A 72,089-nucleotide genomic window follows, 5' to 3' on the forward strand; every position below is an offset into this window, starting at 1 on the left:
AGTTGAAGAACAGAGAGATCCAACTGCATAGGTCAGCCATTAATAATTTCAAATGGTGACAGCTTTTGTCTCCCAAAGAAGATAGCTCTCAGATTCAAAAGGACCAGAGGAGGTGTCTAAGGCAAGCCAATTTCAAGGTCTCTGTAAATGTTTCCAGTTGAGTCTTAATAATGCCATTTGTTCTTTCCACCAATCCAGAGGATTGGGGGTGAAAGCACAATGAAAATGTTGTAGAATATACCAAATCTCACTGATCTGTCTCATAAGATGGATAGTAAAATGTGTTCCTCAGTCACAAGGCAGTTCTGAGGGCACACCAGGTGGGTATAATCTTTTCTAAGAATATTTTTACAATAGCCAAATTTGTAGCCCATTGTCAAGGGAATGCTCCAATCCAATGAGAAAACATGCAAATCATAACAAAACCAAATTTATAGCCTTGGGAAGGAGACAACTGCATAAAATCCATTTGACATATCTCAAAAGACCTTTTAGGCAAGTCAAAACTTCCAAGGGAAGTTTGGATTGTTTTCCCTGGGTTGTATTTAGGACACAGAGCACTAGTTAATTGTGCCTTCTTGGTAGCCTTAGAAATATTTCCCCACCAGTACTGTTTTATGAAACTTCCAAGTTTATCTACTGTCCAGTGGGTCATCCAACAAGTCGTTTTCATCAGGAGTCTTTTCATGGACTCTGGAAAGACAAGTCTTTTATTTGGGTCATACTATAAATTAGTTTTACAGGCTAAAAATACAATTGTTATCTGTCCAATAAAGTCCTTTTTTTAATGTGATGCCTTAGATTGGGCATCTTTGGTCATTATCTTTAGCTCCTCTTTAGAAATGTAGTCAAAATTTGCCATAAATTTTCAGTTTCAGGTTGGTTGGTTTATAAGGCAGTTGTCCTTGCAGCCTGATCAGCCAAATTATTTCCTTTGATTTCATCTGAATTTAATGCCCAAGCACCTGAATGATGGCTAGGAGAGATGGAAGTTGGTTTGATTCCAACAACTTGTTTACCCAATTTCCACTCCTAATCTAGTTTTTTCCCAAGGTCAAACATCCTCTTTGTTTCCAAAGCATGCTAAAGTCATGAACTGCTCCCAAAGTATCATGACTGTTTGTATGGATATTCACAGTTTTGCCTTCCACTAGGGAACAAGACTAAAAAGAATGGAGTTCTCTGCCTGCTATGCTGAAGTAGAGGTAAGCAGTGGAGCTGCCTCAATTACTACAAAGGAGGAAGTGATAGCATGCCCAACACAATACTATTCTTTGCCACTTTTCAAATAAGAGCCATCATAGTAAGCTATGAAATCTCAGCATTAGCAATAGGGGTTCTTGTAAATCAGCTCTAGGTATTAATAACTGATTAGTCAGAGTCAGACAGTCATAAGGAATTTTGTCAGTAGGTAAAGTGAGAAGGCTTGCAGGGTGGAGGTTTTTGCAGTGGGAAAGGGTTGTATGAAGAAAAGTTAGTAAAATATTTCACATGAGGCAAGATGGCTTACAGAAAGGTGTTGAGTGTGATGAGAATTGAGCAAGGCTTCTATTGCATGGGAAACAGATGATGAGTGGAGAGCCCATAACTATATCCTCAGTTAATTTTGTAAGGACTGATGCTGCTGAAATAGTTCTCATGCATGGGGGATACCTCTGGCTACAGGTCTGATTGTTGACTGCAATAGCTAGGGCATCAGTGTTTACCTCCGTGACTTTGAATAAGTACTCCTAAGGCATTCCCCCTCATTCATACACAAAGACGAAAAAGGGTAGGGTGCACTTCTTAAGTTTAGGGACTACAAAAGAGCCCCATTGTGGCCTCTGAAATTTTAAATTATCTTTGGTGCTATTGTCCTTTGAGACAGAAATTTAAAAAAGAACACGATGCTGGGAATATTTGTGGTCTGACCCCGTTCAAAAGTTTATGGTTCAACCTGGTGAGATTGAGTATTGTCATCTTTTTAATCATTTCCCGGCTCCATTTTAAAACCTCTTGACATAAATGACTCCATTTTATTTCAAATTTCACAGCTGTTTAAAAGAAACAAATAATAGCTGTCTTTAACTGGTTGTTGGGACTGAAAAGAGGGACAAGTCAAATAAATTTGAGGATAAAGAAATAATTAACTCACTTTTGAACATCTTAGTTTGTGGGAGAGATATAATCTAGATGTAGAAGAAGCAATTACAGGAATTGCAAACTTGCAGCTCTGAAAAAATGCCTGAGCTACTTTTGTAAATTTGGAAACCATAGGCTTATCCTATGGGGGAAAGAAGTTTCCAGTAATGATGAGATCAGGGGTGTGGCAAGAAGTGTCATGCATAATGTGAAGAGAGAAATTCTTCCAGTTTTTCAGAACCTCTTTTCCTGATGAAAGGATAAGCAGCCTTAGAGATAGCATGAGATTTCATTTTGTACAGATAGAGCTCCAGAGTCACTTTTATTTATTGAGTGATGCAGAAAGATAATACTGGGTTAAAGTTGAAACTTTCAGAACCTTTTGTTTCTATTATAACTGATAATCCCTTTAATGATTTCTCATTCTAACTTCTACATATCACAAATCGAGAGTTTTTGGGGCTTTGTATTTTTATCATCAGTCATAAGGATGTCAAACAATTAAGAGAACGGTGTGCTAGGTGGATCAGATACATGGTTACTGAAGTTGTTCATCAAAAGACTTGACTCAAACATCATTTACAAAAGAAATTCTCCTCTGTAATTCCTGGGATTAAATAGGTACTACTCCCATAGTCACCATTATTATTTCCTGCTGGCAATACCATAGTATTTGTTACATGTATTTTAATTATTCCTCACTGATGTTGGATCCTCCTAGACTCTGTGGGCTGACTCTGTCAAGGGCTTTTGTTTTCTTCCCAGCATCTAGACAAATAGCTGGTACAGCGTAAGCATTTATTAAACTGATTAATCTTAGCTTGTATTAATTTGCCTTGTATATTTTTCCTTTGGATCTTATATTTTTATTTATATATTTATATGTATCTTATATTTAATTATATTTAAATTTTATCCAGTGCTTGACTTCCCCCAGATTTAAGCAGAATTTGTTTCTCTATGTAATCCTTGGGTTCTTTCACTTTTTAGCCCTATAAGTTTTCTCAGTTAATACAAATCATTCTAGGAAGAAACAGAAAATATACTGTAGCATTTTTATATCAGGTGAAATAGCATCAAGACAAAGGAGAACAAGTAAGAAGGAGGGAAACCTCAGAGGCAGAAAGGATAGCTTCTCTCCTCGGTTCTGAAGGGACAGTAAAAATGTTCAACCAGAGGAGGGTAAGTACAACTCTCTTCAGGTGTTCCAGTCCGAGGAAGTCACTGATGGAAAGCAGAATGTACTGGAGGAAGAACTGGGTTGGTGTGTACAAGGCACTGGAGAGGAATCACTTGGGTACACTAGAAAACCCCGAGGTCCAAAAGATCCCAACTGAAGAAGGCCAGATAGCTTGAATCGCTCTGCCACAGAAAGAATGTATTTGAGAAGCTGCCAGAGAAGCCAGTGGCAGGAGGAGAGTTTTATAATGTAGACTCTGTAGCCAAAGCACACCTGTGCTGAATCCTGACTCTAATGCCTACCAGATCATCATGGCATTAGTATTTAAATTCTTTAAAACCTCAGGTAAGGTTTACGGAGGTGGTCATTTTACCTTTGTAAAATTGTGCAGACATCATGAAGTACTGTTATGGAGCATAAGCAAGCTAACTGCAGAAAAGACATCAGGACCTAGAAAGCACTCAATAAATATTTAGCTACTATTAGAATTGTTAATAAGATTATTATCACTTATATAATGGCACAGGAGAGCTTTCTGTTTCCCTGCTTTTATTTCAACCAACAAGGTTAGAATCGTGGAAGAAGAATTTCAAATTCCACTTTGCTAATATGGAGAGAAGTTATGATATTCCGCTGCATCGTGTTCCCACAGGATTTTGCATAGTATAGTGAGCAGTCCTGTGTTGGTGCCAGTACGGTCACTGCCAGGAGCTGGGAAGAGGTCAGCACAGACAAAGTAACAGATTGCAAGGACACTACATTCACCCCCACCCCAAATGCCCTGGTGAATATGCAAAAGTCTGCACATGTGTTTAAAGCAGACAGATTATATTAACAGCACCTTGAGGTTTTCTTTGTTTTTTTTTCTGCTTGAAAGACACAAGTAATCATATACAACTTTGAGTTTGTTTTCTTGTTATTACTTCTTTATCAGCAGACACCATTTTATCCTGTTTGTTAATGGCTACTCTTCCAAATTTTTGAAGTTATTTTGATTTCTAATGAGGTCTGTCTTCCAAGGTGTTACCCATTTAACCCAGCTTGATCCAATCAACACTTTGCAACCACATGCTTTTTATGGAATCTTGTTACACAGAAGAAGAAAGTGAGAAGTGAGAAAATTGAAAAAAGTTCCTGAATATCAGACAGATCTATGATCATAAAGTGTACTCACATTTTGTAACACTGTCACCAAAAGGATCAGTTTCTTTGAGACGAGTGAAACATTAAAAACTCTTGTAGAAATTGTGAGAAATCTAGTTTTGTCCAAGCAAAACAGTGTTTCACCAAGTAAACACCTGGACTCAGCTATAAATAGTTTAATTTTTATTTAAAAGTATTTATCAACTTTTAAAAACTTAACATTTAATGATATATACATGCACACAGACACACACATACATCAGAAATATATACATATATTTAAAATTCAACATTTAAAGAACATTTGTGATGTGTGTGTATGTATGTTTTACTCTAGCCTCGTATCCCCCAAAGCTAACACACTCTTCTTCATATCTCCTTGCCCTCTCTCTTAAGCCATCAGACAGAGGCAGAATAATATAATGGAAGAACACAACAACTTTGGACTCAACCATGCCTGCCTTCAAATATTGGCTTTGACTCTTATTAGCTGAATGACCTTTATCAAATTACTTAACCTCTCTTATCTTTGGTTTTCTTATTCACATGTAAGGATGGTAATGCTTTTCTCATGGGGTGGTCTGAAAAATTGACTAGATAGTCTATGCACAGTAACAGGAATATAAAATGTACTTAAGGCATGGAAACTATAATTATCATTAGGAAAAAAAAATATTCTGGAGAATTTGCATAAGTACAACATTTGGCAACAATACAAATTCATGGTCTTATCAAACTAATCACAACATTTCTCAGTAAAGACATAAACAAAGTCAAACCTAGTCAGTCAATTTCTTGACACAACACTTTATTCAAAATGAAGGAACTAGAGAATAAGTCTATAATTGGAATACAATACTTTTCTGTTTTGTTTTTTTCCCATAAATAATGATTATTATTTTGATTACATTTACATAAAGTAGGTGCTTACTATGATGATCAAAATAGAAATTATAAAATATAAATTCTATTTTGATTTCAGGTACAAACTCCTTCTGGCCAAAAAGATTTTCTTCTTCTACCTAAGATTTCCATCCGTAGTATCATAGTTTGGGATTAGGCATTACTTCAGATGATATTTATCATATAAAATACATGAAACAGCAACTTGGTAGGATCCACAATAACATTGGAATAGAAATAAATTTAACAGATCATTTGTAAATGTTTCCTAGGATGGAAATCATGGAGAGGGGATAATAAATTTTGGTTTTGGGGGAGGGCATAGTGGAGGAGGTAGCATTGTTATTCACACTCAGTAATCACCCTGGGGGAGGATGGTTAACTACTATGTTCCAAAATGATGAATTAGGGCTTCCCTGGTGGCACAGTGGTTAAGAATCTGTCTACCAATGCAGGGGACATGGCTTCGAGTCCTGGTCCGGGAAGATCCCACATGCTGCAGAGCAACAAAGCCCTTGCACCACAACTACTGAGCCTGTGCTCTAGAGCCCGTAAGCTACAACTACTTAGCCCACGAGCCACAACTACTGAAGCCCACATGCATAGAGCCTGTGCTCTGCAACCAGAGAAGCCACTGCAATGAGAAGCCTCTGCACTGCAATGAATAGTAGCCCCCACTCGCCGCAACTAGAGAAAACCTGTGCACAGCAACAAAGACCCAATGCAGCCCAAAATAAATACATTTATTTTAAAAAAATGATGAATTAGCCAAGTGGCCTAATGAAAAGTACTAACAATGTAGACTGTATCCTTCATTTCCATGAAACCTCCAGATGACCCTGCTAATTATAATGATATACCCATGAGACATAGATAGATTTCCAATTACATCAACAAACTAAGCCCATATGCCATATTGGCAGAACCAGAGATCAGGTGTTTTTGTCCAGGTAAGACTTGAAAACCAAACATAATGATATAAAACATCAAACTTAAAAATATGAAAATGAAATTTATATACAAGGCAGCAAATTCCATGTAAGAAGTAAAACTATTGACCTAATGGCCAAGGAACTCAGCCAGAGTAGTTTATGAATAAATGCAGTTGGAATGGCCTATATCCTGATAAAGAATACATTGGGGGCTTCCCTTGTAGCACAGTGGTTGAGAGTCCGCCTGCCGATGCAGGGGACATGGGTTCTTGCCCTGGTCCGGGAAGATCCCACATGCCGCAGAGCGACTAGACCCGTCAGCCATGGCCACTGAGCCTGCCTGTCCAGAGCCTGTGCTCTGCCAACAGGAGAGGCCACAACAGTGAGAGGCCTGTGTACCACCAAAAAAAAGAAAATAATAATAATAATAATAATACATTGGTAGATAACTTAGATCCTACAACCTTGACTGATATGAGATGGTTATGCTTTTAATTGAACCCTAGGATGAGGATAAATTAGTAAAATTATTGTTACATTGTTAAGACAAATCTATAAAGACATGTCAAAATCAACATTATACTAATAATTATAATTAACATAAGAATGAAATGCTAAAATATCTCATTTAAATGTAGGTTGTTAGCTCCTTTAAAAACTAATTTCAATATAAAAACAAAAGTCAGTTTTAAATATAATATAATTATATTTCTATTTAGAGCACAATTGATTATTTAAAGTATCTAAATGTTGATTTTTCAGTATTCATATTAATAAGTTGGACATTAACAAAGTACAAAGAGGAATTGAGTATTCTACTACTTATCAAAGACAGTTGGAAATCAAATAATATATGTTCCATTATTATAAATAACAATGTAGCAAAGTTATTTGTATAAAAATCTCTGTCCTTTGACTTATTTACTAAGGATAAATTATCAAATCGTGTTGTGGGTCAAAGGTATGGTCAACATTGATTTTCTTGTTTTGTATTGCTAAATAGTTCTCCAAAAAATAATGTATTAATGTATAATCTCCCAGCCATGTATGGCTTCACCTGAAGTTTACATTCAACTCATCCTTAGCCTTACTAGAGCTTGCTTTTTGGTGTATATGTATCTTCTACAGCTTTTATTTTTGTGTCTTTCCTGAACACCTTTTCTCTGTTAATATACATCTTTAAATCTTTCCATCGTAAAAAGAGAAGCCTCCTTGGGCTAGCCCAATTTTCCTTTTCCAAACATGGAACAAGTATTATCTTCCCTTCCTGTCTCTGATTTCTCACTTCTCTAAAACCTCAATTCAAATCATTGTCATGCCATTGAAATATCTTAAATGCTCTAGAACATTTTCATTCTTGTTTTGACTTCTTAGGGACGGTTGGCTCTCTTAATCACTTCTTTCTACTTGAAATGTTACGTCACTTGTCTGTGATGTCTTTTCTCTTATGGTTTAAGAAGTGATGACTGGGGAATGTTTGTCAAAAGTTTGAAAATTGTACTTCTTAAAATTAGTATTTTGAGCTTCACCTACAAGAAATTAATACCAATTATCTTGTCAATTGGAATATTAAGTATCCAACTGTTTATATATAGGTGATTTATAAATAGCATATGCTGAAATGTTGTAGCATCAATGTTCCTCAAACTGGGTGTTGCAGAAAAATACTCATTCATGTTATACTAAATGATGTCTTATAAAGGACTCTTATCAAATAAGTTTATGGAATGCTGAGTTAAACAAGTATAAGGAGATTTCTCTATCTTTGGGAGTGAACTCAGTCTTTAATATGCAAACCCCAAATTTACTATTCAGCTTTTTCTTTTCCTAAACTAATTTGAAAGTGTAACCCTTATTACATGAAACTCATTATAATTTTCTACTTAGTAATGACCCAAGGAACCAAGTTTTGCAAACACTGCTCTAGAAGAAAAAAGAAATTACATACACGTAGATTCATATCTTAACCTAGTTTATTTTTCTGACTTTGTAATCTTTGAAAAATACATTTAACTGTTTAAAATTTCAAGTTAGTTATCTCTGAAGGAAGATTAATAAGGGATAGATTAAAAGCGAGTTGTGAAAGCTAAATTTGTTAATATAATAAGTATTTGATATAATTACAAGATAAAAATAGTCTCTACAGTTAACAAAATGAAAAACATTTTAAAATAGGGTTAACATTTTAACAACAGGAATAAGTGAGCCCTCCCAAATCTTAGGAATAATAATCAAATACATAAATTAAAAGATCAATTACATTCAGGTGATATTGTCTATGCTTGACCCCATTACCAAGGTAAGAATTTTCAAAACTGCTTTTGTGACTGCAGAAGTTCTTATTGAAAACAATCTTATTGCTCAATGCATAAGGCAATGCTGACCCAAATAAAACAACATATAGCGTACCTATAGCCATGCCCACTTACTTTCCCAGTTTCAAAAACATGGCCCAAAGAAAAAAGTTAAAATTCTATATTATTCAAGGCTCATTCATGATTGTTCTGCAATCTATACGTTTAGGTTAATCCCCACTACCTTCCATCATAATAGCTTTTTAAAAGCAGCTGTACTGAGGTATAAATGACATACAATAAACTATACACAATTTAAGAATACCATTTGATAATTTTTTGATTTATGTATGCACTTGTGAATCCATTGTTACAATCAAAATAACAAACAGATCCATCACCATTCTCCCCCTCTTTATCCTCCACCTTTCCATCCCCAGACAACCACTGACCTAATTTCAGTCACTGTAGATTGACTTTTTCTAGAATTTTATATAGGGGATTCCCTGGCAGTCCAGTGGTTAGGACTCTGCACTTTCATTGCTGAGGGCGTGGGTTCTGTCCCTTGTGGGAGAACTAAGATCCCACGAGCCGAGTTGTGTGGCCAAAAAAAAGGTTAGAATTTTATATAAATGTCATCATAGACTATGTACTCAAATTTGCCTATGATTTTTAGCAAACAATTTTAAGCTTCATCCACGTACTAAAACTTTATTCTTTTATTGCTGAATATATTCCACTGTACAGAATAACATATAATGGAATTGTGTTTTCTATTTTTTATAACTGTTCTTTGTTCATTTTGTTCTCCTTTTCTCTCTTCTTTTGGATACATTTTTATCCCATTTTATTGCCTTTGTTGGCCTATTAGTTACAGTTCTTTGCTATATTATTTTAGTGGTTGCTTTAGGGTTTATAGTACATATCGCTACTTTATCACAGTGTAACTTCAAGTGACATTATGCCACTTTGTGTATAGGATAAGAACTCTGTCTACATCAGTATACTTTGATTTTTCCCCTCCCAGCCATTGTGACCTTGTTGTCACACATTTTATTTCAATGTATATTATAAAGTACACAATACATTTTAATCATTTTTACCTTAAGCAGTTGACTATCTCTTAAATATATCTTAGTAATACGAAAAAAATTTATTTGTGAATGCTGTTGCAATTTCCAGTGTTCTCTATCACTTTGTGTAGATCTAGAACTACATCTGCTATAATTTTTCTCCTGTTTGAAGGGCTTTGTTTTACATTACTTGTTGTGCAAGCATGCTGGTGATGAGTTCTTTCAGCTTTTGAATGTCTGAAAAAGTCTATATTTTTTTTCTTCTGAGCAAAAAAAAAGATATCTTTAGATTTATAGATTTTTAAATTTTTGTTTGTTTGTTTTTTTAACTTTGCCATACTTTAAAGATGTTGCTCCACTGCCTTCTAGCTCACACTGGTTTGAATGAGAAATATGAAATATGTTCTCATCCTCATCTTTGTCCTTTTGTACATAATGTGTCCTTTTTTTCCTTCTGCCTGCTTTTAATATTTTTTTTTATATATAACTGCTGGTTTAAGACCATCTGATTGTGATGTAACTATGTAATTTTCTTCAAGTAACTTGTCATTGAGATTCATGGAGTTTCTTGTATTGGTGATTTTATAGTTTTTATAATTAATTTGGAAACTTTTCAGCTATTATTTATTCAAATATATTTTCTATTTCCCCCTACTCCTTTGAAGTTGTCCCATAGCTCACTGAAAGCTCTATTCATTTTTATCCCTCTGTGTATTTTATTTTGGATAGCTCTATTGATATGTTTTCAAGTTCACTCATCTTTCATTTTGCCATGTCTATTTGTAAATTTCATCCAGAATATTTTTCACCCCAGATATTATATTTAGATTTAGAAAGTTTTCTCTCTTATTTTTAAATTTTGATTTATTTATTTTTACATATGTTGAATAGACATATCTATTCTTTTTCAAATTCTTTTCCAAATTAGGTTTTTACAAAATACTGAGCAGAGTTACCTGTGCTATACAGGAGGTCCTTGCTGGTTATTCACTTTAAATATAGAAGTGTGTACATGTAAATCCCAAACTCCCTAACTATCCTTCCCCCCCTACCTTCCCCTCCTGGTAACCATAAATTAGTTTTCTAAGTCTGTGATGTGGAACTTTTTTATCTTCTATGTTGCAATTTAACACGTCTAAACTTTCCTCTAACTTTTAGAGAAAGTGAAATAGTTAAAATAACAGAGTTAATGTCCTTGTCTTCTAATCCTATCATCTATGTCAATTCTGGGTCAGTATCAATTGATTTTTTTTCTCTTCATTATAAATGATAGTTTATTTCTTTTCATCCCTTCTAATTTTTTATTGGATGCTAGTAATTTTGATTTTTTTGTGTGCAGTGGACATTTTTGTATTCCTAATATACAGGGATATATGTATTCTTTTGCCATGGGATGCAGTCAGATTACTTGGAAACAGTTTGATCTTTTTGAGTCTTGCTTTTAACTGTTGCTAGCTTTGGTCTAAGACTACGTTTCCCTGCTCCTTAAGGAATATAATTTTGATTACACATTGCTCTGAGAATTATGAGATTTTCCACTCTGATTAGAGGACTAGGCACTATTCCCCAGTCCTGTGTGAGTGCCAGAGATTGTGACCTCTAATCTATGAAGGTACTTTTTTTTTCCCCAGCCTCAGTTTCCTCACTCACATACATGTGTTGATCAGTGCTGTGTTGACCCCTCAAAGGGAACTCTGAAAATCTCAGAATTTCTCTATGTTTGAAGCTCTTTATTCTATAGTGTTCTTCTCTGATTATCCCAGCTTCTTTGGTCTCACCAGACCCTCTATTCATGGAGCCAGGGGGGGCTCTGCTTAGGTTGTTATTTCCTGAAACTCAGCCTGAGATTACATATTGCAAACTGGGGCAATTATGGGTCTCAATGCATTTGTTTTAAGTCTCTCAGGCATCAGTGTACTTTGTTGCTTTATGTTTAGTGCCTTAAGAACGATTTTTTTTCCCCATATATTTTGTCTTTTAGATTTTATGAGTCTGGATGATAATTTCTATGCTTGTAAATCCACCCAGAAATATGTCTCCCTTATAGCTTAGAGTCTAGTCAAAACAAACTCCTAGCCCATTTTTTAAGTATGTCATGTTCATATATATATATATATATATATATATATATATATATATATATATCCACATATACCCATGCCCCCTGCCATTCTCTCTTATATATCCTTGCTCTCTTCTCTATCTGATCAACACCAACTGAATTTCAAAAGCACACTCCAATTCTCTGATTAGTTTTTCTAAATGCTCTCAGACACGTTTAATCTTTTATTGTTTGTTTGTTTTCCTGCCCACACAGCACTTTACTTATTACTTAATTATAACCCCAGGAATAGTTTTATGATTATATATTTAGTTATTTTTTTTTTTTGTTTTTATTCAACTAAACCATGTCCAACTATGTTGGGCATTTTGAATATAGAACAATACCTAGCTCATTAAAGGAACTCAGTGAAATTTGTTTACTGAGTTGATGAATTTGTTGATGAATAATATGTCCAAAGCACTGTGCCTCTCCTCTGTGATCAGGAGCATGAATAGCTAGGATAAAAAGGGGCAACTGAAGTTAGATAAGTACTTTTAAAAAAAACTTCTTTAAGTTTCAATTTTATATAAAGTATTCATTTATTGGTAAAGAGTAGTCAAATATATGTCCCCTTTTCTATAAAAATTATAATTTATCACTTAAATTGTCTATTTAAACATTTTCTCCTATTTCCATATTTTGCTTTTATTTCTGATATAGAGAAACTTTCCATAATTTATACAACTACCAACAAAATATACACTTTTGATTTATTAAAGCTGTTTCCAGCTCATATATAAATGTACTATCATGTTGTATCATAATATACACCATAAAATATAAGATTAACAATCAAGGAGGAATTGTGGAAATATGTTAGGTGAAAGTTCTGGGAAGCACTCCTTGGAATGAGCCCTCCCAGAGTCCACCATTAGCCCCAACAAAGAGCATGCAGGCTCCAGTGTTGGGTCACCACAGGCCAAATAAATAACAGGGAGGGAAGCCAGCCCCACCCATCAGCAGTCAAGCAGATTAAAATTTTAATGAGCTTTACCCACCACCACTCCCTCCCATCAAGAAACATGCACAAGCCTCTTAGATAGCCTCATGCACCAGAGGGCAGACAGCAGAAGCAAGAAGAGCTACAATCCTGCAGCCTGTGGAACAAAAGCCACATTCACAAAAGGATAGACAAGATGAAAAGGCAGAGAGCTATGTACCAGATGAAGGAACAAGATAAAACTCCAGAAAAACAACTAAATGAAGTGGAGATAGGCAACCTTCCAGAAAAAGAATTTAGAATAATGATAGTAAAGATGATCCAGGACCTCAGAAAAAGAATGGAAGAAAAGATCGAGGAGATGAAAGAAAGGAGATGCAAGAAATGTTTAACAAAGACCTAGAAGAATTAAAGAACAAACAAACAGAGATGAACAATACAATAATTGAAATGAAAAATACACTAGCAGGAATCAATAGCAGAATAACTGACGAAGAAGAATGGATAAGTGACCTGGAAGACAGAATGGTAGAATTCACTGCTGCTGAATAGAATAAAGAAAGAATAATGCAAAGAAATGAAGACAGCTTAAGAGACCTCTGGGACAACATTAAATGCAACAACATTCACATTATAGGGGTCCCAGAAGAAGAGAGATAGAGAAAGGAACTGAGAAAATATTTGAAGAGATTATAATTGAAAACTTCCCTAACATGGGAAAGGAAATAGCCACTCAAATCCAGGAAGTGTAGAGAGTCCCATACAGGATAAACCCAGGAAGAAACACACTTAGACACAAAATAATCAAATTGGCAAAAAATAAGACAAAGAAAAATTATTGAAAGCAACAAGGGAAAAATGACAAAAAACATACAAGGGAACTCCCATAAGGTTAACAGCTGATTTCTCAGCAGAAACTCTACAAGCCAGAAGGGAGTGGCATGATATACTTAAAGTGATGAAAGGGAAGAAACTACAACCAAGATTACTCTACCCAGCAAGGATCTCATTCAGATTGAATGGAGAAATCAAAAGTTTTACAGACAAGCAAAAGCTAAGAGAATTCAGCACCACCAAACCAGCTCTACAACAAATGCTAAAATAACTTCTCTAAGTAGGAAACACAAGAGAAGAAAAGGACCTATAAAAACAAACCCAAAACAATTAAGGAAATGGTCATAGGAACATACATATCAATAATTACCTTAAACATGAATATATTAAATGCTCTAACTGAAAGACAGAGGCTTGCTGAATGGATACAAAAACAATACCCATATATATGTTGTCTTCAAGAGACCCACTTCAGACCTAGGAACACATACAGACTGAAAGTGAGGGGATGGAAAAGATATTCCATGCAAATGGAAATCAAAAGAAAGCTGGAGTAGCAATACTCATATCAGATAAAGAATGTTACAAGAGACAAGGAAGGACACTACATAATGATCAAGGGATAAATCTAAGAAGAAGATATAACAATTATAAATATATATGCACCCAACATAGGACCACCTCACTACATAAGGCAACAGTTAACAGCTACAAAAGAGGAAATTGACAGTAACACAATAATAGTGGGGGACTTTAACACCTCACTTACAGCAATGGACAAACCATCCAAAATGAAAAGAAATAAGGAAATAGAAGCTGTAAATGACACAATAGAAGAGATGGATTTAATTGATATTTATAAGACATTCCATCTAAAAAATACAGATTACATTTTCTTCTCAAGTGTACAAGGAACTTTCTCCAAGATAGATCACATCTTGCATCACAAATCAAGCCTCAGTAAATTTCAGAAAATTGAAATCATATCAACCATCTTTTCTGACCACAACACTATGAGATTAAAAATGAATTACAGGGAAAAAACCATAAAAAAGCACAAACAAATGCAGGCTAAACAGTACGTTACTAAATAACCAAGAGATCACTGAAGATATCAAAAAAAACCTAGAGACAAATGACTATGAAAATATGACAATCCAAAACCTATGGGATTCAGCAAGAGTAATTCTAAGAAGGAAGTTTATAGCTATACAAGCCTACCTCAAGAAACAAGAAAAATCTTAAATAAACAATCTAACCTTACACCAAAAGGAACTAGAGACAGAAGAACAAATAAAACCCAAAGTTAACAGAAGGAAAGAAATCATAAAGATCAGAGCAAAAATAAATGAATTAGAAACAAAGAAAACAATAGCAAAGATCAATAAAACTAAAAGGTGGTTCTTTGAGAAAATAAACAAAATTGATAAACCATTAGCCAGACTCAGCAAGAGAAAGAGGGAGAGGACTCAAATCAATAAAATTTGAAATAAAAAAGGAGAAGTTACAACACACTGCAGAAATACAAAGCAACCTAAGAGACTACTACAAGCAACTATATGCCAATAAAATGAATAACCTGGAAGAAATGGACAAATTCTTAGAAAGGTATAGCCTTCCAAGACTGAAACAGGAAGAAATAGAAAATATGAACAGACCAATCACAAGTAATGAAATTGAACCTGTGATTAAAAATCTTCCAACAAACAAAAGTCCAGGACCAGATGGCATCATGGGTGAATTCTATCAAAAATTTGGAGAAGAGCTAACACCCATCCTTCTCCAACTCTAAAGACCTAAATACACATTTCCCCAAAGAAGACATACAGATGGCCAGGAAGCACATGAAAATCTGCTCAACATCATTAATTATTAGAGAAATGCAAATCAAAACTACAGTGAGGTATCACCTCACACCAGTTACAATGGGCATCATCAGAAAATCTAAAAACAACAAATGATGGAGAGAGTGTGGAGAAAAGGGAACCCTCTTGCACTGTTGGTGGGAATGTAAGTTGATACAGCCACTATGGAGAACAGTATGGAGGTTTCTTAAAAAACCAAAAATAGAATTACCATATGATCCAGCAATCCCTCTACTGGGCATATACCCAGAGAAAACCATAATTCAAAAAGACACATGCACCCCAATGTTCATTGCAGCACTATTTACAATAGCCAAGTCATGGAAGCAACCTAAATGTCCATTAACACATGAATGGTTAAAGAAGATGTGGTACATATATACAATGGAATATTACTCTGCCATAAAAAGGAATGAAATTGAGTCATTTGTTGAGACGTGGATGGATCTAGAGACTGTCATACAGAATGTTGTAAGTCAGAAAGAGAAAACAAGTATCATATATTAACGCATTTATGTGGAACCTAGAAAAATGATACAGATGAATGAGTTTGCAGGGCAGAAATTGAGACACAGATGTAGAGAACAAACGTATGGGCACCAAGGGGGTAGGGGTAAGTGACAGGGGAGGTGGTGGGGTGGTGTGCTGAATTGGGGGATTGGGATTTACATGTATACACTGATGTGTATAAAATGGATGACTAATAAGAACCTGCTGTATAAAAAAAATAAATAAAATAAAATTCAAATATTTAAAAAAAAAAAAAAAAAAAAAAAAAAAAAAACACCACCAGCATTTCTGATGCAGCCAGGCTGGATGTGTTTGGAAACACTGCCTAAGGTCATAATGTGGTGATTGAGTAAATAGTACAAAAGGAACTGCAGAATTATTCTGGGAACTTACCCCTCAAGAAAAGTGAGAATGCTTCTTGGTTTCCTTATTAAGTCAAAATTAAGCTGTTGCTCTTTTCTGCATGCTTCTTACCTCTGCCTCTGTCCCTGCATACTTTGTTCTATGTGGGGCTGACTGATGTCTTTAGTGATAGAGTATTACTACGTTTGAGCACTTCCTTCTTGTGAGGGAAACAACATAAGTATGTGAGGAAGGATATTTCATGTTTAGAGATTATACCCTCCATGAGCTTTGTGTCTCAACCATGAGTATACATCCAAGATTGGCAAAGGAGAAGCCTTGAAAATAAAACTTACACATGTAATGATTTACTGATTTCAAAGTGCTATAATTACTCATTGAAATTTAACTACTTCTTGCCTGCATGATTCAAGGGCAAACTCCTTCAATAAAGCGATAGAGTAGGCAGCTTTTATGCTGGCGGGTCTCTGTGATTACGATAGATTTTTTTTCCCTTCAGAGTTTACGCCTCTCTTTGCTGGAACCTCCATAGTCTGGCCTTGTGGTGCTTCCTGTCTATGTCTGTCATCAGAGAAGTTTTAGATAGTAGGGCAGATTCTGCTACTATAATCCCATTAAATCCCTCAACTATTAGTCAATTATATGGCAGTTTGAATTCTCAATAGACTTTTTTTTCATTAAAAAAACCTGTATTATCATTTCCTGTGGGTTGAAAATCACAGAAATTAGGCAGAAAAAAACAAGGAAGACCAATACAAAAGAATGGCAAAGCATCTCCCCAAACATAGCAGAGAGCATCCTGGGTGGCAAGTCCATGAACAGGCCTCCAGGCTGCCTGGAACTCAGCTCTCCAAGTCCTCTAGGGATTCTGCGTCCATTGTCACCCTTTCTGGTTCCTGAAGGTCATTCCCAGGCCCTCCCACATTGTTGTTAACAGGTTGTAAATAGGAGCCACACTTTTGCACCTCTTCAGACTTCTGTTCTTTCTCCTACTCTTTGTCCCCTGTGCTCTCACAGAGATTTTAGCCACAAAACTAATTTCTAGGAAAGTGGAAATATTGTGTATCATTCTCTGTCCTTCATTCTTCCTCTTGTCTAGAATGTGGATGTAGTGGCTGGAGCTCCAGCAGCTATTTTGTACCTTCCAGAAAATGACCGTGTCAGGAATGGTGAAAAGATGTAATGAGCTGGGTTTCTTACGGCTTTAAGAAATTCATATAAGGCCTGGATTGCTGACATCTGACCGTATAATGTGAGATAATAAAATCTTATGTATTTAGGCCATTACTAACTTGAGTTTACTCTAGCGTGTAGCTGAACCTAATCCTATCTGGTACCCTAGGTTACCATATCACTTTGCATTTTGTTAATCCTTAGCTCTTTATAAGGAATATGATAGTTTTGATATAGACTTTCCAACAGTCAAACAATTGGTGATTATTGTGCTGATTTTTGACAATTACTATTAACAATTACTGTTACTATTACCTTTCCTTGGGTTTACTTCAGCTGCCATCACTAATGTAATCATTCATACATATTCATATACAGATTGCTCTGCACTGCATTTCCAGGAAGAGATATCCTGGGTCGGGCGTCTCAGGTAAGCGACAGGAGAAGACTGTGAGCTCAGCAAAAGTATACTTAGAACACAAGGGCAGGGCTAGGTTTGGAGTGGGGAGTCATTCTCATTTGCTAAGAGAAAATAATGAGGCCCCCAAAGGGAACTGGAATAGTTATTGGCCACAGATTTTTCTGATGCTTCGCTATGTTCCTGATAGCCCATGTGTCCTCCCATATCCAAAGCTGATTCTAATCATGGGTGCTAGTTAAGGGATTTCAAGCTCTTTGGTGACAAAGAGGCTAAGTGGGAAGTGATAGTTTTGGTATCAGGTTTTACAGGAGTTTTTTCTAGAAACCCAAAATCCCAGATGCAGTAAACTGACTAGCTGGTCTTTCACTTGTATCTGGAGCACTAATTGTTGCTATAGATATGGCCAAGGAGATAGCATTCAGCCCCACAGCAAGTATTGGATTCATTGTGTGGCCAGGATGCAAGTGTTACAGGTCAGTGCAAAGAGGAAAGACCCTTGGAGGCCCAGAAATTGTTTGTGCACTGGCTGAGCCTTCAGTAACCTGTGACCAAATGGAGATGCCTTGACAATAGGTGTGGTCTATAATAACAATACGTGATTTACCAGAAGAACTTTATGTTGGAAAATAGGAGACCCTGTTCTAGTACTTAGGCTGTTATTACCTCATGGTAGAACTTTAAAATTACTTACCACCTCCAGGCATTGCTTACCTCATCTGCAGGTGGAATGTATCACACTAAATTATAACTGAGGTCCATTTCCTCTCTAAACTACATTTCTGGTAGAGTGAATTTAGATAAGGATTTAGTTCCTGCCTGTGTTCACATTGGAAAACAAAGGTTACTCAGTACAAACAGCCAAATCTTGTATACACAGCTGGAATGGGATGTCCATTCCAGGAACATGTTTGGATAGGCTTAGTATGACTATCATATAAAATGAAATAGTTCAAGGCTTCACATTTTAAACACTCAGATGGGAAGATGACAGTGTTGTAAATCACATACATTTTGACCCTATAAGAGATGGAGGTTGAAAAACAAAGTGACTCTACAGGTCAGGAGGCATTACTGCTTCATTTTCTACACAAGCCATTGGAAATTACTAGGCAGAGCTCCTCTTATACTTGAACACAGTTTCTAGCATAATGTATAAAGATTTAAAATGGAAATTAATAGTCATTATAAATGAGCAGCAGCTATGCCAAAATCACTGACACATTTTTCTTGAGCTGTCAGTAGGAAGAGTCAACATGGACTTTATTTGTCTTCAAATGATTTCTACCTTTCTAACTTCTTGTTATTAACCAGTAGAGTTCTAACAATATGGGATGGATGCCATAGGCAACTGGAATTCATTTGTATCCGTTGTATATCTCAACAACAGGAATGTCAACATCCTCAATTTCTTCCCGACCCTATAGAGCAACAATCTCTTTGATTCAGTTAAAAGCACTTGCAGATTTGTTCTTTCTTCAGCAACCTACAAGTGACAGGTAGGTCTCATCATCTATTCACAACCTTCTTTTACATTTCATCTGCAATCTCAGTGAAGACCATGGATAATATATTCATAGAATATACTAGAAGTTTGTTAAATATTCTTAAAGTGTAAGTCTTGGTCACCAGCAGACTGAAAGTAAATGGTGGGCATAGGCAGGACAAGATCTTGGTGACATCTTGGTGACAAGATGTAGGCCATGAGTTTTCACATATAAGTTTCGAGATTTAGTGTATGATTGTATCTCTATAGGTAAAAGTCAACTGCTTCAGTAATATTTATTTGTTTACTCACTTGTTTATTTATTTGTTTCAGTTCTCCTCCGAAAGGTGCAATGACGTGTGATCTCCCACTTGTGATTTAATAATATCACAAATATACTGGCCAAAAGAGACGTTCAGGCATACCTCATTTTATTGTTTTGCTTTATTGCCCTTCACAGATATTGCACTTTTTATAAATTGAAATTTTGTGGCAACCCTACATTGAGCAAGTCTATTAGCACCATCTTTTTCTAAGAGTATTTGCTCACTTCAGGTCTCTGTGTCACATTTTGGTAATTCTTGCAATACTTCAAACTTTTTCATTATTATTAAATTTGTTATAGTGATCTTTGAGTAGTGATCTTTGATGTTACTATTGCAAAAAGATTATGACTCTCTGAAAGCTCAGATGATGGTTAGGATTTTTTAGCTATAAAGTATTTTTAATTAAGGTATGCACATTTTTTAGACACAATGCTATTGAACACTTAATAGAATACAGTATAGTGTAAACATAACTTTTATATGCACTGAGAAAGAAAAAAATTCATATGACTAACTTTATTGTGCTATTCATTTTATTGCAGTGGTCTGGAACCAAACCCACAATATCTCCAAGGTATGCTTGTATTAGGAAAAACATGTTTCAGTCCTACCTCCACTACTTTCTAGCTGTATGAACATGAGACCATTACCCTATTGCTATATTTTCCCCTCTGTAAAATGGGGGTTCTGTCAGTATCTATTTCATAGAATGACTGGGAGGAATAAATAAAATAGGATATGAAGAATCTAGTATAGTATTTGAATATAATAACTCTTCTCTGTCAATTATAGTTATTATACATAGTCTACATTTAAGATGAGAGGAATCTGGGTTAAAAGATAACACAAATTTACTTGGATAAGTCCTGGGAAGATTCATGGAGGATGCATATTGAAATTTTGACTCACAAACACTAGAGACTAGGACAGATCCTAATTTTTAGTGTGAGTGACAAGAATGAAGAAAGGAAAATAAACAAAAGGCCAAGGAGGCATTGTATAAATCACTATGTCTGCATTGTGACTATCTACCTAAGTCATGTGATATAGGCCTTGGGGTGACCACTAACAGAACCCTTGCGGCAATAAGCAAACTCCAAACTCTAATCACATTTTAAGGATCTCATAGCTCCTCCAAGGTCATTAGGGCTCTAACACTAATTTCCTTCCTACTGTATATCACAGAGAACTATATTCAATATACTGTGATAAACCACAATGGAAAAGAATATGAAAAAGAATATATATATATATATTTATAACTGAGTCACTTTGCTGTACAGCAGAAATTAACACAACATTGTAAATCAATCAATTTTATACTTCAATAAAATTTATAAAAAAACACCGATTTCTTCAGGAATCACATCTCTGCCAGGTTAATAGACATGAGTTCATACAAATACACATATCTACTAACTCCTACCTTTTAAGATAATCTATCCAGGAGAAAGCTTATCCAATCCTTTTCCATCCCTCCCTGGCTTGAGTCAACTGCCTTTTTTCTTTCTTTCTTTCTTTCTTTCTCTTTTACTTTTTTAATACAATTTTTAAACTCCCTTTGTTAAGTGTTTATTATGTGCTTCTGTAGAAACCTGGACTTCCCTATGTAACAGCACTTATTACCATGCACTATATTGCTAAACTTACATTTTTTTTCTCCAGTAAAGTGTAATCTCCTTGAAGTCAAGGACAATATTTTGTCACCATAAGGGTATACCCAGCACACAGTTAATTCTTAATATTTGCATAAAAAATAATACTTCCACTTTCTCATCCTTTAAATCTGGATTACATTACTTCATGAACATCAAGTTCCCTTAGTTTTAACATTCTAATAAGACACTAGTCACAGTCATAATATCTTGAATTAATGTCATTCTTTTGGTTTCACTTTTCAAAACTGTAATCACAAAAAAATCTGTGTTCTTGTAACAAAGCTGATTATAATAAAAATTATGAAAAAGATCACTAAAAGATTTTAAAAGACCGGGGCACAATTAGCAACTTTTAAATTGCTTTCTGTCTCAGATTCTAAGAACATATGTTTTCTTACTTTAACACTGCTGATATTTGAAGCTAGTTCCACGGATATGGATGATATACATGTCATTGTTTTTTATATTATCAATTGAAAACACAAAATGTCCCGTAGTATCCAGAAGCAGACTAGGGAAATTACACTAATTCCAAAGGGTAAGTGCTTGCTTTTCATTTATTGGGTTAGTTTTATGTTTCATGTGTTACATTTGGCATAAAGGCAGGAATCTTAACTTGGATGCATGTCTGTGATTGATATGAAAATAGAAGTTCACATTAACCTTCAGAAAGTATTTAAACCTTATTGTGTACAGAAAATTCTTCCCAGATAAAATAGGAAGTACTTCTACTCAAAGATATTATATAAAATATTTACAAATAATATCATTGTGCTTTTTAAACAATGTGTTCTTTAAAGTATTTAGGTATATTACGTACATGTCCACCTATATATGTAATAAGTACGGTCTAATAGTTTGGAAGTAGGATGTGCTCAATAAATTTTAAAGTGTATTTTAACACTCTAGAGCAAGACGGTCTAATAGAAATATAAAGTGAGCCATAAATAATTTTAAATTTTCTAGTAGCTTCTTTTTTTTTTTTTTTTTTTTTTTTTTTTTTGTGGTACGCGGGCCTCGCACTGTTGTGGCCTCTCCCGTTGTGGAGCACAGGCTCCGGACGCGCAGGCCCAGCGGCCATGGCTCACGGGCCCAGCCGCTCCACAGCACGTGGGATCCTCCCGGACCGGGGCACGAACCCGTGTCCCCTGCATCGTCAGGCGGACTCTCAACCACTGCGCCACCAGGGAAGCCCGTAGCTTCATTTTTATAAGTAAAAATAATTAGGTGAAATAATATGTTATCAATGAAGTGTGCAATCAATAAAATTTATTAATGAGATGTCATATGACTTTTTAATATTATCTCATTGAAATTCAATATAAATTTTATCCTTATACTACATTGTAATTCAGATGTGCTTGATACTACATGTGGTTAGATACTTGATACTACATGTGGTTAGTGGCTTGATAAATGTTGTTAGTGGCTACCATGTTGGATCAGGTAACTCTAGATCAGTGAAACCCAACCTTTTTATCACCAGGGACCAGTTTCGTGGAAGACAATTTTTCAACAGACAGGGGCGGGGGGGATGGTTTGGGGATGATTCAAAAACACTGCATTTACTGTGCACTTTATTTCTATTATTATTACATTGTAATATATAATGCAATAATTATACAACTCACCATAATGCAGAATCAACGGGATCCTTGAGCTTGTTTTCCAATTGATTTATTATGATCTCTGTGCAGTCAAACCTCTCCGCTAATGATAATCTGTATTTGCAGACACTCCCTAGTGCTAGGATCACTGCCTCAGCTCCACCTCAAATCATCATCAGTAGATTCTCATAAACAGCAAGCAACCTAGATCCCTCACATGCACAGTTCACAGTAGGATTCATTCTCCTATGAGAATCTAATGCCCCCATCGATCTGACAGGAGGCAGAGCTCAGGTGGTTATGTGAGGAATGGGGAGCAGCTGTAAATACAGATGAAGCTTTGCTCGCTGGCCTGCTGCTCACCTCCTGCTGTGCAGCCCGTTTCCTAACAGGCCAGGACTGGTACTGCTCCATGGCCCAAGGGTTGGGGATCCCTGCTCTAGAGAACACTACTGTGTATATCTATATAGTAGCAATACACAACCAATTTAGCCAAATACCTCTCATCTACTATCTATCTATCTATCTATCTATCTATCTATCTATCTATCTGTCTATCTACTGTAGTATATACAATGGAAGCAATTAAAGTAACTCTAAGAAACTATATTTCAGAAAGAAGTGTTGTCAATGGCACTGAAAATTCTAAGTTTTTTAAGTGTATTTTCTCTACAGAACCATCCACAGTAAATTACAACACATTAATGTATTAATGTATTTAGTGTATTAAATATTAGGATAATAGTACATAATTAAGGTCATAAGATAATAAGATTCATAATTTAACCCCTTACTACACTACCATTTCTACAACATCATCAGACACTTCTATAATTTATGAAATTTGCACTGGATGGACACATAGAAAATATGATATCCAGATCCAACTATCACCTCTCTACCTTATTGACTGGTTTGCTTGATTTAATTTTGTCCCTGGAAAAGTTGCTATTCTCTTCCTCTCCCACTGGCTCAAGAAAAAAAATGCATTTGCTTAAGGGAGAAAACTACTTTCCAGATAAAATAGGAAATATTTTTATTCAAAAACATTATGTCAAATGTTTACAAATAATAACAATGTTTTGTTTAATAGTGTGTATTTTAAAAATTTAAATAGGTTACAAAATTAGGAAGAGTTTCTATCTTCATCTCAATGGCAATATTTGAGTCAAATGCCGTTAAATACACTGATAGATCTATAAACACTAAAATGATCACTTTTAAGTTCTGGTATTGAGGTGAGTAGCCATTAGCCACATGTAGTTGATTTAAATGTGGCTAATGAAACTGAGAAATGATTTTTAAATTTTAATTTAAGTAACTTGAATATGTTTTTTCCTAGCTTTATCAAGGTATAGTTTGCAGTTTGTAGTGTACAATGTGATGATTTAATACATGTATGTGTTAGGAAATGATTGCCATAAGAAAGCTTATTCTTCTTTCACTCTCATAATTACCATTGTGTGTGTGACAGTGTGGTGTGTGTGTATGTGTGTGTGTGTGGTGAGAACATGTAAGATTTACTGTATTAACAACTTCCAAGTATGTAATACAATATTGTGAACTATAGTCACCATGATGTACATTAGGCTCCCAGATCTTATTCATCTTATAACTGGGAGTTTGTACTCTCTGACAAATGTTTGTCCATTTCTCCCCCCACCCCTTCCACTTCTGGTAACTACCATTCTACTCTCCATTCCTCTAATGAAGCAGGACCCTATGAGGCTTTCCTGAGGCAGACCCTTCTCCATATCCTTTGCTTTAGCTCCTCTCTGAAGTACCTAGATAATAGTATCTGATACACAATTCCTGAGTTGCTTTACAGATGCTAAAACTCCCACCAAATTGAAGAAATTAACTACTTGATGACCATGAACATGTTGCCCCACACCTACTGGAGCCTAAGGATTGATAATGTTAACCCCTGTGACATGGCCATGTTATCTCACCATCAACCAATCAGAGAATCGTGCATGAGCTGATCACACACCCTTGGATTCCCTTCCCTCACCTGGCCTTTAAAAATGCTTGCTGAAACCCATCAGGGAGTGTGGGCTTTTTGAGCACTAGCTGTCACAGACTGCTATTAGGGTTCCTTAGGTTTCCTTACAATAAATGCTGCACCCTTCACCACAACTCTAAACTACTATCAGTTGATTGACTTTACTGCGTGTGGGCTGGCACACACAAGTTTTTGTTCGGTAACATTTCTATGACTTTGGCTTTTTAGATTCCATATATAAGTGACATCATACAGTATTTGTCTCTTTCTGTCTTTTTTTTCTTTTTTTTTTGCTATTCAGTTGTAAGAGTACACTATACAATTTGGGTATTAACCTCTTCTCAGAGAAATGGTGTGCAAACATTTTTATTTAAATTTTAAAATTGATTCTCCATTCAGTTTGTTTGCTGGAAAACTTTTAAATATTTCAGGAACAGCTTCAGCATATGAATCCACTTTTTCAACTGTAAATTTTATTAAATCTAAGTATAGGTCAAATATTTTCAACAAAATGTTCATGTTCAAATTGAGATGTGTTATAAAATATACACTCAGAATTATAAAAATGATTTGAAAGATTGTCAATAATTTTTATATTACTTACATATTAAAATGATAATATTTTTGATACTTTGGGTTAGATACAATGTGTTATTAAAATTAATTTCCTCTGTTTCCTTTATTTGTGTAATATGGCCTCTAGGATATTTAAAATTATATATGTGGCTCACATTCTAGCTCTAATGGACAGCACTGGCAAAAGGGGTTATTGTCCTTTCCATATATATTCATTATCTCAACAAACTATGATAGACCTTATGGAGGGAAGGGTGGTTTTCCAAGACAGAATTATCTTCAAAGGGCACTAACTCAGGGCACTACCTTGTGTTAAATTATTTAGTAAAATGAAAATATCAATAAAACCAATGCATGTAATGCCATGTATATAAAACAGTGTCATATAATTAACATAAAGAAAATCAGATTACTATTAATGGCTGATAATTACAACACAATTAAGCAATAAAATCATAAATCATTGCTTACCATGGAAGCCTTACTAGAAAAGAAGGCATAATGTATCATTGATCAAAGCCCCTTTTATCCACAGTTATTGTTAAAATGCTTCATGCTTATTTATTTCACTTTCAAGGGGAAGAAAAAACCTACAAAAATCATACTATGATAACATATAGCTTGCAGTATGTAACCATACAGTCTGATAATAATAATTTGATGCCAAATACAATGTCAGAGATATCAATATTCAATTTTATTTTAAATTACTAAAATCCCATTATGTGCATGGCATTGTGGTTGGCTATTGGAAAAAAAAAAAGGGAAGGAAGGCAGGACTTCTGAAAGATAAATAATTAAAGCCAAAATAATTTTACCAGTTGTGTTGAAAGTATTGTATATTGGGAAATATTTTTAGCTAGAAGATTTAAGAACGAATTTACTTTTTAATGGGGTCTTACTCAAAATAAACATAGCTCATATCTGCAAGGTAATTTTCATAAATTAAACATATTGCCAAATTTAATGTGTGAGGTGTACTTAATTCTTTAATCAGTGCTTGTCAAAGTGTGCACGGAGGTCCGCTAAAGGCTCTTTCATATGGTCCCTGAAATCCTCCTTTTTCTAATTTATGTATCTGTGTGAGCCCTGACTTGCTTCAACTACAAATCCTGAAATGGCATTTCATAACAGATTATATGCAGAAATGGATTCAGCTGTGTACAATCAAAGGAGACATTAGAAACATCTGTGTGTGTGTGTGTGTGTGTGTGTGTGTGTGTGTGTGTGTGTGTGTGGTTTGGAAAACATTTTTCATGAATGTTTCATTTTATTTTAGTTTAGTTTCTTGGAATGTATCTTAATGTAACTCTAAGAAAAAATGGTTCAAATACACAAGTACAAAAATATTCACATGGCAGGTATTTAATAGGATAACACTCAATCCAACATAGAGTTCAAAGAAAAGGGTCAGAATATGGAGCACTGAATTTGTTTTCCTTTTGGCATATGCCTTCTTTCTAAATGTCCTGATTCTCATGTATTACTTCTGCAAGTGCTTTCTTTCCCCTCCCATTCACCATTCAACACACTCTAATATGACTTCTGGTTTCACAGCTTCTCCAAAACAGCCCTAGTAAAGTCTTCACTGATAAATACTTATTGTCATTTAAAATATTATGGCAACCTGGCTTACATATTCTCACCTCTACTTTTTTCCAGCCTCATTTCTGCATCACCAACAGCCTCACTTCAACCTGGGTCTTGTTCCCACTTGCCACTGTGGCTGAAGTCAGTAAGCAGTCTCTCTTATACCCAGGCCTGTTTGTGTCTAAGTTTGACTACATGCTCTAACACTATTGTATGTCCTTCAGCTTTTCACTGGATTGTAGATGAAAAGCAAGATCATTAAACTGATTGGCAAGACCCTCCACAGTATGGTCCTTCCAGCTTTTCCAGTATATTCTAGGCTTCCCTTCAGTTTCTGGGGCACGTCCCTGTCTTTATCACCATGGAGTTTTGCACACACTAGATTCTTCCTTGAGTGGGTTTATTTCACTACACTCACTTGATTAGTTACTGCCTTCTTTTGCTTTGGATAGCAGCTGAAGTATGATTTGTTTTGGACACCTTCCCCAAACCTCCAAACTGGGTTATTTTTCTCAGTTAAACTCTCCAATAGAATCATGTTTCCTGCTCCCCTTTGCCCTCCCCTTTGTAGAAAGTTGCTTGCTTCATCATTTTACAGTAAGTCATGCAATCATTGGATTAACATCTACTTAAATTATATATGTAAATGTTTGTCTAAATTTAATTTGTATCCATATGATTCTTTGATTTTTAGCTAATAAAATTGCAATTCTTGTGAGAATTGATTGTTCAGCTTTTTATTCCTAGTATAAAACAAATAGTAGGGGCACAAAAAGCATTTTTGAGTATCTCTTCATTAGTCATAAGGTATGAACTTTGTCCCACATACAAATGAATATGAATTACTCAAAATGATTTCTTTTGGGAAATTGGAAATATTCTCAGTTGTGGATATAGGGATGATTGTAATTTATTGTCATGATTGTAGCTGGGGGCATTAGAAGAAGAAACATAGAAATTGACCTGAGGATTAATACTTTTGTGGTTTTCCTCCAATTTTCTAAGTACTAAGTAAACTTAGTTATGTGGAAACTTAGTTTTAACATAAAGTCATTTCTTGACTAAGATAAAAACTTTACCAAACACTTAGAGGGTTATGCCATACCAATATTATCAAGATTTCCTAAAGGAACAAGAAAGGAATAATTTGAAATGTATACTTCAAATGCGCCTTACTTCTAGTGTGTGCAAGAATATTTGTGTGTGTATGTTTTATTTTGTCTAATTGCTCTTTGCTTTAATATTGCCTTCTAGAAGTTGACTTTTTGTGAAAGTCAACCCTCTCCTTTTTTTTTTTTTTTAATTGCCATTGCTTATCTTTCACTCCCATGGCATAAATTAAAAGGCCAACTATATAAGGAGGGGAAATGCTTTAGGGCTATGGAGACGTCCACAAAAGAGACAGAGACACACAAAAATCTCATTTCCATAAGGTTCCAATGGTTGGGAAGTATGATAAAAGTACAGACTTTATGGAATATACATTAAAAAGTATGTTCACATTAACAACATTAGCTTTATCAGAGTCAATGCTTGGGGCTCCCTTTGATTTTCGGAATTTTAACAAGCATAAATTAAATTTCCATTTGTTCACTACAATGGCTGCAGAACTGTTAAAACAAATCTTCAGGACATCGTCACGCTCAGAAACTTTGAACCCATTCTTGGGTAAAAATGACTATCCTACAATCCCCACATACAAGTCTTTATTGTTGCCTCAATGTGTCAAAAATATTTAACAAAACCTTTTAGAAATAGCTAACCGCATACATATGTAAGGAGAACCGGAAACTGTTTAGCACTTGTAACATTTGAATGTTTATGTAGATAAAAAATATGCATATATATCTCTTAGGAAATATGTTGCCTACATAGCGAGGTTTTAACTGAAGCAGTTAGACTTTACCAACAGATGGGATCACAGTTCCTTCTGTTTCAGGACACGGTGTCATTCTGAATGTCCCAGCGCTACTGCAGTTTCTTCCCAGAAGCCCACTCTCATCAGTCATTCACCTTCTGGTACATCAGGGTTTCCATTAGCTCATAACTACCCGACCTTGTGTCAGGTGTGAGTCAACAGGTAGTTCATACCCTTTGCTGTCAGAATTAGCATTCATGATACTACTTAAACTGTGGTGCAAATTTAAAGTTCATTATTAAATGAGGCATATGTTACTACACTTATAACTGATTCAGTCTAGTTATTTTTAGTTTGACCTTTTCTGTATTCATCAAATTGGTTTTGAAATCGACATTGAGATACACTTTACAGTTCATTATAAAAATTTCTATGACTGATATTTTATGTAAAGTTTTCCAGATTCTCAGTAGTTCCATAATAAATGTTAGACTTCAGTGTTAGTTTAAATAAAAGTGAAGTAAGGGAGTTGAGGAAGATGGCGGAAGAGTAAGACGGGGAGGTCACCTTCCTCCCCACAGATACATCAGAAATACATCTACATATGGAACTGCTCCTACAGAACACCTTCTGAACGCTGGCAGAAGACCTCAGACCTCCCGAAAGGCAAGAAACTTCCCCACGTACCTGGATAGGGCAAAAGAAAAAAGAAATAACAGAGACAAAATAATAGAGACAGGACCTGCACCAGTGGGAGGGAGCCGTGAAGGAGGAAAGGTTTCCACACACTAGAAGCCCCTTCGCGGGCGGAAACGGCGGGTGGCGGAGGGGGGAAACTTCAGAGCCACGGAGGAGAGTGCAGTAACAGGGTGCGGAGGGCAAAGCGGAGAGATTCCCAGAGAGGATTGGGGCCGACCAGCACTCACGAGCCCGAGAGGCTTGTCTGCTCACCCGCCAGGGTGGGCGGGGGCTGGGAGCTGAGGCTTGGGCTTGTAGGATGCAGAGAGAGGACTGGCAGCGTAAACACAGCCTGGAGGGGTTAGTGCACCACGGCTAGCTGGGAGGGAGTCCAGGAAAAAGTCTGGAGCTGCCAAAGAGGCAAGAGACTTCTTGCCTCTTTGTTTCCTGGTGCGAGAGGAGAGGGGATTAACAGCGCTGCTAAAAGGAGCTCCAGAGATGGGCGTGAACCACAGCTAACGGCACAGACCCCAGAGAGGGCAATGAGACACTAAGGCTGTTGCTGCTGCCACCAAGAAGCCTGTGTGTGAGCACAGGTCATCATCCACATTGCCCCTCCTGGGAGTCTGTGCAGCCCGCCACTGTCAGGGTCCCGTGATCCAGGGACAACTTCCCCGGGAGAATGCAAGGCACCTCAGGCTGTTGCAACATCATGCTGGCCTCTGCCGCCGCAGGCTCGCCTCGCATCCGTAGCCTTCCCTCCCCCTGGCCTGAGTGAGCCAGAGCCCCCTAATCAGCTGCTCCTTTAACCCCACCCTGTCTGAGCAAAGAACAGACACCCTCTGGTGACCTACATGCAGAGGCGGGGCCAAATCCAAAGCTGAACCCCAGGAGCTGTGTGTACAAAGAAGAGAAAGGGAAATCTCTCCCAGCAGCCTCAGGAGCAGCGGATTAAATTTCCACAATCAACTAGATGTACCCTGCATCTGTGGAATACCTGAATAGACAGCGAATCATCCCAAATTGAGGAGGTGGACTTTGAGAGCAAGATATATTAATTTTTCCCCTTTTACTCTTTTTGTGAGTGTGTATGTGTATGCTTCTGTGTGAGATTTTGTCTGTAAAGGTAAAGATTTGCTTTCAACATTTGTCCGAGGGTTCTGTCCATCCGTTTTTTTGTTTTACTTTAAACTTTTTTTTCTTAATAATTATTTTTTATTTTAATAACTTCATTTTATTTTATTTTATTTTATTTTATCTTCTTCTTTCTTCTTTTCTTTACTTTTTTTTTTTTTTTTTTCTGCCTTTTATTATGAGACGTGTGGATGACAGGCTCTTGGTGCTCAAGCCAGGCATCAGTGCTGTGCCTCTGAGGTGGGAGAGCCAACTTCAGAACACTGGTCCACAAGAGACCTCCCAGCTCCACATAATATCAAAGGGCGAAAATCTCCCAGAGATCTCCACCTCAACACCAAGACCCAGCTTCACTCAATGACCAGCAAGCTACAGTGCTGGACACCCTATGCTAAACAACTAGCAAGACAGGAACACAACCCTACCCATTAGCAGAGGGGTTACCTAAAATCATAATAAGGCTACAGATACCCCAAAACACACCACCAGACATGGACCTGCCCACCAGAAAGACAAGATCTAGCCTCATCCACCAGAACAAAAGCACTAGTCCCCTCCACCAGGAAGACTACACAACCCACTGAACCAACCTGAGCCACTGGGGAGAGGCACCAAAAACAATGGGGACTACAAACCTGCAGCCTGCAAAAAGGAGACCCCAAACACTGTAAGATAAGCAAAATGAAAAGACAGAAAAACACATAGCAGATGAAGGAGCAAGGTAAAAACCCACCAGACCTAACAAATGAAGAGGAAATAGGCAGTCTACCTGAAAAAGAATTCAGAATAATCATAGTAAAGACTATCATAAATCTTAGACATAGAATGAAAAAATGCAAGAAACATATAAAAGGACCTAGAAGAGCTAAAGAGGAAACAAGTAATGATGAACAACACAATAAATGAAACTAAAAATACTCTAGAAGGGATCAATAGCAGAATAACTGAGGCAGAAGAAAAGATAAGTGACCTGGAAGTTAAAATATTGGAAATAACTACTGCAGAGCAGAAGAAAGAAAAAAGAATAAAAAGAACTGAGGACAGTCTCAGACACCTCCAGGACAACAATAAACACACCAACATTCGAATTATAGGGGACCCAGAAGAAGAATAGAAATAGAAAGGGACTGAGAAAATATATGAAGAGATTATAGTTGAAAACTTCCCCAATATGGAAAAGGAAATAGTTAATCAAGTCCAGGAAGCACAGAGAGTCCCATACAGGATAAACCCAAGGAGAAACATGCCAAGACACATATTAATCAAACTATCAAAAATTAAATACAAAGAAAATATATTAACAGCATCAAGGGAAAAACAACAAATAGCACAAGGGAATCCTCATAAGGTTAACAGCTGATCTTTTAGCAGAAACTCTGCAAGCCAGAAGAGAGTGGCAGGACATACTTAAAGTGATGAAGGAGGAAAACCTACAACAAAGATTACTCTACCCAGCAAGGATCTCATTCAGATTTGATGGAGAAATCAAAAGCTTTACAGACAAGCAGAAGCTGAGAGAGTTCAGCACCACCAAACCAGCTTTACAGCAAATGCTAAAGGAACTTCTCTAGGCAAGAAACAAAAGAGAAGGAAAAGACCTACAATAACAAAGCCAAAGCACTTAAGAAAATGGGAATAGGAACCTACATATTGATAATTACCTTAAATATAAATGGATTAAATGCTCCCGCCAAAAGACACAGACTGGCTGAATGGATACAAAAACAAGACCCATATATATGCTATCTACAAGAGACCCACTTCAGACCTAGGGACACATACAGACTGAAAGTGAGGGGATGGAAAAAGATATTCCATGCAAATGGAAATCAAAAGAAAGCTGGAGTAACAGCTCTCATATCAGACAAAATAGACTTTAAAATAAAGTCTATTAAGAGAGACAAAGAAGGACACTACATAATGATCAAGGGATCGATCCAAGAAGAAGATATAACAATTGTAAATATTTACACACCTAACATAGGAGCACCTCAATACATAAGGCAAATACTAAGAGCCATAAAAGGGGATATCAGTAGTAACACAATCATAGTAGGGGACTTTAACACCCCACTTTCACCAATGGGCAGATCATCTAAAATGAAAATAAATAAGGAAGCACAAGCTTTAAATGATACATTAAACAACATGGTCTTAATTGATATTTACCAGACATTCCACCCAAAAACAACAGAATACACTTGCTTCTCAAATGCTCATGGAACATTCTCCAGTATAGATCATATCCTCGATCACAAATCAAGCCTTGGTAAATTTAAGAAAATTGAAATCGTATCAAGTATCTTTTCCAACCACAATGCTATGACACTACATATCAATTACAGGACAAGATCTGTAAAAAATACAAACACATGGAGGGTAAACAATACACTACTTAATAATGAAGTGATCACTGAAGCAATCAAAGAAGAAATCAAAAAATACCTAGAAAAAAAAATGACAATGGAGACACGACGACCCAAAACCTATGGGATGCAGCAAAAGCAGTTCTAAGAGGGAAGTTTATAGCAATACAATCCTACCTTAAGAAATAGGAAACATCTCAAATAAACAACCTAAACTTACACATAAAGCAATTAGAGAAAGAAGAACAAAAAACCCCAAATTTAGCAGATGGAAAGAAATCATAAAGATCAGATCAGAAATAAATGAAAAAGAAATGAAGAAAACGTTAGCAAAGATCAATAAAACTAAAAGCTGGTTCTTTGAGAAGATAAACAAAATTGATAAACCATTAGCCAGTCTCATGAAGAAATAAAGGGAGAAGACTCAAATCAATAGAATTAGAAATGAAAAAGTTGAAGTAACAACTGACTCTGAAGAAATACAAAGGATTATGAGAGATTACTACAAGAAACTCTATGCTAATAAAATGAACAACCTGGAAGAAATGGACAAATTCTTAGAAATGCACAACATGCCAAGACTGAACTGGGAAGAAATAGAAAATAGGAACAGACCAATCACAAGCACTGACATTGAAACTGTGATTAAAATCATCCAACAAACAAAAGCCCAAGATCAGATGGCTTCACAGGCGAATACTATCTAACATTTAGAGAAGAGCTAACATCTATCCTACTCAAACTCTTCCAAAAGATAGCAGAGGAAGGAACACTCCCAAACTCATTCTACGAAGCCACCATCACAATGATACCAAAACCAGAAAAAGATGTCACAAAGAAATAAAACTAAAGGCCAATATCACTGATGAACATAGATGCAAAAATCCTCAACAAAATACTAGCAAACAGAATCCAGCAGCACATTAAAAGGATCATGAACCATGATCAAGTGCAGTTTATCCCAGGAATGCAAGGATTCTTCAATATACACAAATCAATCAATGTGATACACCATATTAACAAATTGAAGGAGAAAAATCATATGATAATCTTAATAGATGCAGAGAAAGCATTTGACAAAATTCAACACCAATTCATGATAAAAACCCTTCAGAAAGTAGACATACAGGGAACTTTCCTCAACACAATAAAGGCCATATATGACAACCCACAGCCAACATCATCCTCAATGGTGAAAAACTGAAACCATTCCCACTAAGATCAGGAACAAGACAAGGTAGCCCACCCTCACCTCTCTTATTCAACATTGTTTTGGAAATTTTAGCCACAGCAATCAGAGAAGAAAAAGAAATAAAATAATTCAAATTGGAAAAGAAGAAATAAGCTGTCACTGTTTGCAGATGACATTATACTATACATAGAGAATCCTAAAGATGCTAACAGAAAACTAGAGCTAATCAATGAATTTGGTAAAGTAGCAGGATGCAAAATTAATGCACAGAAATCTCTGGCATTCTTATATACTAATGATGAAAAATCTGAGAGTGAAATTAAGAAAACACTCCCATTTACCATTGCAACAAAAAGAATAAAATATCTAGGAATAAACCTACCTAAGGAGACAAAAGACCTGTATGCAGAAAATTATAAGACACTGATGAAAGTAATTAAACATGATCCAAATAGATGGAGAGATATATCATGTTCTTGGATTGGAAGAATCAACATTGTGAAAATGACTCTACTACCCAAAGTAACCTACAGATTCAATGCAATCCCTATCAAACTACCACTGGCATTTTTCACAGAACTAGAACAAAAAAAAAATCACAATTTGTATGGAAACACAAAAGACCCCGAATAGCCAAAGCAATCTTGAGAATGAAATGTGGAGCTGGAGAAATCAGTCTCCCTGACTTCAGACTATACTACAAAGCTACTGTAATCAAGACAGTATGGTACTGGCACAAAGACAGAAATATAGATCAATGGAACAGGATATAAAGCCCAGAGATAAACCCCCACACACATGGACCCCTTATCTTTATAGAGGGAGCAAGAATATGCAGTGGATAAAAGAGAGCCTCTTCAGTAAGTGGTGCTGGGAAAACTGGACAGCTACATTAAAAGTATGAAATTAGAGCACTCCCTAACACCATACAGAACAATAAACTCAAAATGGATTAAAGACCTAGATGTAAGAGCAGACACTATCAAACTCTTAGAGAAAAACATAGGCAGAATGCTCTATGACATAAATCACAGCAAGATCCTTTTTGACCCCCCTACTAGTGGAAAGGAAATAAAAACAAAAATTAACAAATGGAACCTAATGAAACTTAAAAACTTTGAACAGCAAAGGAAGCCATAAACAAGACCAAAAGACAACCCTCAGAATGGGAGAAAATAGTTGCAAATGAAGCAACTGACAAAGGATTAATCTCCAAAATTTACAAGCAGCTCATGCAGCTCAATAACCAAAAAACAAACAACCCAATCCAAAAATGTGCAGAAGACCTAAATAGACATTTCTCCAAAGAAGATATACAGATTGCCAACAAACACAGGAAAGAAAGCTCAAAATCATTAATCATTAGAGAAATGCAAATCAAAACTACAATGAGATATCATCTCACACGGGGCAGAATGGCCATCATCAAAAAATCTAGAAACAATAAATGCTGGAGAGGGTGTGGAGAAAAGGGAACAATCTTGTACTGTTGGTGGGAATGTAAATTGATACAGCCACTATGGAGAACAGTATGGAGGTTCCTTAAAGAACTAAAAATAGAACTACCTAACCCAGCAATCCCACTACTGGGCATATACCCTGAGAAAATCATAATTCAAAAAGAGTCATGTACCAAAATGTTCACTGCAGCGCTATTTGCAATAGCGAGGACATGGGAGCAACCTAGGTGTCCAACAACAGATGAATGGATAAAGAAGATGTGGCTCTTATATACAATGGAATATTACTCAGGCATAAAAAGATACAAAATTGAGTTATTTGTAGTGAGGTGGATGGACTTAGAGTCTGTCATACAGAGTGAAGTAAGTCAGAAAGAGAAAAACAAATACCATATGCTAACATATATATATGGAATCTATGGAAAAAAAAAAGGTCATGAAGTACCTAGTGGTAAGACGGGAATAAGGACACAGACCTACTAAAGCATGGATGTGAGGGTATGGGGAGGGGGAAGTGTAAGCTCTGACACAGTGAGAGAGTGGCATGGACATATATACACTACCAAACGTACAATAGATAGCTAGTGGGAAGCAGCCGTATAGCACATTGAGATCAGCTAAGTGGTTTGTGACCATCTACAGCGTTGGGATAGGGAGGGTGGGAGGGAGGGAGATGCAAGAGGGAAGAGATATGCGAACATATGTATATGTATATCTGATTCACTTTGTTATAAAGCAGAAAGTAACACACCATTGTAAAGCAATTATACTCCAATAAAGATGTTAAAATAAAATTTAAAAAGTGAAGTAAGCATGGATCCCCAGGATAATAATGATCTTTTTCTCAACTCTGCAACAGCTTCACTCTGCAAGTATAACTGGATTTGAAAGAATACACCTTCCCTTAGGTATGAAAAGTGACAAAAGTAGAACTAAGAAGAACAATTTATGTTGTGGATTATTGTAAATTATTAATTCCTTTCTGACCCTCTCTACCCTTCCCTCATTAATGTAACATTGAAACATATCAACCCTAAGAAGCTAGATAATATTCAGCAGAAGAGACTACAAACTTTTCTCATTAAACACAGCTCAAACATATCTTAATAATTAGGAATTTCAAAAGCATGATTTCTAGAAATTACTATTGGAACAAGAAAATAGCCCCAAAGAACTTTGTTTCTCAAAAATGGAGTCTGAGGGCCATAGGAATAAAAACCAGTTAAAGTGTAGAAGGGGCACACAAGTACACAGGAGAAGAGAAAGACATATATTTAATAAAGGTTAAAGCAGGATATACAAATCTTAAGGGGTGCTTTTGGTCTTCCCTTTTTCTTGGTGAAATTCATGGCTGATGCTATTGGAAATGATTGAAATTTTGCACTCATTCCTCTACAAATTTTATGGATTTATGCATGCTTAAGTGAAGATGATATGTAATAGAAGTTTATGCTCTTAATTATCTCACTCTTTTTTTTCCTTTTTTACTGTCATCCTACAGCAATTTTAATATTATTATGTAGATTTTATGCGTAGGAAGATCCTACATGCTGTGGAGCGGCTGGGCCTGTGAGCCATGGCTGCTGAGCCTGTGCATCCGGAGCCTGTGTTCCGCAATGGAAGAGGCCACAAGAGTGAGAGGCCCATGTACAGCAAAAAAAAAAAAAAAAAAAAAAAAAAAAAGGAAAATAGCACATAGAATATTTCAAAAGCCTGCTTCTCCTGTAATATCATAACGACTCCATGTCAGTCAGTGCTTGGTTACTGAAGTAGGATTACAAGAGTCAGTATTGTGCCTTTGCTGTGTCTTCATTTGCACAGCTACCAGTCAGTGACATATTCTCTGATTTTAAACTTGCAAGCTTTTCTTGCAGTTCAGATAATGCATTGTCCATTAAGTCAGACACATACGCAGAAGGACTTAATTCCTTATCAATTTAGATGCTTTCAAAGACACTGACTTTGGAAAAAGAGTAGCAGTAAAACAATAAAACATCAGGAACTGAGCTTCTCCTGTGAACTGATTTGGGAGGGTTAAAGGTTAATCACAGAAGTGATTTAAATCCTTCTGCTTTTAAAAGCATATTTATTTTTCACCACTCAATTCTCCATTTTTATTTCTCTTTGCAATGTTCCCTGTCTAATATTTCTTTTTGTGCTCTCCTTCTTATTTATCCATGATGCAAACTTCCAGAGACCCACAACCACCTAAGTCTAACTGGCAAAAGTCCACTCTTCAGAATACTGCACACTTGCAATCCTGGTATTTACTCACCCTTTGGGGGAGGTTACATTCGCTTCAAGCTCTTAGTTCTTTTATCATTCCTTTGAGCAAAAAATTAGGTTTTGGCATAACCCAATAATTTAAAGGGTGAGCTGAGAATCAGCTTAGATTTATCATAAGCCTTAAACTTGAACTTTACAAGAGATTCAAAAGCAACTTCTTCAGTCTCAGATATGATGCTGGCAAAAGAGTAATTCAAGTACCAAAAGGATGAGGCACATCATGTATTTAACAAACTAAAAACTAATAAGTTCTGAGATCGTTATTTAGGGAACTAATGTTTTCATAATTTCACTAGAGACAAATATTTTTAAACTGATGTTAAACTTCTCTATGCCTGTTTGTACTTCTAGCCTGTGATGATGTTAAGGAAATATGCATGCTTTCTGGATATATGTGAATGAAGTAAAAATGAAGAATAATAAATGATTTATTTTATGTAGCTGCCTTATAGTTTCTCTTCCCCTCCTACTTATATTACTTATATAGTACATGTATAATGATCGTTAATATTCTCTTTCATGTTGAAATATATAATTTTATAGTAAAATACATTGTATTGAAATGTATTTTGATATTAGATTGACATTTTTATATTGGCAGACAGGCTGTTAAATACTCTAGCACTCTTTTTTTTACATAAAGGTTAAAAAAATGTTCAATGCTTTTATTTCAAAAGTGGTGGTTGAGAGAAGTTTGTCAGAATTTTTAACAATTTCCAAATTTATTATTCATTTGATATGTGAGAAATATTTTGCACTTTGAAAATATATTCTTCCTTGCACACCCATGTTCATTGCAGCATTATCACAATAGCCAAAATATGGAGATAACCTAAATCATTTCAGATTCATACATGGACACAGGATACATTTGTTTGTTTGTTTATATCTTATTTGTTTGTAGGGGTTCTATGTGGATCACTGTTTATATGATGTGATAGTGGATACATATTTATGAATATTAATAAACCATTAATTCTATACATTTGTAAAAGAAAAGACTTCTTAATCAAATTCTTTATGTTCAAGTTTAGTAATTATTTCACTCAAAAAATAAAAAAAAAAAAACCTTAAAAAAATTCCAGACTAAGATTCTTAAGATATCCCTTTCCTTACACAGATTGCTGCTAATTCAAGGATTTTGTGAGTCAAGAGCAAGCTGTACATGAATTGTAATTATGTCCATGATACAATTTACCAGGTCATTAAGTATAATAATCAAAGCTTCACTTATTATTATGGGGCATAATTATTAACAGGATTTTAAAATAATGTTAGATATTATTATTAATAATTCTAAGTAAAAAGTCTAATATAATGCAAGTTGTGAGGTAGCCCTTTGTCCATTTGAAACAATTTGTAGAATGCTAAGAACTGTGGACTAGAAAGACCCTGGCTTCCTGAATGCATATCGGGGCCACTACACACTTCCTAGAATGTCTACTCCCAAGCTGCTTGCCTTATGTGAAAACACACGTACACTCTGCATTGCCATGGCAAACTAACCTTCTCTTTGGTATTCCATATGCCCGAAATATCTATCTCTACTTCCTCAGCCAAAATATTCCTTTTCTGTATTCAACCAGTATATCAGAAATCTACTACTACAAAAAAAAAAAAAAAAAAAAAAAAAAAAAAACACCAAACACCAATAAACAAAACTCTCTAAATTCAATGGCTTAGAAAACCCAATCATTTCATTCTTACTTACTTGCAGAATTGTTAACCTGAGTGACCCTGTTTACCTCAGCTAAACCCACTTTTGCCTCTGGGGGTTGGCCGATCTAGGCTGTATTTAGCTGGCTCCTCTATATACTTCCCACGGAGATGCTGTAAGAGAGCAAGACCAACTACAAGTACATTTCAAATATCTACTTGTGTTAGATCTATTAACATCCCATTTGTGTTACTGAAAATCATAAGTTTAGTTCATCATCAAAGGAGTGGGGAAGTTTCATCTACCATGGAATTGAGGGGAAGAAAGTGAACATTTGTGAGCAGTGATCCAGTCTTCTTCAGAGTCTTTACATTAATATGAGAAGTGGTTAAATTTCTAACTTCTATGCAATGAGGAGAGCCACAGAGCTCCAGGTATTTCCAATAAGACCTCTGTTCTGGCTTCCATACATTGAGGAGAAAAGAGGGTAACCCAAATTGTTTTGTGATCTTAGCCAGAACTCCTCACTACTCCCTGTACCTCTGTGATGGTCATCTCTCTTACTATGACCATCTGATTGAGGCCACAATGATTAGTACCATTTTACCCTTAGTTGGAAGATTATCCACGGGTCTCTTTCATTTCAAAACATTTTGTGATTAGATGTTCTGATAACGTTTGTTATAGAATATCTTTTCAAGGATGTTGTATGCCAAACAGATACAAGATATTCCAAGATATCTATCTTGGAAGATAGATATTATGTTACTTTCTGGAGCAGAGAGGGGTTCTATTTATTGTCCAGTACAGAGTAACCAGTATAATGACTTTACCAGTGCAAAGATCAGGCAGGTTAACTTTTAGCCAAATCTAAAAGATTTGGTTTCTTTAAACTGGGTGTTCCTTATCCCTGATACAAACACACTACATGCACAGCTACCACATGGAACACTCTCTCAGGGAACTTGTGGGACAAGAGAAACCAGCGTGAACAGGAAGGGCATGCTGCTTGCTGGACTGTAATAAGTGGAGTTCTTTGTTTCTGATGCAGGAATCTAATGTCTTCTGCCAGCATCTATGAAACAGTGGCAGGATAACTTGTTAGCTTGCAAGTGGGGTAAAATCTCAGAGTTTTCACACTTCATAATACACTTTATCTTGGTTTATACCAATTACTAAGGAAAACCAGGACTCCCAGGTTATTCCTGATTCTCACTTCCTTAAGGTTGAGTATATACCATTTTATAACCCATTTCTCATTCCTTTTAGGCTCTCAAAACACTTCTCCTGTGCTCTTAGAAATGTTCCTAGTCCATAACAAATTTTTTTATATTCTGAACCCCTTCTCTGAATGTTCTTTACTTTCTTGCTCTGACTCCTGTCTCTACCTTGAGGGCGCTGATTCTCTCTAGTGGAAAGTGATCTTCTTTCTCCCACAGTGTGGAGCTAGAAGTAAAGTGAATATGTCCCATTCTGATTGCTGTTTCCATACAAATCTCCCTCTTCTTCTCCCCTTTCCCAGCCCCCCAAAAAAGTCAGCCTTGAATCTCATGTCACCAAATAAAACCAACTGCTACCCCTCCTTTTCTAAAATCACTTTAGCTCTCTTTTTTAAAACAAATTAATTAAGGGGTAATATTCATATTACAAAAACACATCCATTTTAAGTGTACATTTCAATGTTTCTAGTAATCATTTAGTAAAATTTCTGTGTTGTGCAACCATTATCATAATCCAGTTTCAGAACATTTTATTACCCTCATAAGTTGCTAGTTAATAGTTAATGTCCTTTCCTATCCCAGCCTCAGTCAACCACTAATCTATTTTCTGTCTCTATAGATTTGCATTTTCTAGGTATTTCTTACAAATGGAATTCTAGAATACATGGTCTTTTCTGTATTCTTACAACTAGCATTGTTTTCATTTCTCTTGCTTAGAAACGTTGGAGTGGAATTGCTTGACAATATGGTAAATATAAATTTAATATTTTAAGAAACTGCCAAACTCTTTTTCAAAGTATCTGTATCATTTTCCATTCCCATAAGCAATGCATGATAGTTCCATTTTTTCACATCAAATGTGTTATTATCTTTCTTTTTTATGGCAGCCATTCTGATGGGTGTGAAATGGTATCTCATTGTGGTTTTAGTTACCTCTCCTTTTAGGGGTCATTTTCTAATCCAGTTTATTTCCCTCAGTCTCTGTAGGTTTTACATCCTTACTCATAATTTTACTGAAATTTCTTCCTGTCATAACTCTTAGTGTTTATAAAAAACACATATATGCTTTTTTCAATAATGTCATCTCTCAGTAACTAGACTTTCTTTCCTCTAACTTCATAAAGTCAGTTTCATGGATCTGACATTTGTATGCCTCTTCTCTATGCCAGCTTACCCAATCTCTGGTGACCCACACATTACTAAATCCAATAATCATGTCTTAGTCAGTGGTGTTAAAATTTAATAGTGCCTTTTAGGAAGAGAAAAAAAGGTCCAGTTATGAGTCTGCTGATTTCCATGATATAAAAACTCCAGCCATGGCCAGTTTCAAACTTTCACCTTAATGCCAATGAACACAGAGTGTGAAGGAGTGCATGCAATTGGCTTTTATTTGTTAGCAGAGGAGGTGCCAACACCCAATGAGTTGGTCTTTATGATGTTGCCATATTTGCAATATTTGATGCAACTCAGTACTTCTCAACTCAGCACTACTTTTCTGGAAAACTACTCTTTCCTGGTATTACTCCTATTTAATGTGGTTTACTCCTTCTCAGCCTCTTTTGTGGAACATGCTCAGACCTTTGATTTCTGGATATTGCAGTTCCCTGTTTTTGTTCCCTGATACCTCTTTTCCACCTGTATTCTAACTTGAAGATCTCATCCAAGCCCTTGAAATTAAATACTCTCTATAATCTGAATATCCTGTCAGGATTTCCCTCAAAATGTGTGAATGCATACATCCAATTACGAACTCAATATCTTCACCTGGATAGTTAAAACTAAACATGACCAATGTTAAACTCCAGGCATTCCTTTCTCCAACCTGCTCTAACCACAATATTTTCTATTCTTCCAGTTTCTTAGTCCAAATGCCTGAGTATCATTCTGAACTGTTCTCTCTTTCTCACATCTACATTCTGTTACTCTTGTGCACACATCAGTAGTCCTGTCATCTTTGCTTTCAAACTACTATGTTTGAAACTACTACACGTTGCTCTGTTCAGAATCTACTGTATTTCACCATCTCCATTACAACATCCTGTTCCAAGTCATCATTATATTCTACATTCATTATTTCAATTTGCCCTTCAGTTTTACTGCTTTCACCCTTTCCTCTATACTTAAAAAAGAAACTATTCTAAAAACAGAAAAAGACCAAAGTGTCCTTTTGAATAGTATATCCTATTATATCACTGTTCTACTGGCATCTTTAAAAATGGCTTTGCAGCTCATTCAAAGATAAGTCTGTACATTGCCTTACACATTTCTACTTGGGCTGATCCTCTCAATTTTGGTAACCTCCCTCGCTATCACTCTTTCCTCCACTCAGCCCCTGTCAAACGGGCTCTTTATTGCTCAAAGCATACTCTTATTTCAGGGTTTGAAATGTCTTTCCCTATATATCCCCATGGTTCACTCATTTACTTCCATAAGATGTTTGCTCAAATGTCAAATTCTCAGTGACACATTCCCTTACCACAATTTAAAATTTCCACACATTCCTACTATAACACCTGACACTTTCTAGTATAGCATACACATACACACACATTTTTAAAATAATTTTTTATTTGTTTGATCCTGTCAGAATATAAATTCTATGGCATCAGATACTTTTTGCTTTTATTCTTTTGTTTACTGACATATCCTGAGCATCTGGAAAAATACCTGTACTTTATAACATAAAATAGGAACCCATGAAAACTTTGTTGAAGCAATAAAGAAATAATAATTTACCACTTATTGATCATTAGCTATGTTTCAAACACTGTGATAAATGCTATGGTTATTATCGTATATGACTCTCACATATAATAAACATAGGGCACAGTATTGGGGTTTAATTTTAGTTCTGTCTACCTATTCACAAGCATATAATAAAAATGTGGTCCTTGAACTTCCATAATTCTACATTAGCTTATTCTCACCAGTCCCATATAATCATTTGGGATTATATGATTATAACATTATATAATGATTATAACATTTATAACTGTTTTCTTTCATTGCATATTCTGCAATTTTGACCAATTTTTAATTTTTTAAAAAAATTCTGGGCTTAATAGACCAAGCTACTAGAATTTGATTGTCATGCGGTCTGGTTGATTTTCATCAAATTCAATATATTCTCTCCCTAAAAATCCCCCGGCATAGGCAAGAATAGCTCGATTTTGGACTCAATATCCCAGCAATTTCATATTTCAACACCAAAACACTGATTAGAATTTACAGGTCCATATATCACGAAAAGGTGAATATTTGACTAAACTTTAAATATTCTAATTCAGAAACCCATACCAGACATCTTTCAAAGTAAAGATCAAAAAACTCTGTAATTGCCCTAGTCCACCTTACCATGATTTCTTTCTGAGAAGATTGTAAATTCGGGATACTTTCAATTTTTATGTCTTATTTATTTGGCAGATATATGCAAACCTGATCTTGTTTTCGTTAGCTTCTCTGTATGTATGTTGTGGGAGGAGCATGTTTAGAGAAGATAAAGTTCAAGTTTACAGATCTGTATGGCTATACAGAAATATCAGACCATATGATCTAGCATTGTTTAAAAGCTATAGTTCCTTGAAGCCAAAGTTAAACAAAGTTTAATGGGAAAAATAGGTTACTGTTATTTTCATGGCTCAGAAGTTATGGTTTTTAATTATAATCATTTATAATATTGGAGAAAATATAGTTTAATAAAAAAAATAAAGTTTTTGTTTTGTTTGTGTGTTTTTAATCACACATCTTCCAGGAGGCTTTGTTACTTCCTGGAAGCAAAATAGGTCCTTAGAGAAGTGAATTGATTCTTTCAGGCTGTAAGATACAAGTTTGCAATACTGTTGAACATTCTATTAACAGGCCAGAGGGGGAAACTGACATATAAATACAGGGAAAGTAAATTAACATGGAAGAGAATATAGAGACAGGAGGAGAATACCTGAATGTAAGAAGGGAAAATGTGAGTGAGATATAGGACAAAGGGAATGCAATCTTTGTAACATGGTTCGCTCTAATGCTCTCCCCTTTGAATCTGCTTTTTTCTTTTCCCTATGCACAGCTTTTGGCCATAAGAGGATGGTACAAAATATATTTCTAGAGAAACTGGTATTAAACAAACCATCCTCTGTAAAACACAAGCTAAAGATAAGCACAATAACACATGGACTTTTACAACAGAGGAACTACACGGTTATTGTTTTATATTATCTTGCTGTGAATAGACAAAATGCAGAGAAATAAATTCATGGAAAATGGTGATATAAACAGAGGTAATGCAAAGTGGAATAGATAATAAAGGATATAGCTGGAAGAAAATGCAGTAAATAGAAGATGAGTCCACAGATTGTGGCATCTAGTGTTGTTTAAAACCTATAGTTCCTTGAAGCCAAAGTTAAACAAAGTTTAATGGGAAAAATAGGTTACAGTGGAGACGAAGAATAATTAATTAAAATGCTGTAATTTGGCAAATGTTATCAAAGTCACAAGCCAACATTTTGTAAGATTATGTTGAAAGTTAAACTACCTCTGACTTCCTAATTCCTATAATATGCATTCATTTAAATTAAATTAGTTGGTTTATTTATTGGCTCATTCTTCTTATGTCCATTTATTCATTAGTTATTAATTACTTCAAAGTATGAACAAACACAACATGTAAATCAACTATACTCCAATAAAAATTAAAAAATAACAAAAACAGAACAAAAAATATATATAAGCCAGGTGCTTTGCTAGATATGGGAGACACGAATGAAAAAGCAGAAGAGGTTCTGGCCCTCATGTAAGTAAGTAAGTAAATAAATAAATAAATTCAGATAACCATAAAAGTTATGAAGAAATGAATTATGTGTTGAGATTGAGAGAAATGAGAGATGGATGCCACTTTAAATAGGATATTCTGGGAAGCCATAACTGCTGATTTTTTTTTTTTTTCCATTAACCTGCTTAAGCCAGGACTTATGATAAATGGTAACTACAAATGTGCCAAAAAAGATAAAAATGAAAAAAAACCTGACTTGGATCAATGTTAATTCAAATGTAACAATTTTTACCACCCACCACTTGGAGTTGGATAGAGAGAATTGGCCACCTGTATTCAAACTCCCTGTGACAACTGTAAAAACTTATTCAGAAAAATGGCTAAAATGATGTAAAATTAGCTTGAGTATGCTACTTAATAAATTTTATACAGTTTAAACTCATGTTTTTATATTATAGCATGTCTGTTAATTTCATGTAGAGCACTCATTATGAAAGAATATGTTGGTAATTTTATTGCTTCTTGGGTTTTAATATATACTATATATATACTATATATATTATATAACATAATACTATGTTTTTAAATCCTAGAAATTTTCTGAAGTGGAATTTTATAAAAATAAGTATAATTTCTAAAGTGTGAAGACATTCAAAGTGACATTGGGAAATTATGCTGAGGAAGAGAAAAAGACAGGATGCATCTTTAGATTCACATATTTTAGGTTAATAAGAAAAATCAATTATGAAGAAAGGTGGAATTTTGAATCAAGCTTTGGTATATGTTTATCATGTGACTAAGGCCTTGATCAGACAAAAACATGAGTCTACCTTTATAATGCACAGTTTTAAGTTTTCCAAGCTTAAAATGTATTTATTATTATTATTAATTACTACTTTAACCTTCTCTTTCCTTAAACACCTAGATTAAAAATCACTTTGCCTAAATATGTTATTTAAATTCAGTCTACCAGGGCATTGCCATCCTTTTCAAAACTATGTTTCCCATTTTAAGTCACATAAGTGTTATCTATTTGCTCTGACTTTTAAACTTATTGGATTACTTATAATACATCTATAGTAAACGCCCACGTTTCCACTGTTAGCTGTGACAAAAATTCAGGTAATGTTGTTAATAGTTTTGAAGATGAAGATGACATCCCACAGGTGTGTTTTAACTCTTGACCAGATAGGAAATAAGAAGGGTAGTACTTAGTGATTCTAGACTGTCTACTGTTCAGATATGCAATGAGTGTTCCTGTCACTCATGGATTAGAATTTATTTTTAAGGATGAGGAAGCCTTTTGTTGCTTTTCTTAGAAGTTAAAAGAATGAGAGAAGGAAGAGGTGGTGGAAAGTTACAAGTTTGACTTACTAGAGTTGGTTATCAGCTGATTTGGAAAAGTTTTGGTAAAGAAGATACAGGCGGAGATGCAGGAATGTATTTTTTCCTTCTTTTACACATTTTTAAATTTTAAAAAATTGAAAAACTATTTGGAACATTTGTGTGCATTTTGAGTGATAGCTATTGCTGTGGATTGGGCAACAGATGGTCAAAATTCGATGAGGCAGCTATATGCGAGGGGAGCTGGTTTGTGGTTAAATCAGATTTCCAGTTAAAAAGAAAAAAATGAAAAAGTTTCCAATGTTAAATTTGGAGAAGGGTGGTATTCTCCTAAAACTAATAGGCTATCTGCTGCCTAATAGGCCAAATCTTGAATATTAGTTTTAATAGTGAGAGTTTCCCAAATAAAACTTTTTACATAAATGAGATATGGATTGTTTAGATTTTTCAAAAATACCCAGATACTTAGACAAATCTCTAGAGGTTGCTGAGTAATCTCATTTGTATTTTCTTTTCTTTATCCCTTCTTTCCTCAATCCCTTTCTTCCTGAGGTTGGTAATTCAGAGCCAAAATGGATTAAGTAAATTTCTTGCTATTGTCCAGATTCCAGTTGGAACACTGGCTTCTCTTAGAGTTGGATTTGTTTGCTGTTGAAGGAGGAAAAAGCAAACAAGACACTGAGGCTATGTTTCATGGAAGAAATTCAATTTAAATCAATATTGATAATTTGTGTAGTGGTTCTGGGTGCTTTAAATTCTACTTTCTATATCCTGTCTTTGCAAGTCTAGTTTTATTTTTAAGAAATGATTAGATCTAAGGCAGTCTTCTATCCATTTGGAGATAGATCTATATGTATCCTTGAGGGCTGAACTGAGGTTTGTAGAAATCCCGCCTTTAACCCAAGGTATGATGTCCTTTGTGACAGGTGCTTTGAAGTCTTCCCTCAATCTTTCATTAAAGAGAAAAAAAAAAAGTTCAAACACAATTTTTTATTTTTTTTTCTATTAAGAGTTGAGTTTAAAAGTTTACCTGATCATAAGATGGGGGGAAGAAGGAAAACTATTTTTTTTTTTTTTTCCTAATGACATTAGTTTCTCTTTGAAGTCCAGCTTCTAGACAAGTCACATCAATATCAAAGAATCCATCATAAGCAGATTCAGAAAAGCTCAGATTGGAAATACTGGGATGTCAGTTTTCTGTCTCTGAGCCTGTAAAACTTTACAAAATCCTGAAAGTGATTAATTAACAATAGATTAAACATATTTTTGATAATAACATTATTAAATATTTTATAGATCAAAACATTTAGCTGAAAATAAAACCAGATTATCACATAAATTAATGCTGTTGATCCTTGGTTTCTCCTATTTGTGCTAAAGCCTGCTGATGTGAGTCAAACTCTTACTTCCAGGAGACATGGAATCTAGAGGCAGAAATCAGCATTTCTTTTTGTTTTTGTTTGTTTTTTGCGGTACGCGGGCCTCCCACTGTGGTGGCCTCTTCTGTTGCGGAGCACAGGCTCCGGACGCGCAAGCTCAGCGGCCGTGGCTCACGGGCCCAGCCGCTCCGCGGCATGTGGGATCTTCCCGTACTGGGGCACGAACCCGTGTCCCCTGCATCGGCAGGCGGACTTTCAACCACTGCGCCACCAGGGAAGCCCCAGCATTTCTTAAAGATTCAAATGGCAAATTGTTCTAATATCTTTTAGTATTGATCTTTTAGTTTACATATACTTGAAAAATCCAAAACAAAATTTCAGCTTCTTAAAATTCCAATATATATTATTTAAGATTTGCTACTAACTTTTAGAAATTATTACTAACCCTATTATAAGTGGGAGAACATACGTGCACCAATGATTAGAAAGAGAATTTCAATGTCTTGGAAGTGTCAATAATCAGAATTTATACCAAATATAGTTTAACTCAAAGGTTGATGTTTTTTCCAGAATACAATGACTTTCTCAAGCATCTTTGGTTTTTTTTCTCCATGTGTTTTCTTCAAGTTTTTCCAGCCTATCTTACTGGTATTCTCTCCATATTAATGTGATATAGCAAAAAGCTTTAAAGTTGGATTCAAAAAATAAAAGTTAAAATATTGGCACAAAGCACTTTAAGAATGGTGAAATTAAAATGTATGAATGTCTGTACCTCAATAAAATCAATGAGAGCACTGGTAAAAGTTGTCAAAACTTTTTCAGAACTCAGTTATTTAACCAAAAGCTTGCAACAATTCTTTCACAATCTATTCAAGAAAAGGAGGTAAATCTGGGTAAGAAGTCAAGCTTTGTGTCATTTATGTTTGCCCTATTCCCATCCCTCTTTCCCTCCACCCCAAGCTCTGTGGTAGTCTTAAAAACCAGCAGCCTAGGAAACATGTTAGCTGTTAAAACCAGCATCCTAGCAGCCCCCAGATGGGGCAGAATGTTTTTAGATTTCCCTCAAAATCCTAATCCCCTGAAATCTGTCACTATTTGATCTGTCTAGCAGCTCCTTGGAAAAGCGCCTTTCAATGGGACTTTTCTTTCTTTGAGGTGACTCAAAGATCACTAAGTGAGGAAAATCCTATCCCCAGGGAATTTGTCAAAAAAATAATCAGTGGAGGTTGTTTATCATTGCAATGTGTATCTGAGGCAGCACTACCAGTTGGGACAAACTTAATCTTGTCAAAATCATGAAAGGAAAATCTTGATAATGAGATATCCATGGAAGGTTTTGAAAGGCTCCAACACAATCCAAAGATATATAAAGCCATTCATATGTGCAGGACTGTGTACATTCTCAGGAAAGACTGAAAATGCTCAAACTGCTAACCTCTGACTGATCTTCAGGCTGTGGGCAAGCAGAAAGTCATGGCTAAGGCAAAGTGGTAAACTGCCTGCCTGGGTGTGGAAGGCATGACCCAACACACACCCAGAACCCCTCAGAAAACAGTGGGAGACTTACTGGCTCTAAGAATTTTTTAAAAAGTATTTATCTAATCAGTAGTGACCAAGTAAGCTAATGGACAGGGATTTCACTGGTGACCTTCAAACAAAAATAAAAATTTTACACAATTAGTTTAGGAATGACAATAAACTAATAACAACAACAGATAGGAAAAACAACTGACCCTGGGTGTGGTCAAATGTGATTTCCAGAATTGTCAGACTATATTGTTTAAAATGTGCAGTTTTCAACAGAAAAAATAAAAATGAGAACTTCAAAGAAATAGGCAAGTGTGGCACATACCCTGGGAAAAATGAAGGCAATAGAAATTGACACTGAGGAAACTCAGGTATTGGTTTTGCTAGACAAATACTTTAAATAAGCTACTATAAATGTGTTCAAAAATTAAACTTTGTCTAAATAATAAAATTAATTAGAAACCAATATCATGCCAAATAGCAAATATCTATAGAGAGATAAAAATTATATGGAAAATAGATATTTTGGAGTTGAAAAGTATATTTGAACTGACAGACAAAAATATTTAGAATATTTGAAGATAGGTCACTTTAGGGTATTCAGTTTGAAAAACTGCATTAAAAAAACACATAAGAATCTGCATAAGATAAATAGAAAGAAAAAAGGAAGAAATGAACATACCTTCAAAAAAAAAGTGGAATATGATTAAGTGTATGTACAATCATAATGGAAGTCTCAGAAGGAAAAGAGAGAGAGAAATAAGTGGAGAGAATATTTAAAGAAACAATGGCCTGGGCTTCCCTGATGGTGCAGTTGTTGAGAGTCCGCCTGCCGATGCAGGCGATACGGGTTCGTGCCCCCGTCCGGGAAGATCCTACATGCCGCGGAGCAGCTAGGCCTATGAGCCATGGCCGCTGAGCCTGCGCCTCCAGAGCCTGTGCTCCGCAACGGGAGAGGCCACAACAGTGAGAGGCCCGCGTACCACAAAAAAAAAAAAAAAAAAAAAAAAAGAAAGAAAGAAAAACAATGGCCTAAAACTTCTAAAATTTGTTGAAAAACATTAATCTACACATCCAGGAACCTCAACAAATTCCAAGTAGAAAAACTCAAAGAGATCTATGACTAGCCACACCATAAACTGTCAAAGGCCAAAAACAAAGAGAGACTCGTGAAATTAGCAAGTGAAAAACAACTTATCAAAAGGGGTCCCGGGTAGGAATATAAGCTGACTTATCATTACAAAGTATAGATGGCAAAGGCAGTGGATAACATATTTGAAGTGCTAAAAGCAAAAGACTGTTAACTAAAACTATTGTATAGAGCAAAACTATCTTTCAAAAAGAGAAAGTAAAGTAAGACGTTTCCAGATAAATTAAAACAAACAACAAAAAAGAAAAAAAAAAAAGAAAAAAAAATTTGTTGCTAGCAGACCTGCTCTACAGGAAATAATAACTGAAAAGACATATGTCAGTAGTAATTCAAAACCACATAAAGAAAGGAAGAGCATGAATAAAGGTAATCACATAGGTAAATATAAAAGATTTTATAAACATATTTTTGTAGTTCTTTTCATCTTCTATCTGATTTGAAAGAGATCTGCATAAAGGAATAATTATAAAACTTTTGTGAGCTTATAATGTATCAAGATGTAATTTGTATGTTGGTCATAGTAAAAAGGCAGAGGAGGAAATGGAACTATATTGGAAGAGAGTTTATGTATACAATTAAAATTCACTTAATGTTAAACCAGCTAGATTATTTTAAGACACAATGTTGTTTCTAATGCCAAGGACAACTACTAAAAAAGTAACTCCAAAGAATATATTAAAAGAAAGAACAAGACCCTAAAATGCAACACTGAAAAATGTTTATTTAACACACAAAAAAGACAGAAATAGGTGAGGAATAGATGAATAAAAACCAACAGAAAAGTCATATAACAAACAGGAAAATGGGAGACTTCAACCATACCTTATCAAGAAATACATTAAAAATAAGAGGATTGAAATTCCAATAGAAAAGCAGAGATTGGTAGAATGATAAAAAATAAATGCTCCAAGCACATGATATCTATGCTTGGACATACATTATATTCAAAGACATCAATAGATTGACAGTGAAAGGATAGAGAAAAGATTGACCATGTAAACAGAAATGAGAAGAGAGCATGAGTTACTGTGTCAACATTAGACAAAATGGGCATTAAGACAAAACTTCTTACTAAAGAAGGATGTTTTTTGATAATGATGGGTCAATCTTTCATGAAGATATAATGATTATAAATATATTTTCACCTATCCACACAACTGCTAAATATGTGAATCAAAATCTTACAGAATTGAAAAGATAGACACTTCATGAATAATAGCTGGATAATTCAACATACCTCTTTCAACAATGGGTAAAATAACTAGACAAAAATAAATAAAGAAATACAAGACTTTAATGACACTATCAACCAACTTGGCAAAATAGATATCTCTAACACATCAACTAACAATAGAATGCAGATTCATCTTGAGAGTACATGAAATAGTCTCCAGGATAGACCATATGTTAGGCCAACAAGCCCAAGTAATTGTACAAAGATTGAAATTCTACAAAGTATGTTTTCTGGAAAAAGCATAATTAAATGAGAAATCTCTAACAAAAAGAAATTCAGGAGACTCATCAATATGTGGAAATAAAACAACACACTCCTTAACCAATTAATGTTTTCCAGGGGTTATTGTAGTAGGGTAGGAAATGACTAGTAATGGGCATGAGATTCTTTTTTCAGTTAATGAAAGTATTCTAAAATAAGATAGTGGTGATGATTACACAACTTTGTGAATGTTCTAAAAACCGCTGAGTTGTACAAATCAAAAGGGTAAATTTTATGTGATATAAACTATTTCTTAATAACATAAACTAGCTAGCTAGCTAGCTAGCTAGCTAGATAGATGATAGATATATAGAAACAGATGATAGATAGATAGAAACAGATGATAGATAAGCTGACATTTATGAACTATGTAATCCTGAAATGCAACCTGTCTAAAATTCACTTTCCTTGGCTATAAAATGGAAACATTAATGTGTCCTATTAACTCAGAGATTTACAAGTCATGATAGCTAAAAATCTATACAAACATCTTTTGCAAATAGTGACACCCACCTACAAAAGTTTTAAGCTGTTATTCTGTTTGAACAACCTACCAAATACATTCTATGATATTCTCACTTGCATGCTTAATTTTCTCATGGGACTAGTTAAATTCAGGCATCTTTTATTTGTCTTGGGAAAATTTAAATATGTTTTCTTTGAATTTGTCATGAAATTGAAATTAATATTTGTGTGTGGTCTTCTCAAGTTGATATCTTAATTAATGGATATTTATTGAGTTTCTGTCAGAGAATATGTAAGAAATGGACTCTTTTGTGGTTATAAATTAGCATAAAATACTCTTCTGAGTTCAAATATAAAATGTTGCATGTATATATATTCCTTTATACATATATTTATACTCACACATATAAATATAGATATAGATGTATGAAGACCACAAAATAAGTACCATGCCATTCAAAAAGCTTATATAGTTTATGTAAAAAATCTTACAAATATTTTAGAGTTCTTTTGGGGAAACTAATACACAGTGTCACATTATGACTTAAAATTCTTAATTTTCCATGCATGTGATTGGCAAAACAATAAAAATTTCAGTGATACTAAGGACTGATAATTATATGGAGCATTGGAGAATCATAAACTCTATTGGTGAGCTATGGTTTTGCACAACTAATTTGAAAAAAACAATTTTTAATTTTTTTATCTATTAAGCTTGCTGATACATTCCCTCAGATCCTGCAAGTACATTTCTTGGTGTATACCTTAAAGAAACTCTTCATATTATCATACATTTACATGTGCAAGAATTTTTATAGCAACATTATTTATAATAACAAAATATTAATAAGCTACTTAAGTGAGTATCAAATATTGGGCTCAAATTGGTGGTATGAGAAATAGACACAACTGAATACTCATAATGATCAAACTCCTAAAAGAGGAAACCTTTCTGAGGGTGGTGGTGGTATAATACAGCATAAGAGAGCAGCACATTAGTGAGCATCTTTCACAATTTAGGTGTCTCCCAAGAAGTGTCTGGATGTGTGAGGTTGATAGTAATGGTTCCTTCTATAGTCAGGCTCTGCTGTGTTGGCTACCTTCTATCCTCTTAATCTCTTGTCAAGAATTAGTTAGGAGTTGAATGATGATGGACAGGTAGAATGATTGATGTATGGAATTGGATTTTAGAAGTTTCAACAGAAGCTTGAGGATCAGGAATTGCTATAATCCAGACTGTGTCCAGACCTCTGTATATTTATACTTCTCATTTTTCTGTATTATCTTCAGAGGGTCCCAATTACTAACAGCTTTCTTCATCTCAAAGTTAATTTATTGAGAAGTGTTGAATTAAGTCATATGTAAGTAAGATTCATTTATTCCTAAATTCCATTCATCAAAATAATGGGCTCTTTCTTTATTACTTCAACTAATTTACTGTGATGACAAAAGCACATCAGTATTCTTGAAAATATAATTGTAAGTAGTGTAAATTTCCCCAATGGAGTAACTCAAAATTATACTTCTTGAATATGTTTTGTTTAATCTTGACATTAATCTTTCAAAGACAGCTCTCCCATACACTGCTGCAGATTCATTCTCAGGTACATTATTTATGCTAATGAATCTGTAATTTTGTTAATTGTTCACTTGAACTATATATAATACAGAGGCACTGAACAATGTTCCTGCTTTTGAGGTATATATCACTTACAGTATCTGAACATAAGCCAGGCTATTCCATTGGAAATTCTTCAAATTATTCTATAAAATATGAAAATGCAAGATAAACTATTATATTACCAAAGAATAAATATTTATTTATTTATTTCCTTAAAAATCAAATATTTAAATAAATGGATTTCAAAGATCAGATTTTTCTTTTTTGTATTGTCTGACTTCTTAGGCTTTTTATGTGACTTTATTTTGAAATAATACAATCTTTAACCTCATTTGCTGTTCCCACCTTGTCTCATAAATACACCTAACTATATGACTCTTCTTGTCCCATAACCTGTCTGCATAAATGTGACATTCCTTAATCTCTTTGTCACACAGTGAATTTTGGACATTAAAGAAATAAATGGGATGCAGTTTAGAGATTACTCTACTGTGACTGTATGCACATCCTAGTACACTCTATGAAAGCAGAAGTGTTTTTTTAAGCATTCTTTGAGCTACCTGTCAAGCTTAATTTGTGTCAACTATACTGCTGTTGATATATGCTTTTAAGGTGGAGAATCACACAACACATTTTAGTTTTTGGACTTACTTTTCTTTGAGGAATAGTGCTTTTCTAGCTTTTTATTTATTTATTTTTTTAACTACTGAAAGTTGTCATACTTTGACCCATACACTACATGAATACAAATACAGCTTTTTAACATATTATTACTTCCCAGTACCTTGTCTTTGTAGCCTCTTTCTGTCCTTTAGGATATAGTGCTCAAAAGGGTTTTTCTCAGAATAAAATCACTAATTCTGAAAAGAAGCAGGATTTCTGAGAAGCATGAAATATTTCTCTCCCTGAAGAACACTTGATAAGAACTCCTTACATTTGAGATTGGAAAAAGTAAAAGGATTATTTTTGGTCTGAAGTATCACCCATTCACAACATGTCAAAAGAGACCACTGCTGTCTGCATTAGTCAATTTTTTGGAGCCATCTGCCCACACTGTGGGATATAGTACAGCCAGAATGAGCACTGCAGGTACCTGAGAAAATGCCAGAAGTGGCCTTAGTCAAGATGATTCACTGGCTGGTAGAGAGAATTCCCTGGCTTAAAGGAGATAGAGATTGAAAACTAAGAAAAGTCATCCTTTAAGAGGTAGCATTTCCCAGAATTCTTATACATGTCTTTTGGTCCATAGGATTTGCATCTCTCTCTTCATTAACACTTTTCTGTTTTGCTCCTACCTCCCTTGAGTAGCAAAATCATTCTATCTGATGGAAAGAACTAAATATCCTGCTGCAAATGAACACCCTATGTATCTCTGACTAAACTGACTACATAATAAGAGAAAGCAAACGATGAGGAAAAACACATTATATCTCCTTTAGGCTTGTTGTCTGATTTTACTCAGTGCAATATGTTTCCTTTTAGTCTTTTAATATACGTATTTATTTTCATTCCTGATTTAAGAAACTAATTAAAAATATTATTAGCAGGAAAACTTCTATATATTGGTTATCTTGACAATTAATTAGCCTTAATTTAGTCCTAGATTTTAATTATACAACTTTTCTGAAAGGAAATATATGTTAACATGTTTAAACAGTTTTCCCCCTTAATTAATTATTCCACATAATTTAATAGCTTAGAAGGGAATGTCAACAAAAAAATTAATCTATAGTCAATTTAAGAAAGAAATGGAAAATTTTACTGGACCCAACCTGAGTATTATAACCCAGAAGACAATCTTTCAGAAAGCTCTGAAGACTGTTCCACCTGTTAGAGGTCAAGGCACAATTATACACGTTTTTGAGACAAAGGGTTATATATCAAAGTAACATACTGACAGTTCACAAAGTTCAGCAAGGCAAGTACTGGGTTATTGTGCCCCTTTACAGGACTGAGAAGGGAATGTTATCTCCTAAGGAGTTACCTTGCCGGTGCCAGGAGGAAATTGGTTTTTGTTTTGTTTTTTTGGTGAGTAGGCATTCCCGTGTCTTTTAAGGCGATCTAGTTAATGTATAATGCAGATGCACAATGCATACTAAAAGGGAGGGGGTTAGTGCTTCAGAAGAAAAGAGAGAGAATCTTATGTTTAAATTTTTTCTTGTCCTGCCTCAAAAATAATTTTATTTCATGAGTATCTTAGTTTCATTAATTTACATTAAATAATTTCAACAAATAGTATCATGCCAATCTGAGTCTTTTACATTATTATTACCTTGGTATTATACAAGTAGATAGACTACTTCTGAGCTCTTTGAAATCTAGTACATTATATGGTATTGGGTATCCATCTGTTAAGTGATTTACTCCCTTCTTTACACTTTTAAAAATAAAAGTTTTCTTGTTATTGTTTACTTTGTTTTTGTTTTCCTTTGTATTTGCTATATCTCTGTAGTGTTTTGGGAGCTAAAAGGGGTGCATGTATATAAAATATAACACATTCTCTAGATCTTGTTATTTACAGTTATTTGTAGTTGAATAGTCTAGAATAATACATTGAAAATATTGTATTATAGTAGTTTTCAAGAAATAAACATAGCTGTATATTTAATATATATTTACATAATAGGTTATCATTTCTGTATAAGGAGAAGGATATCACTCCTAGCAAATAAAACATGGGATTATTTTCTTGGTTAATGGGCAATTGCTCTGAATGAAGTTTCCAATAAAATACTGTATGTTTAATGTTAAATATTTAGTTTGCCATAGTTTTTTGGGGGTGAGTTACTCAAGGTGTTTGGTATTAGTTAAAGGGTTATATAAAATTAGTGGATATTTGATTTTTCAAATCTTTGTATAAATGGATTTAATTTACACATAAATATATTCTATATTATACATCACACAGTATAGAATAAAAAATATATTTTGTGTATCAACTAGCATTTAGAAACATAATCTGCAAAGAATTCTGATGGTTTTATTTATCCTAGTTGATAGAATTTGGCTGGAAAAATATGCCATTTAAACAGACTATTTCAATGTGCCTCCCTACTGAAAAGATTGTGCTAGATCCTGAACCAAGAGTAAGCAAGGTCTGAATGACTTATTCAGTTGTATCAGGCTCATCTCTTTCAGAAAACATTGCTCCCTTTCTATTGTTAGCAATTGCTATCTACTCTTAAATTCACAAAAATTAAAGAGATGATCTTTCTCACACAATTGCTATAATTAATAAAATTGCTAAGATATTGGCTCCAAGGAATGAATACTATTTCCTTGTATACATCCTACTTGGGCTCTGACAGAGGGTATAATAGCTCAATTTTGATAATTAGGGCATAATATCTACAATTCTGAGATCATTCTTTGTATCAAATTTGATTTGGGAAAAATATTTTCTATCAAAACAATGGTAAAGATGATAGTTGGTTATAAACGCCTTTAGGGTTGAATAATATTTCTCTAAAATTCATGTCTATCCAGAACTTCATAATGTGAACTTATTAGGAAATAGGGTCTTTGCAGATGTAATTAAGGAAAGGATTAGTGGAGGTCTTAAATCTAAGGTAAGTGCTCTTACAACAGAAAGTAAAGGACACACCAAGACACAGAGAAGAAGATCACGTGAAGATGGGGGTAGAGATTAAAGTGATGCAGATACAAACCAAGACATGTCAAGGATTACAGGGGGCCACCAGAAGCTGGGAAGAGGCAAGGAAGTATTCTTCTAGGAAAAACTTCTTCCCTAGAGACTTCATAGGGAGTATGGCCCTGCCAATACCTTGATTTCACACTTCTAGCCTCCAGAACTACATAAATTTCCATTGTTTTAAGCCACCGAATTTCGGCGATTTGTTACAATGGCCCCAAGAAATTACAACGGTGACATGGCATAATTTTAGGCATATTTAACATTACTGAGATTTTGATGTCCTGGTGTCTGAAGCAAATCATCTTTTCTGGATGAACTACATATTTCCATCTACTGCTTCAGCTATGTACCATCTCCACCAGTCTTCACGATAACGTGTTTCCAGCAATTTTTTCTTCCTGTTTATGGGATCAACTTCCTTAATTATAATATATCCTAAGAAGAAAACGAAAGCCTGAAATCCATCTTTTGACTCTACAATGACTAAGCTAATCCGCCTTTTTTTCCTGTAGGAAAACATATTCCAGAAGTTGTTGTTTTTTAAAAAAAAAATATTTTATTAAACTATAGTTCATTTGCAATGTTGTGCAGAAGTTCTCTTATAATTACATATTCATTTTCTATTTTTTTCAAGTTGTTATTTTCACATTCTGCTAATAATTTTCAATTACATGGCTGTTGCAGATTTTCTTAGTTAGCATTCAGCATTTTTTTCCTTGCTTATTTCCACAATAAGCAATAATCTGGAAATGCCACTCATTTGTCTAGGTTTACTTATCATTAGGAACTGCTGTGTGACAAAATTCTGAACACTACGACCCCAAGGGAAGCCCATGTTAGGCTTGAGAAGATATTTGCTTCCTTATATGGGAGAAGTGCTGATTTTTCTTTTTCCTTCTGACCTGAAAGTGGATGTGATTCCTAGACCTTTAGAAGTCATATGCTGACCAGTTTCAAAACATTTAAGGACAAAAGTCCAATGTATTACGGATAGTAGAAGAGAAAAATAGAAATGATTTAGGTCCTTGATGGTAACGTTGAGCTGCTGAACAAGCCTGAGATTACCGTTATCAAGTTTATCAAGAATCCTTCTTAAGTCACTCTATAGCTTAAGGAACAATTGAGGGTTCTCTGTTCCTCCAACTATAGCATTTACTTTAAAAGATGTATAGTTGATTTACAATGTTTCAGGTGTACAGCAAAGTGGTTTTATATATATATATATATATATATATATATATATATATATATATATTCTTTCTTTTTCAGATTCTTTTCCATTATAAGTTATTACAAAATATTGAATATAATTCCCTGTGCTATACAGTAGGTTCTTGTTGTTCATCTGTTTTATATATAGCTGTGTGCATCTGTTAATGCCAAATTCTAATTTATCCCTTCCCCCTCTTTTCCTCTTTGGTCACCATAAGTTTGTTTTCTATGTCTCTGAGTCTATTTCTGTTTTATAAGTAAGTTTATTTGTATCATTGTTTTAGATTCTACATATAAGGGATATCATTTGATATCTGTCTTTCTCTGCCTGACTTACTTCACTTAGTATGATAATCTGTAGGTCCATCCATGTTGCTGCATTCTTTATCTATGACTGAGTAATATTCCATTGTATATATATACCACATCTTATTTATCCATTCATCTGTCTGTGGACATTTAGGTTGCTTCCATGTCTTGGCTATTGTAAATACTGCTGCTATGAACACTGGGCTGCATGTATCTTTTCCGGATATATGAGGAAAAGAAAGAAAGGAGTCTTCCCCAAGCTTCCACCCTCCCTTGGGTTGGAATGCAGGTGTAGGGGGCCTCACTATATATCATATACTTTAGTTATCTCGTCCAGAAAGGTGAGTCATTTGCTTAACACCACACAGCAAGTGACCTTAGGATGCGATCTTAGGTTTGTCCAACTACAGAGCTCAGGATCTTAACATGATGGTCTTACTGCATGTTGAGAACTGACCTCACTTTCCTCTGGCCTGACTGAAGCTCATTCTCCCTCCCACCCCCACTGTTTTACAGTGGGAACAGTAGGAACAGAAGGAATATTGGTAGTGGAGTCCCAGGAGTGGGATTGTTGGATCATATGATAACTCTATTTTCAGCATTTTTAAGGAACATCCATACTGTTCTCCAAAGTGGCTGCACCAATTTACATTCTCACCAACAGTGTAGGAGAGTTCCCTTTTCTCCATACCTTCTCCAACATTTATTATTTGTAGGTTTTTTGATAATGGCCATTTTGACCAGTGTGAGGTAATATCTCAGTGTAGTTTGGATTGGCATTTCTCTAATAATGATGTCAAGCATCTTTTCATGTGCCTGTTGGCCATCTGTAGGTCTTTGGAGATGATTGACCAACTATAACATTTCTAACAGAATGATAATTATAGATTTCTGTGGTTTGAAAAAAAAAAAGGATGGTAAATACAAGACTAAAAAAAAGCCTTATTATCCCAGTTTCCCTTTTCCTCAACCCTCTACTTTCTTTACCTTCCTTCAAGGCCAAATTTTGGGAAAGAGTGGTTTTTGTCCTCTCTACCTTTTTACCTCCCACTCCTTCTACTCACTCCAATCTGGCTTCTGTCTATGACCTCTTAACATGTTCCCCTCTGTCAACCATTGCTAGACTCCAATTGATCTTCTATTATACAGAAATCAGAAAGATTTTTAATGAATATAAAAACTAAAAATCGAATCAGTTTTTCCCCAGGTTCCACTCTCTAATATCTTCACATTGCAGCTGGGATAAAATCCAAACATTACTCCATGACTTACAAGGCCCTGATAATTTACATTATTTTGCTGAAGTAAATCTCCTCCACCTCAGCATGAATCATTTTCCTCCATGTGCCCTAGGTTCTTAAGTGACCAGAGAATTAGCTCATGCTGTTCTCTGTACTTATAATAATTTCTTTGGGTGACTGGCCCCTTATTGTTCTTCAGATATTAATTTAAATCTTTCAGAAATTTCTTCCTTGTTTAAAATTTATTTCCCTTCCGTCCTCTATTCCATTATTATTCCATCTATTTATTTTATTATATTTTTACAATCTAATATATATGTATAATCTGATATATATGTGTATATATATATATATATATATATATATATATATACACATATATGTTTTATTTAACTACAAGCTTTACTTCTAAGTTTTTCACCAATATATTTTCAGTGCTACCAAAGACCTGGCAGAAAATAGTCATTTATTTAATAGAGTCATTGAATAACTAATATATATATATATATATATATATATATATATGCCAGGCACAGTTAGAGGTGTTAGTTATATGATAGAGGATAAGATAAATCAGCTACCTTCATTAATTTTGTACTCTGATTTTACGAATTTGTCTCTAGTGAACAGTCACATGAGGCCTTTGTATTAATTATATCTCAATAAAGCTGGGGGAAAAAAAAAATAAGGCCTCTGTGAGAAGGTAAACTTTAAATTGATTCCTAAGTTATAAAAAGTTGTCAACCAAACAAAATTCTTGGGGAAGATTATTCAAGGCAGACAATACAAAATACAAAAACTAACTTATATGTGTTCAAGAGATAAACAAAAGGTCATGTGGCTAGAAATCATGACGCAGTAGAAAGCTGACTATAGATAATATTGTGAAATTAGGCAGAGAACATCTTGCACAGAGGTTATTGAAGAGTTATAAGCAAGGAGCTTCACTGATGGAAGAAAGGAAGGAAGGAAGGAAGGAAAGAAGGAAGGAAGGAAGGAAGGAAGGAAGGAAGGAAGGAAGGAAGGAAGGAAAGGAGGGAAGGAGGGAGGGAGGGAGGGAGGGAGGGAGGGAGGGAGGGAGAGAGGGAGGGAGGAGACAAGGAATTTATTGGCAGTGCTCTGATGATATTACCTGCTGATTGAGCATATGGCTAAAAGATAGTGAAGGGTCTCCTGCTGCTGCCTTGCATAGAGTGATTTCAGGCATTCTGCAAGTTCATTGAACCTGCTACTTCATGTTAAGTGACATCTGACCAACTGAAAATTTCCAAACCCTGGCAGTCACTTCTAATATCCTCATATGATCCTGGATCTTCATTTTAGTAACTTAGTGCTTCAGCTAAATGAATTCACCATGAATATTCTTTTGACATAGTGATTATCTCCTCATTTCTCATTGTGAAGAGGTCAATGTCAGACAAGTATAAATGGAGGGCTGCTGAGGCTCTGCTTGTGAGAGAAACCATGTAGGAGTCCCCATCATGTCCAGAAGCAAAGCCTGTAGGGATGCATGCAGGACCATGGACACCAGAGACTATGTGGACTCACAAAGTCCATCTCTTTGCCAGAAACTCCATGACTCCCTCCACACCATGTCATTTCAGCCTAAGTCAAAAACAACATCCTTTAATAGAGATTTTTGATGAACTGTGTTCTCCTATTCCCTAAGATGCTGGTTACTACTTACTCTCTCATTAAAGTTGTTATCTCATTAAAGAGTAGTAATTTGAGAACCAATTTTCATTTTAGGCTTCTTACATACCAGTCATTAATTTGCAAGTAGGCAATTTGTTGGCTAATTCTTCAAAACATATGTATACAAATATGCACATTTTGCAATCTGGACTATACATGTTTCATTTTAAGTGTTTTGCTAGTGAAAAACAAAGATTTTTAAAGTAGATTTATGTATGTATATATTTGAATTTTAAAGTAGATTTATGTATATATATATTTGGATTTGAGTAAGCTCTTAGGTAAATATTGACTATTTTTTTAAAAGATAATATGTCTTCTACAATTTATTCTAACACTTTTTTTAAACTTTTTAATCTTCATGATTTTTTAATTCTCTTGTGGAATATATTTATAGGCATACATATTTTAGTATGTTTGTGCTCATAATATAATTATTTTATTATAATAATACCTTGCATTTTTTTGGTATTTACTATGCGCCAAGCAAGTGTTCTGCACAGGTTACAAGGTTAATCTCACTTAATCCTCAAAACAGCTCTATGAGTTTGTTATTATCAAACAAACCATTAAATATGTGAGGAAACTATGATAGAAATACATTTAATAATATTCTCAAAACTTAGAGAAAATATGATTAATACTGGAATCTTCTAAGCCTGGAATATGACCCCAAAGTGTCTGATTCCAGCTTCATTCATTGATATGCGAAAAATTGACGTTTGTGTTTAAAATAAACTTATTTCTAAGTGTTTTAATAAATATTCTGACACTTGTTAAATAATAAAGAAAAAACTTAATTCAAGACTATTGAGATCGGTGTCAAGACTATTACATCAGGGGAGAAGATAAGACTCAACTCCAAATACAACAATAACAAGTGAAGATTTATAACCAAGGAGTACGTTGGGAAAGGGAGAAGTGTTGGATGGAAAATTCTAGCAGGAGACATCAGAGGTAGGGAGAATTCATGCTAAATTGACCTAACAGGATTCTTGCTTTGGGCAGATGGGGGTGATCGGAAAGCAATGATGGGATATGAGAACTTTGATCAGATATTGAAAGTGATCAGGTATCAAGGGTGGAATAATTCTCTCTAAACAGACCTAGCAGGATTATTGCTAAAACTGGGCTATGCAGGTCTGGCAAGGATATGGTCCAAGGTCAAGTCCTTGTAAAGAAAATGGCTTAGCAGAAACTGACTAATGTTTGATCACGTAGAGCGTCAGTCCCCAATCTTTTTGGCACCAGGGACCAGTTTCGTGGAAGACAATTTTCCACCGGGGATGGGGGGATGGTTCAGGTGGTAAGGCGAGTGATGGTTCAGAGTTTAATGTGAGTGATGGGGAGCGGCAGATGAAGCTTCCCTCACTTGCCCACTGCTCGCCTCCTGCTGTGTGGCCTGGTTCCTAACAGGCCATGGACTGCTATCAGTCCACAGCCTGGGGGTTGGTGACCCCTGATGTATAGTGTCTTATCAATTTACCACAAAAAATACAAAATTTTAAAGATGGAGAGGACCTGACAAATAGCCTGAGTCAACCTATGCTTTTTCTAGAGGAAAGTGCTAAATATTTATGTATGTTTGCTTATTCAAAGTCATTTGGTTGATGGCAGACATGAGACCATGACTCAGCCCTATGCTCTTGCCTTTACGTTATTATTGTCCCTTATTGGATATTTTACATATTATTCAAATATCTAAGACATTGGATACTACGTAAATGCAAAATGACACAAGATATAATAGATAAAATTGGCTTTAGAACTTCCAATAAAAATCGACACAAATTACTTTAGATTGCTCTTCCCTCATCCATTTATCTTTAGTTAATATATATATATATATATATATATATATATTTTGTAAGTTTACTAACAAATAGCATATATATTGCTTAAATTGGTGTTGACTAGATAGTTTTGCAGGATCTTTAAATGTCAAATGGAATCTATGGAAATAGATTGGAATTCCAAGCTCTGTGCTAAAGATCTTCTGTGGAGCTGTAAATGAAAACAGCATGGGAGAATATTGTTTTAGCACCTGTTTTATTGCCTGCACTTGATGTAATTAGTGTATTTAAAGACAGCCCTATTGGTTACACCATATGGTTTGTAATCATTAGTATAATAATAGATGTACCATTTAAAATAGAGCTCAACAATGGAGTGCTATTGTTCCATTCTGTTAGCATAATAGGGGGTTTTCAGAGGGTTGATTGGATCCCAATTTTGAATCTCTGACACATTTAGGTTCCCTAGGATAAAAAATTTTATGTGATAAAGAAGCAAATTTGCTGTTATTTGATTTAGATATTAGTAAATATTTTTATGCTTCCTTTGACATGGCTGACCCTAAAATAATTATATTTTAAATAAACTATTATTAATGATTACAATGAATCTCATTAACATTTTCAAATGTGAAGATGTGTTGCGTTCTGGTTTACAAAAACTGGTTTTCCATTGTGAACGTTTAATTAGCTTTTTATTCACAGTAATTTCAGTTGTTATTAGAATGGGAAACATTTTTCTGATGTAAAAACTTTAGCAAGAAATAAGAAAGTGTCACAACTTCTTATAAACTATAGAAAAAGTACCTTTAAAAACCTTGAAAACATCCTTTATGTTTACAGTTGGCTGCTAAGTGACAAAACCTAGAAGTTAATCAGTGATTCTATCTTCTCACTTAGTACAAACTACAAGAAGTGACAAGCAAAACAGGAATCCCATTGAAGACAAGATTACAAGCAAAATAAGAAGACACTAATTTCCAGTGCTGTTAACCAACACTTCCATATGCATATACATGCATTTTTAGACATATGCATGTAAAGAACCTATACTTGTGACTATATATGATATACATATTTTTAAATACAAATTTAAATTTGAATGCATATTTTCTCCATAAAAAAACAAACTTCAAATGAATGAGTTGAAAATTGAATTTCAAATTTGAATGAAGAAGTTAAAAAATATATATCCTCAAAAACAGAAACCTAAATGCCTGTTTTCCTCCAACATACAAAATGGGGTTTTATTTTTATAATTTCTAAATTAAATACACCAATTTAAGTGTTCTCTGACTTTTTTGCATGAGAAACTCTTTGGATTAATATAAAAAACAAAACACAATACTTCATTGTCTCCTGGTACAAGGTACATATTTAGCTTTTTCTAATTCGATAATACCTCATCAAAACCATAATTCAAAAAGAGTCATGTACCAAAATTTTCATTGCAGCTCTATTTACAATAGCCAGGAGATGGAAGCAACATAAGTGTCCATCATTGGATGAATGGATAAAGAAGATGTGACACAATGGAATATTACTCAGCCATAAAAATAAACAAAATTGAGTTATTTGTAGTGAGGTGAATGGACCTAGAGTCTGTCATACAGAGTGAAATAAGTCAGAAAGACAAAGACAAATACCATATGCTAACACATATATATAGAATCTAAGAAAAAAAAAAAAAAGTCATGAAGAACCTAAGGGTAAGACAGGAATAAAGATACAGACCTACTAGAGAATGGACTTGAGGATATGGGGAGGGGGAAGGGTAAACTGTGACAAAGTTAGGGAGTGGCATGGACATATATACACTACCAAACTTAAAATAGATAGCTAGGGGGAAGCAGCTGCATAGCACAGGGAGATAAGCTAGGTGGTTTATGACCACCTAGAGGGGTGGGATAGTGAGGGTGGGAGGGAGGGAGATGCAAGAGGGAAGAGATATGGGAACATATGTATATGTATAACTGATTCACTTTGTTATAAAGCAGAAACAAATATGTCATTGTAAAGCAATTTTACTCCAATAAAGATGTTAAAATTTTTTTAAAAAATAAAATAAAGTAAAAGAACTAGATGACCTTAGTGCTTCTACCCCTTGCCTGCCACACCCCCCCACACACACCTGTGCTGCTTTGTGTTTTCTTTATCTATTTCATGTCTGTGGAGGCCAATACTGCCACATTATATTTGCCAATTAAGGCAGATTGATTTGTTACCCATGATACATAAGTCCCTTGCTCTTAGGCATTCCCTGAACAACTTGCATGTGCTGCTGCTCTTGGTATACTTATTTTTCCATATGTCATTGTCATTTTTCTTTAGTGACACTGAAGCTTTACCACTATTAGCTCATTTATGGAGGCATATAGTGGAAGTCTTCATCTGTAAGTTGCTAATAGTAACCTACCTCTTTTCTTTTACATGTTCATCATAATTGTAATTTTAATATCTATATAATATCCTGTTTAATTGAAATGTCCACATTTACTTAATCATTCCCCAATTAGTGGGACATTTACACTGCTTCTTGACAGAATATCCTAGCTGATTCATAATAGAAGCTAACTTTATTAAGCTAAGAATTATTCTTGGGTATGCCCTTGTCATTTGCCTTAGTCAACACTTCAACTACTAATGGGGTTAGTCACACATGTTAAAAAGAGATCTATACTACCCAATAAGTCCTCTGCTTAGGCTGACACCTGCAGGTGCTCCAATTGTTCCCTTTCCACTAGTTTCTTATTTCTCACTCTGAACAAGGTAAGGTGGTACTGAGCTTTACCACTATTATGTATTTACATTAACTGAGGTAGAAAGAAAATTCCTGGCAGCCATTGATGTTATGAAATGCAGTGCCCCTGTATAGATACACATAATGAAATGGGGTGGAGATTAAGGGGAGGATTGAAACAAAATTAAAGAAGGGAAGTGTGGGTAGGGAAATGGAATTTGGAGCTGTAATAAGGCATACAGGAAACTATGGAAGTGCTTTCTGTAATAGATGACTTTTATTTTAGCTCAATCTGCCAAAGCTGTGTGAAGCTTATGGGAATATTAACATCTTATGAACCAAGGCCATTTGTTGAAAAGACTATCTTTCTCAGTAGAATTTTCTTGTACTTTTGTCAAAAATCATTTGACTGAATAAGTGTTTACGTATTTCTGAACTCTTCTGTTTCAGTGTTCCTTTGTCCTATATATCTGTTGACCTACTTGATACTTATGCAAATTTCACACAGTATTATTTATTTTAGCTGCATAGTAATTTTTTTTAAAAAATCAGGAATTATAAGTCTTCTAATTTTGTTTTTTGTTTTCAAGATTATTTTGGCTATTCTATTACCTTTGTTCTATTTTATAACTTTATATAACTTTATATATTAGTTATAACTTTTATAACTTTAGAATATGCATGTTAAAATTTTATGCTTGGTAAAATTTAAGTCAGCACATAGCTGGGCCTTGCTTGTTTATCCAGTATAAGATTTCACTTTTTTTTTTTTTTTTTTTTTTTTTTTTTTGTGGTATGCGGGCCTCTCAATGTTGTGGCCTCTCCCTTTGTGGAGCACAGGCTATGGATGTGCAGGCTCAGCAGCCATGGCTCACAGGCCCAGACGCTCTATGGCATGTGGGATCTTCCCAGACTGGAGCACGAACCCATGTCCCCTGCATTGGCAGGTGCACTCTCAGCCACTGAGCCACCATGGAAGCCCAACATTTCATTTTAATTGGAATGTTTAGTCTAGTTTGTTGGTGTGTAATTTTTCATAAGAGTCTCGTGAAATTTTGTATTTCTGTGGTATCAGTTTTGTGTCCTTTTTCATTTCTAATTTTATTTATTTTGATGTTCTCTTTTTCTTAGTTCAACTAAGTATCTGTCAATTTTGTTTACCCTTTCAAAAATCAACTCATTTTTATTGATATTTCTACTGTCTTTTTATTCTCTATTTCATTTATTATCAGTTATCATTTGTCAGTCCTATACTTACTCTTTTCCCCAAATATTTTAGCTACCCTGAACTAATTAAAGTTCCTGAAATATTTTATTTTATTTTATTTTTTATGCCCTTGGTCTTTCCTTCTACCATATCTTCATGCTAATCACCTTTTCTCTGTCTCATTAATAAAGAAGAGAAAAAGAAGTGTTTACCCCTTCCTATAAAGTAGCCTTCATAAAGCTACACAAGAACTTCTGTCTATAACTTATTGATGGTCCTTTACATATATATGTACTTTTCTTCAAAGAAAGCTGGAAAACATAAGCATAATCCTGGCCCTGCCCCAAAGACAATCAATTGTCTTTTAATAAAAATGAAACAAGTAACTAGCACTATTTTCATAATTACTCCTTTGGCTGCATAAATATTGATAAATTTGCACTGACCTATATAACAGATAATCCTCTTCCCTGAGAGAAAAAAATAACCTTACTGAATATAGCTCAAATTCTATAATCTCTGAGCATAATAACAATCTATCCATCAGGTCTCTGTGTGGCTATTTGTGGTACAGCAAACTGTAAAATAAATACTAATCTGCACTTAACGCAATGGAGAATAAAGATAATAGCCATAGTGAAAACACCCACGTGGAGAGAAAAATGGAAAACACAGCAGACCCTACAAATTAAGTTCCTGGGCAGGGATAGTAGAGATTCCATGTACAAGATGCAGAATGAGATAATATGTTCACTCATTTTGCAGATTCTCCTCCTGTTTATGGGTAAGGACTTGCTTGCTCTTTATTCTTTGGCCCATAGCTGAGTTGGAAATTGGAGAGGATGTAGTACATAGGGGCTTCACAGCTTTCGCAGGAAACTTCTTATTAAATGGAATTAGAAGATCTTGTGCTCTGTTAAACATTTAATAGTCTTGGTCTGTTTCAATTCAGGCTAGGGTTTTTTTCATTATAATTTCTTTAAAAACCCAACCCGTTTCTAGTCTGTTTGCTGTTTTTAAATTCCACAGACAGATATGACAGTCAAACCTTTTGAAATATATTGGTTTCTGGTATGGAGTAGATTATTTTTTACTCCCTACAAATAATAATTATGTGGTTTCTTTGTGCCGAAATTCTTACCCTGAGGCAATAAAAGTCAGCTACTCTCCATGAACAGGTTCTGTATCATAGGCAAGGAACCCCAATAAAATTAATCTAATTGTAGGAGAAAATGTTATTTGTCCCCTTTCTCTATCTGTAAGTGTCTCTTTGGAAACATAATGGAAATAATCCTGAGTTGTTATTGTAATTCTTTAGATTGTAACTAAATTTCTCCTAAAGAAAGAAACAAGTGTTTCCAGTTTTGTAATCCATAGTATCTCATAGTCCCAAGTCTTACCCTCTGTTGAAATATTCCTCTAAGAAAGTAAATCTCTCTGGAGTCCCCATTAGCTAATCAGTCATAAATTAACTTCTAGGGAGCCTAGATCCTAAGTTTCAGTAAAATTTTCTACAAAAGTCCTAAGCCTGTAGAAGCATAAAGCATATTTTCTCTACATTCTAACAGGCTTTAAGCTTGAACATCATCATTTTGTTACTTGCCTGTATATTCTGCTTTTCAATCTAGCCCTCAGAAAAAGTGTAGCTATCTTTAGACCTTTAAAACAATAAGTTTCAATGAAAAACCGGTATATCTTTCACTTTCTTTCTCAAAATACTTATGACCTTTATATTATTGTCACTCATATTTTCTTAAGGTTGTGATTTCAATTCCACCAGTTACAAAACATTTAATTTAAGAAACAGAAGAAGGCAAAATTTTTCTCAGCCTTCAGAATAACAAATTACAGAATATTCAGTCAACTTAGTTTGCACGTTATAAGTAGGATTATCTTAATTTATCCATTTCTGTTTGAAGATCTTCTGGCTTCAGTCTGACTTTATCTGCCTCATAGCTCCTTACTATAGACCAATATACATCAAAGAAGTTCAAACATACACAAAATTTCATTATTTTAATTATTGCTCTTAGTGATAGATATACAGCAAGACTTACAAGGTATAGGAAATTACCTGTAAAATATTTTATCACAAATTGGTAACGCTTTCCAGCTTTTTAGTCTATAAAATCTGCCATCTCTTCCCTCAATGTCTCAAATCCTTTATTTAGCCAAATTCTATTTTTAGGGTATTTTACTTTAAGCATTTTACTTTCAAATGCAAAGTAAAATACCAATTAAGATTAGGTTTGGATTAGAATAATGGAGACATAAAGACAGTAACAAAAACATATCAGGAAGAAAAATAGTTGGAGGCTGGTATGGTGACTCCATGTGTTTATTGGAGACGCAGTTTCCTTCTTTCTTTTTGGTGATTCATCCATGGCCTTCATCCTCAAATCCACCTCTTGGGTTAAAATGGATGCTAATCTTCAAGGCATTGCATCTACACTCAAGGCAGCAGAAATGAGGAAGAAAGGAGAAAATATTTTGTGCCTTATACACATAATTTAGCTGTATTTCATTGGCCCTCTTAATCATCATTCATGCCTACACTCCAGAAGATTGGGAAATGTGTTCCTATAACAATTTGCATTGTAAATCTGAGAAAGAAAATTCAGATTTCCTTTCTGAGTAGAAAGAAAATGATTCACCAATCAGCCACAATTAAATAAATTCTGTAAGACATATGGAATCCCAAGCCTATCCTCTATTTCTTTTCTTCATGTCAATCTCCGTGAATAAGTGCAAGAATTTACAAATTATGGCCAGTCATCTATTTATGTACATACTAGTTAGGAAGGTGAATTTGTAACTTCAATGTTAATTATAATGTTTTAAATGGGTATACCTTAAGAACTCATTTATTTGTTTATTCATTTATAATCAGTTCTAGTTTAGATATTTAAATTTCAGAGATTATTTTAAAGCCTTGAGACAGAATGGCATTACCATGAACAAAGACACTATGATATGAGGATTGAGGCTTGAAGCACTCCACAATTTAGAGGTCAGGAAAATGAGAGTTTGGGAAAATAAGAAGATAGGGAAAAGGAAATGGAGAGTGCAGGTAAAACAAAGTTAGGGGTGTATTTAAGGTGACATTCAAATTTGTTAAATGGCGTTGACAGGACAAGAGATAAGTACCAAGAATTTATCAGTGAATTTTACAATGTGAGAGTTATCCTGACAAAAAATTTTTTGCTGGAATGGGTGGGGGTAAAATGTATCCACTTTAGCCACTGAAAGAAATGGTAAGAAGCAAACTACAGACAGTGGGTATAGATAACATTTTATATAAAAGGAATAGAGAGAAGAAATCATACATGTATACAGAAAGTTTATTACAAATTTAATTAATATATTTTAAAATATTTTGCTGAGTACAGTTTTCCAATGTGTGACATGGAGAAAATAGAAATAAGCAAATCTTTAAAAGAAAACTTGTTAAAGTTATAATGTGTTATTCAATATGATAGATTACCGTAGACATTAAATTTTATTTTATATGAGCATATATTTGAAATTATAAATATTTGCAATAT

The sequence above is a fragment of the Kogia breviceps genome, chromosome 16 (genome assembly GCF_026419965.1).
Source record: "Kogia breviceps isolate mKogBre1 chromosome 16, mKogBre1 haplotype 1, whole genome shotgun sequence".
Taxonomy (NCBI): domain Eukaryota; kingdom Metazoa; phylum Chordata; class Mammalia; order Artiodactyla; family Physeteridae; genus Kogia; species Kogia breviceps.